The sequence below is a fragment of the Strongylocentrotus purpuratus genome, unplaced genomic scaffold (assembly GCF_000002235.5).
Source record: "Strongylocentrotus purpuratus isolate Spur 01 unplaced genomic scaffold, Spur_5.0 spur5_scaffold_18, whole genome shotgun sequence".
NCBI lineage: Eukaryota > Metazoa > Echinodermata > Echinoidea > Camarodonta > Strongylocentrotidae > Strongylocentrotus > Strongylocentrotus purpuratus.
This window is the reverse complement of record NW_022145603.1, coordinates 5,213,372-5,285,460: the sequence shown is the minus strand read 5'-3', so window position 1 is coordinate 5,285,460 and position 72,089 is coordinate 5,213,372. Positions and strand designations below refer to the sequence as shown.

The 72,089-nt window shown below is 36.7% G+C and overlaps 1 protein-coding gene and 1 long non-coding RNA gene across 3 annotated transcripts; one reads left to right on the top strand and one right to left on the bottom strand.

The window, feature by feature from the left end:
- Positions 1-17,045: 17,045 nt before the first annotated feature.
- Positions 17,046-20,050, bottom strand: LOC115925378. Of its 2 annotated transcripts, none has more exons than XR_004064675.1 (3): positions 18,198-18,361; positions 17,656-17,795; positions 17,046-17,105 (listed from the first exon to the last, which is right to left on the bottom strand). It is a non-coding gene; the product is annotated as an uncharacterized LOC115925378 (long non-coding RNA). The 2 variants fall into 2 exon arrangements; XR_004064674.1 differs by lacking the exon at positions 17,046-17,105 and adding an exon at positions 19,775-20,050 and having other exon boundaries at positions 17,522-17,795; positions 18,198-18,292.
- Positions 20,051-27,113: 7,063 nt separating this feature from the next.
- On the top strand, positions 27,114-52,517 carry LOC100889616 (mucin-like protein). The gene is made up of 23 exons (XM_030989427.1): positions 27,114-27,135; positions 27,903-28,100; positions 29,037-29,153; positions 29,892-30,097; positions 31,278-31,362; positions 32,059-32,265; positions 33,017-33,130; positions 34,092-34,340; positions 34,873-35,064; positions 35,508-35,692; positions 36,262-36,445; positions 36,914-37,039; positions 38,233-38,328; positions 38,758-38,886; positions 39,967-40,095; positions 40,800-40,912; positions 41,842-42,058; positions 42,782-42,904; positions 46,390-46,527; positions 48,013-48,157; positions 49,218-49,404; positions 50,000-50,062; positions 51,914-52,517. The coding sequence occupies exons 1-23, from the start codon at positions 27,114-27,116 to the stop codon at positions 51,953-51,955; spliced, it is 3,267 nt and encodes a 1,088-aa protein (XP_030845287.1). The 3' UTR covers positions 51,956-52,517.
- The last annotated feature ends 19,572 nt before the right edge of the window (positions 52,518-72,089 follow it).

Below are 72,089 nucleotides of genomic sequence, written 5' to 3'. Positions count from 1 at the left end.
AAGATGATGAATAAAGGAGGAAAGACTAAAAGACCATCTGACTGGAAGCAGTTCCTAACGAATGATGAGAATAAGAAACAACTTATTCAAGTTCTTCTGGATGTCTGGAGTAATCGCGACATGGCTAAGAGCCGGGCTATTAAGAGGCTGTATGGGAAAAGATTATTCATCAAAGAAGGAGAAGCCCAACTGCTCACTTCTCAGAATCGGAGAGAGACACTGTGTCCTGAGATTCCATCTCTCAACTCAACCCAAGAAGAAACAGATTCACGCGTGATCCTTTACTGCCAATACGGTAAAGGAGCAAGGTTGTGATCAACAGCGATATATTTTTTATATTGCTTCATTACGCTCATCCCACTCCAGACATTACATTACTCTTCCATACAGGGAGAGGCAACAAGCAACGGCTCAAAGATGTCACTAATTTTGCCCAGCATTCCTTGGACTACATGCTTTCTCAGGCCTTGACTCCACAAGCGCATTTAAAGGAACCGGCAAAGTCAAGTCAATCATACTGTTGCGGCAACGCAACAAATTTGTCAAACCTCTGGCAGGACTTGGTGATTCGTGGACTGTACCAGAGGAGTTGCTTTCCAACCTGAATTGTATATATACAGAATGTACTAGTTGTAATAAGCAGGGGGGGGGGGTGCGCATACGAGTCGACTGATACTGAATTTTTTCAGATAATATCAGATAACATTTCAATGAATAATATTACACCAAATTAGGGGGCTAGAAAACTTATTTCATGATAATAGCAGACAAAATACAACTTTTAGGTGATTTTGATCTGCTTGACAGGTTTTGAGACAGAAATTTGCATATTATATATGCAAATTTATGACGTCATTAATAATTGAAGACAATAAAATAAATTAAAATAATTTTGTCTACCTGTTGTTGTATGGTTTACAAAGATTGTTTACTAATTTGATGGAGGTTAGACTTATATCTGCTGAGAAATAGGGTAAAGTGTAAGCACATAATTCACAAACCCTAAGAAAATGTACAATACACGGAAAACTGATATGTTTACATACAAAATAATGGGAAAAAACAATGTCTACATGAGTTGACTGAAATATTTTTACAGGAAACATCAGATAACATATCAATGAATAATTTTACACCAAGTTAGGGGTTTTGAAAACTTATTTCATGATAATAGCAGACAAAATACAACTTTCAGGTGATTTTGACAAGTTTTGAGACAGAAATTTGCATATCAAAATATATGCAAATTTATGACGTCATTAATAATTGAAGACAATAAAATAAAATAAAATAATGTTGTCTACCTATTGTTGTATAGTTTACGAAGATCGTTTATAAATTTGATGGAGATTAGAGTTATATCTGCTGAGAAACAGGGTAAAATGTAAGCACACAATTCACAAACCCTAAGAAAGTGTGCAAAACACGAACAACTGACATTTTTACATATCTTCAAATAAGGAGCAAAAAAACAGTGTCCAAATGAGTTTTTTTCTTGGGAACATCTTTTTTCTGATATTATGGATCCCAATGAACAAAATGACACCCAAAAAGTAGGATCATAAGGGGGGGGGGGGTGCACGGTAGCCCCCTCTGGCCCACGGACTATTATTACTTTACTACTGTCAGGCTAAATGTATAATCTATTGCCTCACTCTAAACCCCGCGCATGGTTTTATTTGGATGACAAATGCAGCGATACAAAAATATAGGAATCTGTCGCTTGTAAACAAAATCAGACGCCATTGTATATTCAGCTGCACACACCGCGGTATGTTCGGCGTTTCAAGAAGGAACAAATGCCGTCCTTAATATCATTCCGGGGGGTTTTCAAACTGAAAGTCTGGTTTCTTTGATTGTTAATTAACCCCTATCCTGTGTATTTACAAGCGAAAGATTTTAGTTATCTGAATCGGGTCATATCCCCTTTTTAATGGTTTGACATGCCATTACATTTATATCCACTAAACTCATTATGATTTGACAAATAATAGCTTTGCAATTATATTAATTCTTTATGGGATGTCGTCTGCTTAATGGGCAGTATTGGTCCATATAGTGACGTCATTAAAACATCGTTATTTTTCCGGCGAATCTCTCATATATCACAGCTGCTATGGAGGTGGTTGTATTTGTATGTTTATAAATCACCCGATATGTAGTTGACCTAAAACTTGAACGATGGCCATCTGTTAGCTTACCAGTTTATAGTGATACATTAGTTGACATATTTGTGATTTTCTTTGAATTTCACCTTTAATAACATGAAAGATCGCATCTTCGTTTAGAATATCGCTCCTGATTTAATGTTAAACATTTTGGTAAGTTTCGTCAGAATATGTGGAGAATATTTTCTGTCCTCACCAGGGGCCTGTTACAAAAAGCGCAGCAATTTATCGTACGATTGATATGTTTGCGATTGATTGCACATAAAGATTAATGCAATCAATTGCAAAAATCAATAGTACGATCATTTGCGAAGCTTTGCATGTGTTACGAGGCTAAACCTTTTCTGCCTAGAATAAGTTACTCTCATCTTTATTCAACCAACAGAGATCTGATGGCATAGATAACTTTATAGTTCCTGATATGACCGATGGACAGAGCAGTACTAATGTGAGTCTTTGATTCCCTTCACCTCTTCTGTTTGATTCGAACCAAATTTCCAGTATAATCATTTAAGCTTTTAATTCATTATTTCGTCCTACTAAAGGGACTTAGTAACATTTTCTATTTGAGATAAAAATGGTGCTAAGGTAGTGACTCCAATGATAGATGTAAAATTAATTATTAATAACAATTGGGAAAAACTGATCTGATCGATTCCTTAATTTTCCCAGCCATATTATTGCAATTTAATTGCACTATAGGTGAATGCTTATTGTAAATCGTCACAAAGCAAAGAATTGGCTCTATATACCATATCAGACATTTTAGTGCTGACAGATTTTCAAAAGCCTGTCTTATGTCTTATTTTTAAGGGAAAACGGTTGGGGAAAATTCAAAAATGGTTGGGAAAATTTACTGTTAATCACTGTTCGAGGATGTTGCACAGTGATGCTTTCAAAGAAAACCATGAATATCTTTGTGGTTTGAGAATTTTCTCAGGATTGTTTGCCTGTTAGAGGGTTAGTACAGTAGAAGGAATATAATGAAGTAACATTTCATACAGCCTTCAACAATGTTACTGGGTAACTTAAGTATCTTTTAAACAATTTGTAAATGCTCCTGTTCAAAGAAAACAACACATGCCAAACATGGAACCCCTCATAGTCAGTAGGCCTACACTTTGAGCGTAATGAAAACATTTGCACGAAATTATAAGCTCGGAATCGGGGAGGTCTACTCGTCTTTCGACTGCTTTTTACAAGCACTTTTCAGGTTTTCTATATCTTTATCCTTATTTTTTTCTCAATTTTTGTTTCAATTGATAGTTTTGCATTAGAGACCATTACGGCGAGTTGAGATTTTTGATGTCATGAAGGCGATTGTATCATAGTCACACAACCAAACCGACTCTACACTGACTTCACACTGAATACACACTGACTACAAACTGAATGCACACAGACTACAGACTGACTACACACTGACTACACACTGACTCCCATTGAATGCACACTGACTACACACTGAGTACACACTGACTCCACACTGACTAAACACTGACTAAACACTGACTAAACACTGCCTACACACTGCCTACACACTGCCTACACACTCCACAATGACACCACACCATTGATTTACAAGCGGGCTGCGCCATATCTGAACAAACCTGAAACAGACCGATTCTTAGCCGTACATAGTAATGTCCAATGAGGTGTTTGCCATATATCGGTTTCGTTTAAAGGGCCACTCTAACCCAATTAACATAGCCTTTTAGAACATGAATACACCTCTACTTATTAATAATCCAGCCTCTGATTTTTCAGAAAATCTCTAAATTGATCAAAAAATGATAATAGCCATCCATTTTTCACAGTTCTCACGCTTGCTGGGCTACGCCCCTTGAACAAATTTAATACGTCGATTGATAGCGCATTGGACGTCATTGCGGGAATGTCCGATGAGATAATTTCATAATTAGGAATGACGAAATTGCCAGAAACGTACTGGGATTATCAAGTGTATATTATTTTTCGGATAAATGTCATTTTTTCAAATTAATATCATAGTTTACCTTTTTAAAGACATTTTAATGCCTAAGTCAACCTACTTTTCACCGGAGAGGCGCCTGCAGTGACGTCAAATGCGTCATCACCGAAACTGGGGTTTTTCCCATTTTTAAAAGTACTATATCCCATTTGCAGGCCGAAAAAATGAAAAAATTAAATTTCAACTGCATTTGAAAGATAATACTAATTCAGAACTTCCCTAAAAAAGGTGGGGCTTGAAAATGTCTTCAAGTGGAAAAATAACGACTATTAGTTGTCAAATCGACTTTAGGGCTATAGAGCCCCAAAATAATTGTCTTGATTTTCAGACAATTGTACAGAATGGTCATACGTTTTATGCTGCGCAAAGATTCAATCAGTTTAATCTTGGCCATCACAAGAAGTGGGCTATTGATGTAGATAAATGCTCATGTACCCTTTACAACTCTTTTCATGTATGTTATTACCAGAGAAGAAAAAAGCCAGTCAGTCACTCAATAGTGTCTGACAGTAAAGTCTAGCAAGTAAACGGGTTTCCTTGTATAATTTGAATATGAGGACACTACTAACGTTTAAATTTCACAGATAGGACATACATGACATATTCATAATTCCTGCAAAGTTCTACAGAATTTGAGGTTGGCTGCAAAAGGGACATAGTACCTTCATTTTTAAAGCTAGATTCCAGAATTATTGATGATTTCTAAGAAAAATCATTGTCTTGTTCGGAATCCCCGTCAAAAATTATCTACATATCTTTTCTTTCTTTTTTTAAAATTTTTGTTTAGCCCGTTTTGGTTAGAGTGGCCCTCCGTGGTTAGGGTATTAATATGATTAAAAGAATACGATAGCTTAAACTGTTACCTTCTTTTTTTTTTTTTTTTACAGGGCGCTGTTGAACGGAATCCGATACACGACAGATACTACTAAAGCTTCTCATATGATTGATGTTCTGCAAACTATCCAGGCACTAGCTAACATCAACAGTCAACACACACCATGTCGTCTCTTAACTGCTCTTTTCGTTTTCATGAATGCACCTTCACATATTTTAGAGTTCTTTGAATATCACATTTAGTTTAAAGTTAAACGACATGGAAGTTTAGTAGGCAAGCTTTATGCACTCTTGTGGACTTTCTCAAGCCAAGTGATTTTCACAAAGTTTCTTGCTGTCCAACTCCACGAGATCTACGAAGCAAAGATATTAAAGTCAACAATTTCTCAGAAATAAACATAAACTAGATCAATATGTTAAGAAATTTGTGGAAAACTTTCCAATCAAGCAATGAAGTTGAAAGGGTTCTCAGACAAGTGATCATATTTTGTCAAGGACCATTTCTGTTTTTCATTAATGGACATATATATGCTTAATGAGAGATATATATATATATATATGTCAAAGTCTATGCATACTTTTATGTAGAATACATTCACATACTTATATTCACAAATGCCTGAACGGTGTAACGGCTCGTTCAGATATGATCCTTTCTTCGACGATGTAAAGCAGAGCTCAGTGCATACTCCCAGGTCCTTTGCTGTTTTCATTTACCATTGATTTACACGTAAAATAAACAGCGGTGTTTTTTTTTTTTTTGTTGCGGCGATTTACCTCGACATATATGAACTAGTCTTTACGGTGGTGGGGTAATTTGTTATGGGAGCGTGTGTGTATGTGTGTGTGGGTGGGAGGGACTCTGTTCTGTCAGCAAACCCCTTCATCCATTTTGGAAAAGTTGGGGGAAATATTAAAAATAGGGGTGTATGCGGAGTTTTCCTAAAGAAGGGATGACATCTCACATTTCATCAAATTCTTTGGAATATTTTTCCGGCTAGGGGGCGGGTGTGTGTATGTGTGTGTGTGTGGGGGGGGGGGGTAGGTTAGAATGAGAATTAGAATGGGAAAGCTGGGATCACATTTCTTAAAGTGGGAGCAGCTTAAGATTAATTAAGATTTGTTTTCTTCTCCACCGTGAGCCTGTTAAAAGTGTCACTCTATTTTGCGGCCTGGATAACTTATTTAGCATATTTTTCTTGAGTTGAGAATTTTAGCAGACATCCACTGAGGCAGGGAGAAGCAGACATTGTTCCAGTAAAAGTACCTCCAGATTTGTTAAAGTTTTTTTTTATAGATATAAGTGAATAACATTTACAATTGACTTATATATTATGTTTAGGTACTTATACGTTTACTTTGTTGCTAAGTTTTATATACTGCAAATAAGTTTTTGTTTAATTATGTTTATGTAAAAGCAATCAATATTGAACACGTTTGTTTCATTCAATTGTATGTTATGGTTTGTATTACACATTTGGATAAATAAAACAAAATTGCTTTAAAAAAAGTAGGTTGCTTCGATCCCTCTCTGGATCAACATTTATGCATGTAAACTTTACATTAAACAATGCAGGGGTATCGCTAAAAGGTTTTAAACGGAACTGGACTAAACTCATGCCAAATATTGGCATGAGTTTAGTCCAGTTCCGTTTAAAACCTTTATTGGCATGAGTTTAGTCCAGTTCCGTTTAAAACCTTTTAGCGATACCCTTGCATTGTTTAATGCACTTATTCTTAACCATATAGTGGAATATATATGTAGTCAAGAGAATACAAGACTCCCTTGTTGAAAATGATTATAAAAAAGCAGAACTGAAGTTGCTAAAATGCGAATAATACTTGTTGTTCTATCAGTACCACCTGCTTGTAAATCCATATATATATTTTGTTACATTTTGTTGATTTTAAGTTTGATAGACATGTAGAATTACACCTCTGTTACTTTTAAAAGTAAAATATTTGTTTGCTACACTGTTTTTGTTTTGTTTTTAATAAGATTGCAAAAGATAATTAAAAACTGTATATTCAAACAAAGCATTCTTGGTGGCTCTTATGTGATGTTGTTATTGTTGTTAATGTGTACGTTTTCACAACATTTTAGAATTTTTTTTTAGAACAGTAAAGAACAGATAAAAAGAGGACAACAAATATGAAAGATCTGTCTTGATATCGGATAGCTGTAGTCGAACAGATATAATCTGATCAATACAGGATAGTCATCTAAAATATCATTTCCATGGTTTTCATTATCATTAATAGCATAATCATAGTCATTATCATCTCCATCATCACCATCTTGATCATCATCATCATCAATATTATCACAACACACCACACATCTTTACTTCTACATCAACCTTCAAGCACATACAAAATAAGAATAACAATAATCACTCCCAGCCCTCCCCCCCCCCCCCCCGTCCCCCGGGATCGCCGCCCCTGGTCCTGATTGATACATTTTTGTCTACTTTACTAGCAGGGATAAACGGGTACCTAGTAACTGCTCGGGTTGAAAAGGATAAATGATCTTGATTATGATACCATATTTATATCTGTACTTAAATGTTTGTTTAATTCATTGTTTATATAGAGCGTATCTACATTGACTACGGCTCTGCTCTGGATCGGTCACTGAGTTACTATCAATACAGCTATCTTGCCTGGTTCACTATAAAACTTGATACGGGGTTTCCTATCAGCTCCGGCCGGCTATACACCTACATCACTGTAAGTATTGAATTCAGCATTCAATTCAATATCGATGTGTCCTGGTATAGTGGTTTATTCGTTTGACCTTCAATACGAGGGTCGATACAAAGACAGCTATTTCATTTTTTAAGGATGAAACATTTAGCCACTGGCTGCCTTCCAGTAAGGCCTCTGTAGCAAAGAACTTTAAAAGCAGAGTGCGGTTAGTCCCACAACTCAGTACTCGTTTACACCTTACGACATCGAGACCAAGACCACACCGACTGAACCAAAACATACAATGCCTGGAATGGCCGAAATCGGTTTAGATCGGTTTAGAGTCAATACGGCATTGGTTTTGCTGTGTCAAGAAGGTAATAGTGTATGCCTACTTTTAGCATCGACCAAAAACTCTTTATCAAGACGTCTCTTATTTTTTCCATTTTCATTTCCTCTTCTTCTTTTTTTTGGTGAAGCATAATCGTGATGTCGCCCACTATAATACAAAATATGTTTTCTCTTTGCCTTATCCATATAGTGCACATCGACAGGAATGATCCATTTGTCGACCTACTCTCCACGCAGTTATACCCTTTTCAAATACATCAACCCATCTACGTTTAGCTTCTTCGATCAGTTCTACGGAGACCCAGCCATTGCGGTATTTGGTGCCCCGGTTGACCTCTATAGGGGTTACCCTAAGATCTACTACCAGGTGAGCATTCGTACACCTCAGTCATAAACTGACTGCATACCGATCAACATCCAAGACAATAATGCCTCAGTCATACCGCCAAACCGACTACATACCGACTGTAAACCAATTGTTGATGTCCTATTGGAGGCAATATAATGTCTTGTTTGGTCTCCCTTTGTGTCATTAAAGGGGCTTTCACACCGGGCATTGCGTAGTGTTGTGTACCAACTACGCCGAACGTACGCTACCCTACGTAGGCCTACATAACTGTACGCGGAGGGACGCAATGGGTACGCGAGATGAACGCAAAAAATTAAACATGTTTAATTTTTTTGCGTAACTTCGGCGTAGACACTATACGCAGAAAGTACGCAATTTGTATGCAAGTCTATGCAACACTACGCTACTGTACGTCAAGTCTACGCAACAGTACGCTAACCTACGCTAGTCCGACGAAACAGTTAATGCTTGCTCACACAGTAAGCAATCGTACGCAACCGTAAGCAAACCTGTACGCCAGGCCTATGTAAACGTACGCAACCCTACGCCGAATCAACTTTTTTAGGTACGTAATCATACGCCATCGTACGCTAGCCTACGCGTAACCTACGCAGGGACTACGCCGAAGCAAAATTTGTGTTTATGAATACGCAGCCCAATTTCAGCGTAGTCAGTACGCCACACTTCGCAACTCTACGCAGATCTGGTGTGAAATGGGCTTAGGGTATTAGCCGGTACGTAGACACAATCTGCGCATGATCATATCAGGGTCATTTGAACCAAAATGTTAACACCCAGCGAGTCGGACTTGTGCCCATGAAAGTTAAGTAATAATTTTCATTTATTCACCGACGGCACATTCTCTGATACACAGGTGGAAGTTTTCTTCTCAGTAGAGCAAACAAAGTGTATTCATGCAGCACCTTCATCACTGTGATTATTCTAAATAGCAGAAAGTGGGACGTGTCCATGTGTAAAAGATCTGTGGATATTTGGGGGACATTTTTGCCCAGGTCTATTGAGTGTCATTTATTTATTGTGTTGTTCTTGTCTGTGTGATTGAGGTATTCCATTAATTTTTCAAATGTAAAGACATTTAATTCAAAAGTAATAAATGAACAGACGATAAATCTGCAAAATATACATTCATAAAGATACAAAATAATTGGAGGACACACCTCAAAAAGCTTAGCTTGGGTCAAGGGTGCTCTTAATCATTAACTACATAATATATATTTTTAAACCCGACAACATAAAAACATTAACAACAAAATTGAAAAGCATTTATAAAACGCTGAGCTTGATTTAAGATATAATCTACATTTGCCACACTCAACACAGGTGATTTAAGTGGGTACCTGGCAGGAATTATTTCCTAGAAATGCTAGAGCGCTGTAATTCATGAGTACTATTATTACTATCATTATTATTACTATTATTTGTATTATCATTATCATAATTATTAGTATCATCATCTTTATTATTATTAACTTTTTATCAATGAAATCCTGTTCAGTAATTGGTCAATAGAGCATCACGTGACCCAACATAACATTGCTATGATGTAGCCGTGACGTCATCCACGGTATAGTGCACTATACCATGGCACTATACCATGGGTGATGTCATATATATGCGATCGATCAAGATCAATGTGCTATCGGTCGCGGTATGTCCGTCTGTGCTACTCTCACCAGCCAGAGCACCTGCAATATACGGTACTTCAGTGACAGTAAACATTAGTATTAATATTAAATATATAAAGTTGGTTTGAAAAATATAAAACAAATAAATCATGCACTATTTCAAGCCCCTAGTGAAATTATGGATTCCTCGGCGACAGAAAGAGCACTATGTTCTTCGGGGCTACGCCCCTCATAAAATAGTGCTATATCTGCCACTTCGATCCATAATTTCAACTAGAGCCCCTCAGTGCATGGTATTTTTGTTTATTATTGTTATTATAATAATCATTACTATAAGAATTATTAATATTATTATTATTATTGAGGTTGTTATTTATTGTTATTATTAGTATTGTTATTATTATTATAATTTTCATTGTTATCATTTGTTTATTCTTCTTCTTAATATTGTTATCATCATCGTCATTATTACTATCATTTTTTTTTGTTTAATTAGGTATACGACATTAACAATAGGAATGGAAACTCTCTTGACCTGCTTCCAGCAGTAAAAGAAAGACTATATGGAGCTCTGTCACTTCCGGCAGGATTAGAGTCATCCCGATTCATCAATGGTATCAACTTCATTCTTAAGGTCACGTGGGTCGATGTGCAGACTCCAGGATCAATCGAAGGACAAGAGGTGAATTTCACATCTAACTCGTCGGCGTATCCAACATAGTGGGCAGATTAGAATTACTCCCTCTCCTTTCAGTTTGATACCCCACGCCCCTCCCTCGCCACCCTCTTCCCCATGTCCTCCTCTCTATGTACTTATTTTATCACGTATCGTGATTATACAATACTTGGTGAAGACACTGCTTTTTCGTCGATCCATTGCAATCTGTTCCGCATCTATTTCCTATTTGGAGCACCGTTATATGTTGTTGAAGGAATTTGAAATTCTTAGGAGATGGCCCAGGTTCCAATCATCGTCCAAGGTCGCCTGTTGCTTACATCCTCAGACAAGGTGTTTGCACACATTTGTCCCCTTTTACCCATATGTAATTTATTTGTATCTGACAATGCTGAGGGAATAATAATTGCAGGACCCGCTGGAAGATCAGTATTAATACTGATTTAGATATCATGGGTAATAAAACCAAATTATTATTATTATACATATCATTATTTCGTATTCAATAGTCACTTGTTTTTTCTGGAGCTTCCAGTACCAGGGCGTTATAGTTCATGGGATAAAATAGTGTCCGATAATTCCAAAAAAAATTGAAAGAGTTCCATATCATTGTCAGGATTATTTTTTGAAATTACGCACCCTAATTCATCTTCGAAATTATGAACCCTGTTGTTTGGTCGGAAATATCAACCATCGAAAAAGAAACGACATGTAACCTTATGTACACTTTCCCTCGCTCAGACCAATACCTACCAAGCAATTCTCTTTACTGACGGTAGTAGAAGCGGTGTCTTGACGATGTATCAGCAAGGAAGCTTTCAGTGGGATCCAACCTCTAAGGCGATACCTGCTAGGATTGGTTACAACATCAAACATGATAGACTGAATATCTACCAGGGAAACTCTCCTGCTATACGATACGCAAGCTATCGCCCCGATCTCAGGATTGGCAACACCGGTCTCACGGTAAGGACTTTTTCCTTGAATATAGTTAGGAATATCGTTATGTCAAGACGGCTATAATGTCTGTTGTCTAACATATAATCATAACATGTTAGTTTAAGTCGAAGCAAGTACTACTTTGAAATATTTTACTATAAATACCGTCCTGTTCTAGGAATTTGCAACACCGGTTTCATTATAATGACTATTACTTTGATTTAGGTTAGGAATATTGGTTGATCAGGACGGCTATTACGTTATTTCCCTAACAACCCAAATCACGAGAGATTAGACAGTAATGATTACTTAAATTAGAATAGCCCTAAAAATTTGGATATATATAGTTAAATATCGTTATGTTTGGACTGAGATTATGTCAGTTTTTTTCGTTTACCTAACAAGTGATATTGTTCATGAGCTATAAGAGAAAATAATTGTATAATTACAACCACCCGCAATACGATACATAAGCAAACGAACTGAATAAGAATCGGCAAGATAATAATGAAAATGATAATGTTAATGATAATAATATTAATAGGAATCACACCCTCATTTACACCATGTAACCTCTTGCAACAGGCGAGAGACATCTATTTCCCCACCACTAATAATACTATACTAGTACTACTCTTACTACTACTGCTACTACTGCTACTACTAGTACTATTACTAATAATAATACTGGTAAAATTACTACGATACTAGTAAAACTACTACTACTACTACTACTACTACTACTACTACTACCGCCACTAATGTTACTACTATTATAACTAATATTACAACTATTACTACTAATATTACTACTATTACTACTACTATTACTACTATTACTACTAATATTACTAATATTACTACTACTACTACTGCTCATACTGATACTATACTATTAAAACTACTACTAATACTACCTGTAATACTATTTGTACTACTACTACCACTACTATGACTGGTATTACTACTACTACTACTACTGCTACTACTATAACTGCTACCTCTACTACCACTGCTAGTAGTAGTACTACTACATCTACTAATACTACTACTAACTCTACTACTAAAACTACTATTCCTACTTCTACCTATACTACTACTACTACTACTACTACTATTACTATTAATACTATTATGAATACTATTACTACTAATACTGCTATTACTATTAATACTATTATGAATACTATTACTACTACTACTACTACTAGTAGTAGTAGTGCTAAGCCTACAACTAATACTCCTACCTCTACTACTACTTCTACCTATACTACTGCTACCTTTACTATCATTAGTACTACTACCTCTACCACTGCTATTACTGCTTTAACTACTACTACCTCTACTAATACTACTACTACTACTATCACTGATACTCCTACCTGTTGTACTATTACTTCTATTACTACTGCTACTGCTAATACTACTAGTACTTCGACTAATTCTACTACTAATACTTCTACCTATACTACTGCTACCTCTACTGTTATTAGTACTACTACCTATACTACTACTATTACTACTATTACCTCAACTACTACGGTTACTACTATAACTACTATTACTATTACTACTACTACTGCTTCTACTAATACTACTACCTCTACCACTGTTATTGTTACTACTTTAATACTAGCTCTACTAATACTACTGCCTCTACTACCTCTACTACTACTACTACTTTTACTAATTCTACTACTACTACTTCTACCTATTCTACTGCTACCTCTACTGTTATAAGTACTACCACCTATACTACTACTACTACTACTACTACTATTACTACTATTAATACTATTAACTGTACTACTACTATTACTACTATTACTATTATTACTACTGCTGCTTCTACTAATACTACTACCTCTACCACTGCTATTACTACTGCTTTAACTACTACTATCTCTATTACTACTACTACTATTACTACTATCATGACTACTACTACTATATCTTCTACTACTACTACTACTACTACTACATCTACTACTACATCTACTACTTCCACTACAACAACTACTACTACTACTACTACCACTACAACTGCTGATTATACTACTAGTAGTAATACTACTAGTACTACTAGTACTACTAGTACTACTACCACTACTATGACTGGTATTACTACTACTACTACTATTACTACTACCTCTACTACCACTGCTAGTAGTAGTACTACTACTACATCTACTAATACTATTACTACAAAAACTACTCCTACTTCAACTACTCCTACTTCTACCTATACTACTACTACTACCACTACTATTACTACTATTTTACTACTATCACTACTACTAATGCTACTATTGCTGCTATTAAAATACTACTACTACTTATACTACTACTACTGCTACTATTACTAGTGCCAAGCATACAACTAATACTCATTCCTCCACTACTATTTGTCATTCCACTACTACTACTACTACTACTACTACTACTACTACCTTTAGTACTATTACTTATATTACTACTGCTACTACTTCTACCTATATTACTAGTACCTCTACTATCATTAGTGTTACTACCTCTACCACTAATACTTCTACTACTACTAGTACTACTACTCTACTACCTCTACCACTGCTATTACTTCTACTATCACTGCTACCCCTACCTGTAGTACTATTACTTCTATAACTACTGCTACTACTACTACTTTTACTAATTCTACTAATTCTACTACTACTTCTACCTATACTACTGCTACCTCTACTATTATTAGTACTACTACCTCTACTACTACTATTACTACTATTATTATTACTACTTCTGCTGCTTATACTAATACCTCTATCACTGCTATTACTACTATTATTAGTACTACTACCTGTAATACTACTATTATTACTACTGCTATACTACTAATACTAGTAGTAATACTACTACAATTACTGTTAATAATACTACTATTACAACTACTACTTCTACTGTTAATGATAGTAGCAATAGTAATAATATAAAACGAAATTTAGCCTTATATCAGGCCCCCAAGCTCCGCCATTTTGTCCGGATCCATTAGAAGCCAAAATAAGCTACCTTGCATAATTCATGAGCCTTATGAATTATGCATTCTGTAGGATGCTCCCCACGAAAAGTGTACTGGAATGATGTTCACTACATGGTAAAAGACAATACGCGTATCAGCGTAATTAGAGAGGTCAAATAATCTACTGTACGGAATTATGGGTAATTTATTCATCACGCTGCGCGCTAGCAACGCAAAGTGATTCAGCGAATCAGCGTGGAATATTCTGATGCGATCACCGTTAGGTGAAATACGCGCTCGAACTTGTATTATCGATCACCAGTATAACAGCTGGTGTACCCAGGATGCATCGGGAAGTGGACCTTAAAGTTCCACTCGTTGTTGTGTTTTTTTTTTTTTTTAAGGTTTTAATGGCGTGTATAATTCATTTCTGAATATTTACGCCAACTAAGTAGCCTTTGAAAACATCATTACACCTCTACTTATTATTATTCCAGCATAAATTTTTCTGAAAATCTCTTTATTGTCCAAAAAAATAATAATAACCATCCAGTTTCACAGATCTCAGGCTTGCTAAGCTCCACCCCTCATACCCAGGATGCATCGCGATATGGGGGAGTGGCCTTAACTTCATTGAATAAGAAATACTGATATTCTTAATGTCTCGATCTTATTCCCTTTTTAGTCTATCAATAACTGGGTCTGTTTTTGTTTTATTAAATAAAACATGCTATAAGCCATATAACAACACATTCTCTGGCTATGATTATACATTTTAAATATACTAATGTATAAAGTTTCCTTATTTTAGACAAACAAATTATGTGGCACAGTGGATGGTTTTTCTCCACCCACTCTCATCGTACCTTAAGGATTCCCTTTCTCTCTCTTTCTCTGGCTTTCGAAAATTATCTTCTGCAACTAACGGTTTGTTGTCTTGACTGCAGGCACGTAGCCAGACTTTGATGTTTGGGGGGGGGGGGGGGCACATACATGTAATCGATCGAGGTAAAAAAAAAGGGGTCTAAAAAAGTTCAACCGATCGTGGAATTTTCTTCTTTTTTTGGCCCCCCCCTCCCCCCCCCCCCCCCCCCCCCCCCCCGTGGCTACGTGCCTGCTTGACTGAACAACCTGTTGCAGTTCCATTCTGTCTCACTTTCAGTCGTAGTTGTTATTACCACTCATTTACGTTTACTCGTTATCAACTACGATCAACCATTCCATATTCACTCCATTACTGTCCACATTTCACTTGGATTAACTTCACTTTTCCTTTTTGCAGCCTTTGCAGGAGCTTTGAACATGTTTAATGTAGAGACCAGAGAGATCGGAAAATATGTTAATCATTTTATTCAAATTTTCTAACTTGAAAACGGAAAGTGAAACATTGTTTTTCAACATCTTGACATAATTTTTGTTTAAAGGCAATGGAATTTAACGCTGGAAATTTTGAATTGGGTTGCCCCCCTCCCCCCCCCCCCAAAAAAAATAAAAAAACAACAACAACAACAACAACAACAACAACCCAGAAGTGGTTTGTTAGTTAGGAGGCCCATGTCCTTTATAATTTTATTTTTAAGAATAGTTTTCTCTTTTTGTATTAATTTTACATTGGTATACCATTAATTTCACTGGGAAAACCACCCCATTCCCTTACACATCAATACTGCCATTACTTCTAGCAACAGTAATTCTATAATTCAAAACGTTTTCATTTTCTAAATCCTTCTAATATAAACATATAACAAATATAATATTGTTTACACTTTTGCAACCTGTTACATGGTCCATGTAGAAACAGCACCAGGAAGAGGATAACAAGCCCCCCCCCCCCGTTTTCTTAAGCTAGGAAGTATCAAAACATGATTCTATTAAAATTAGCAGTTTGGATACAAAAGGCAATGATGATTAGCAGTTTCCATATTTAGTGCATTTAGAGGGTTGTCTTTCAAACCTTCTTACATACAATACTTGAAGCAGCAATGATGTAATAATCTACAAAACTTCAAATACAGAAGTCCATAGACTGAGGTAAATGAATTTCAACATGTATAATTATAATTAAAATATCATTGATCAATTCAATCTCTGATATAGACTGATAGATCTTTATCACTCAAATTTCAAGGAAATTTCTTTCTGCCCAGCCCTCAGTTTCATCATATAAGATGGTAGTTGACATTGTTAAAATGTTAATGTTTATTCATTGATGATTAGTTATCTTTAAATATTTGAAAGTTGACAAGATAATAAATTTATTAGCTTTTTCTAAATGTGGTATTCTACAAATATATAATACAAATAATAAATAAATAGTATGTAAATATTCAAGTTTAAACCCATCTCTAATGTCCTCTTTCATTATATGAGGGTTGCATCTTTAAGACGTAGTCCCATGAAGATGTCTTCTGAATTCATTGATGAAGTTGTAGGCTAGTTTTCAGAAGAAAGGGCTGTGATGATAACCCAAGTCTGTTGAATGGAAAAATGAAATAAGATACAGTGTATAAGAAAATAAACAACAACTAATAACATACACCCTGATACCTGCTCTGACAAAAAGAGGAAGGACTAATATTCACTTGGGATTCTAGTGGGCAAACCTAAACTATTTTACCTACAAGACTAGTTACTGACCACATGTTAGATTATTTCTGATGATCCCATTAAGACGATAGGCCTGCTGGAGCTTGGATCAGACAAGGTATGAAATAAGTAATACGTGTACAATGTACTTGTATTGTGAACTTGTGCTCAAAATTGAATAATACTCGGTTAAGTATGGGACATAAAATGACCACACAACTTGGACCAGAGAATGTACTGGAAATAATGATATTAAAACATACGTAATGTAGACTTATATTTCATCGATATCAACATTTTATTTTAAATCTAAATCACAATTGTGATATTCAGTCAAGTATTCTTTTACAAGTAACGGACAATGAAAAATATGTTTTTCAGATCTATAACTTTCTGCATGATATGTGTTCTACAATAGGTTATTGGGGGTACCTACATTGTATATTAGCACACTTGCTCGTATGAAGTGTAGTAGGCCCGCATCTCTAGATATGCTTCTGTCAATATCTGTTCTTTGTTCCTCTCCTGGGTTTGTAATCAGCATGCCTTCATCATCCACTGTAGAGAAGCATCATCCTGCATAAGAGAAAACAATGTAGGTACTTCAATTAAAAGTGATAATAATAGATACATATCAACCATAATACATCCTATAAACAGACTTTCATTAATCTTATGTTGTGTTCTTCTTCATCTTCATTGCTCAAGAAAAGTAATGAGGGGTCCTGTGTATACCCTACATGTATGATCATTATTATTATTATGTAGTGCTTTGAATGTGCATTAGACATCGTTCTGTACACACAGGACCTCCTGTAAATAAGGACAAATCCCTTTGTAAACAAAGAAAGGGAAGAACTAGAATAAAATATCCCTTCCACTATATACACTTGCAACATAAACTTAGTTCCATTTCCTTTTTAGTGAATTGATAGGTGGTCGTTAATATTTGTGTACTAAATATCCTGAAAATTTTACCTGCAATGGGACTTTCAGCTTCATCTTGCAAATATAAGAAATGTTGTAATGTCTACTCATCAGTTAACTCCTTCCAGCTCTTCATTAGTTTCAATCTGTTGAAACAAAAAGAAAACAAAATCAATATAGATCTAGCATAAAAGCTATTTTTCATGTCATGGTTGGCCTTAATTTTAATATGGTGTGAAAATCAACATTCCAATTTAATGGACCACAGTACAAAGTAAAATTAAATGGAAGATTTAACTTGTGCCTCAAAAGTGCTTTATATGGCCTATAAATATAAAGTAGTCTTAAGTAGAATTGGTTTATTAAGACAAGAAGAAGTGGACTACATAAGTAAACATAATTGTGGACTAGGGGGTCTTCTCTTACACAAACAGATTTATCAACATGAACTGCACGATTTGGAGAAGAAAGAAATCTCTAATATATTAAAAGTAATAATAATAGGGGTCAGGCACTTACGCAGGGGGGGGGGGGGTGTTAGACCTCCCCCTTGAGTTTTTTTTTTAGGTAGACCTAGACCTCTATATGTTTTTCTGGAACCCCCCCCCTTTTTTAGTGTTGATTTAAAAAAAATCAAAAAAAATCCTAATGGATGACCTCAAAAAAATGTCCTCTTCCCCCCCCCCCCCCCCCCCCTCCCCGCTTAATCAGCGGCTGGCTGAGTCGTTGCGAAATTTTTGGCCCGATTTCAAAATGTTAAACCCCCCACCCCCCCCCCCCCCCTTGATAGGGATCTAGAAGATCTAGATCTAGTACTAGTAGATCTACTAGACTCTAGGGACTAGGCTCTAGTAGTAACTGTTAGATCTATACTAGAGACGAGTAATGACAACTTGACAAGCACACTGAACCCACACAAAATCTAAATAAACAAATCCTAGTGTTGATGTTTTTTGAATATTTTTTATTAATAAGTTCCAGGTTTACATCTAAATTAAATAGGATTTGGAGTTGTTTGATTATCAATGGTCACAGATAATTTTGGTATAGAAATAAAGTTGACACGCACCGCGTATGAACTATGATGCAACTGAGCGAACGGGATGGCACTGATATTTAGTAAAGCCATCCGAGTCCACATCTAAGTTAGTGTCTAGGTCTAGATCTACTAAAGATTTTAACAAGAATTAATCCACTTGGATTATCAAAAAAATCATGCTTCGTAGATTATTTTAAGGTGAAACGTTAAATCTAGATTTAAATTAAATCGATGATTGGTGAATTAGATTCATGATGACGATCAAATCTGAAATAAAACTTGATTAGAAAGTTTGATCTTGATGCAAAATGAGCACCGAAATTCCCCGGGGTGGGCCTGCCGGAACGGCCGGGCCCCTAACTGGAGTACTAGGGTGAAATGACGGCAAACCGCAGTCAAACTACTTCATGACGATAAAAATCAAAGTTCAATTTCAAGAGCAATAATTTCCTAGTCTTTTCCCCAAAAATCTGTTGAGAACGGTCTCACAATGTCACGAAATTACCGTAGATCACAAAGACTATTGCAGCTTTTTCAAAATTGATGACTAAATTCACTTAATCTACTCATATTTAAATCAATTACTCACCCATTCTCAATGAACTAAATCTTCTCAGTTTGTGCGAGTAGCCTGCGTCGTGCATAAATCTGCATAATAAAAGTGACGCAATGAGGTCAAATATATTATCCGGTTTCTTAAACGATACTATCGATAAAATACATATTCATGAGGCTCATATCCAATCAAAGAGCCGCCTCGGTGGCTTATTTTGTCTTCAAATGATCCAAAAGAGGCGGAGCCTAATCCCATTCATCTGCATGGTTTCCGCGCGTGCTGCTTTCCGTCTAGTAATTATATTTAAACGTCTTTGCCTTATATAATATCAAACCATATTTCGCTCATACTAACAGGGGAGAGACATCTATCGTCTTGACGAAAATCCCGACTGGTACGTCAACCCCCGCAGTTACTGTCAAGATTGGTACCTGGATGATCTCTCTAAGACATCATATGAATGGGCGGCAGAGCCATGTCCTTGCACCAGCTGGCAGGCCTGGATCGATCAAAGGTTTACTCGATGCAGCTATCCCTCCTACAGATATGGTTACGGCTACGGGTACAACTATGGCTACGGCGATGGGCTTCCGAACTATTACTATGGTGAGCAGCATTGTTTTGATGTCACTTCATGATGATAATAACGGCCCCTGTAATTATTATTACACCAGCATTACCAGGTATACCCTTTGACACATGTGTCGAGAGGGACAAATGTGGGTTAAACACCTTGTACACGGATGTAAACACCACACAATGAAGGATAGAAAACCGGGATCTCTTGTATAGCTCTCAATAGCTTTCACCAATATACCATAGTGATCCCACTTTTCATTTTTTTTATTTTTGCAACCAGTATTTTCTTTTTACCTTTTACAAAACCCTTTGATATAGATTTTATCCTGAGGAATGGCTTGCAGGAAAGATTCTGTTTTCTCTTGGGAGATGCATACGAATAAAATAATAATAAGAATAGATAAATACTCCGCGTTTATAGTGCTTAATACATCGACGATGTCGCTAAGCCCTTGGCAGGTATATTATTACACCAGTCATCGAATACATGCTTGCCCGCACACAATGTATGCACATTCTCCGCTCCCTGGGGAGCATTCCAGCCATGCGCCATTTTACAGACGCTCACAATGCTATACTATACTATTAGTGACCCAGTAGAGGCTTGCTCAGTGTTTCTGTCTCTTTTATTAACGGCCATTGATAAACACGCGCCACTCCGGAGAACACGAGTTAAACTTAAATATTCTCCATGGATGACGCCCGATATTTTACAATTGATTCGCACTAGAGATCGCTTAAAGAATAAAGCGAAGAAATCAAAGAAGGATGATGACTGGGCCAAATATAAAAAAGCCAGAACTAATGTAACAACACAAATTCGACAAGAGAAGCGAAGTTTTGTCTCGAGAAATATTGAATCTGCTTTGGGAGATGTCAAAAAAGTCTGGAAAACTTTACATAATCTAGTGCCCACAAAGAAGAATGATACTGAAATTCATTGCATTAAAGTTCAAGAAGAAAGTCTACGAGGTCAGGAATTGTCAAATGCCTTTAACAATTATTTCTCAACTATTGGTAAGGCTTTGCATGGTACATTTTCTACTACTCAAACTGAACCTACACGATTTCTGTACCCTCATGCAACTTTGTTCGAATTTAGGGATGTACTAACTAGTGAGGTTGAGAATATATTAAGGACACTACCAGTGAATAAGGCTACTGGTCCGGATAATATCCCAGCAAAACTCTTAAGGCCGATTGCCACAATTATTGCTCCATTGTTAACACATATTTTGAATCGATCACTGCGCATGGGCGTTGTGCCTAGTCAATGGAAACATGCACGTGTCACGCCAATTTACAAATCAGGTGATAAAACTTGCATGGAAAATTATCGACCTATATCAGTTATTCCTATATTTGCAAAAATTATGGAAAAGGTTGTCTACAATCAGATTCACGATTATCTAACCAATAATGCAATTCTATCTGATTGTCAGTCGGGATTTAGGCCTTTACATTCCACTATGAGTGCCCTTCTTAACGTTACGGATAAATGGTTGGATGTAATTGATAAGGGAAATATTGTTGGCTTGGTGATGATAGACTTTAAAAAAGCGTTTGATACTGTCGATTACTCTATTTTATTGCAAAAATTAGAAATGTACGGATTTGATCAATTGTCTTTGGAATGGTTTAAAAATTACTTCAATGAAAGATATCAGTTTACATCTGTGAATGGTTACCTATCTGAAAAGAGACAAATTATTTGTGGTGTCCCGCAGGGCTCCATTCTGGGCCCACTGTTATTCACTCTTTTTGTAAATGATATGCCAAAATGTATTAACTGTTGTGAAGTCGCACTGTACGCTGAAGATACATGCATATATACATCAACAAAAGATCCACAGGAAGCTGTACTTAATTTGAATAATGACCTTATACGTTTATCTAATTGGTTGTCTGAAAATAAGCTGACAGTTAATCTGAAAAAATGTGAAGCCATGTTCATGGGAACAGCTCAACATCTGAAGAAAATGCAACATGTATTTGATAACTCTGATATCTTTATTGATGGCATAAAAATTCAACAAGTCGAATGTTGTAAATATTTGGGAGTCGTTATTGATAGGAATTTGCAGTGGAAAAATCACGTTGAATATGTTAAGAAAAAAGTTATAAAATATATTTATCTTCTGAGAAGACTCCGACCATACATTAACCAAAATACGGCACTGTTGTTCTACAAAACCATATTGCAAAGCCATTTTGATTACTGCAGTCCTGTTTGGACAAATACCTGTAAAACATATCTTGGAAAATTACAAATTCTACAAAATAGAGCTCTCCGTACAGTGTTAAAAGTGGATTATTTGTTTCCTTCTAATGATTTATACCGATTACTTAAACTAGACCGACTGAACGAGCGATGGTCAAAACACCTAGCTTGTATCATGTACCGATCAATTCACCAACTCTGCCCAACCTATCTTAGCAATTTTTTTTCTTTCCACCAATCAAAATATAATACAAGATCTGGCCCACGTAAATTAAAACTTTCCCAACCCAAAACTAATTACGGTAAACGATCACTTGTCTATCGGGGTTCAAAACTGTGGAATTCACTTAGTACCATCGCTCAATCAATAGTCTCAATTCAAGCATTTAAACACTTCCTTCAGAGTAACCCTATCAGATGATTTGTTTTATTATGTTTTGATTGTTTTATACGCAACAATTTTATATTTGGTTTTCTCTCTCGCCTCTCTATTCCTTGTTTCTTTCTTTCCCCTATCCTGCACATTTCTGTTTTTCTTAATGTATAAACTGCTTGTTTATCATTGTAATCATATCTCAAATGTATTTTATCAACAATTTGTATTTTTATCTTGTGGATGGACCCCTTTGAAGACCAGCTTTTAGCTGAAAAGGGTGATCCTTCCCATATGTGGAAAATAAATAAATAAAAAATAAAAAAATAAAATGCTGAGCATGCTACATCGTTCGTTCGTGTCTCCTTAGATCAAGATTACTGTAATCTTGATCTTCGGAGTAGTTGCTACAACCGGCCGTGTCAAGACACGTTGCCCCGGGGTGCGAGTTAGGACTCTTGTAGCGTGCCCCCATTTAAAACAATTATACAGTTACAGTTAACAATACATTTAATTAATAGTATGAAACTATTAAAATTACTCTCACGTTACGGGAAAAAATATTGCATATACATATGTAATGAATCAATTGATTTGGTCGATCCAGTTAGATGGCACAAACACGGCACTACTGGACAGAGATCCTAATAATTACAGAGCTTGGTCTTGTTGCTCTGTTCGCCAGCAGTTTAAGGATATGGAATCCCGCGGCACATTACTCACAAGAGTTCTAACAAGCCAAGCTTATACAGAGCCTATAATAAGTAATGTCGTACATGTACCACCCACCCGATCGATCAAAAACTCATAACTCATAACTGAAAAAAAGTAAAAAGAAGAAAAAACAAAAAACAAACGACGAAATGGTAACCATCTAAAATTTCATAGTTGTGATAAATATTTATAAAGATTTATCAAGCACCATTAATAAATAATATCATGTTCAAGAAAAGGATATATACACTTTGTATTCTTCTTTCGTGTCCTCAAATGCTCTGCCAGGCCTTGGCACACTGGAGAGCCTTCTCATTTGCTGCCACCAGGTCTTCCAGGCAGCATTGGTCGATTAGGAGTGGACATCTTAATAGGTGTGACATGGATTGCACGGATGTTCCACACTCGCAGTTGGTGTCTGTGTCGTCAGTATATCCCCATTTATTCATGTTGTATTTACATCGCCCCACACCTGTGCGAAGCCTATTGAGGGACTTCCACATCTTCCAATCACATCTATGGCCAGGGGGCAGCTGTTCCTTGGTCGGGATTGGTAGCTTTTCATGGTGGTGGTTTTCAGAACGTTTCTCTTCCCACAAGATCACTCTGGTTGAATGAGGAGGTTGTGACAGTGGCTGGACTGTATGAAGGAAGCTTTTCCTTGACTTCAGGCGGGTAGGGGCCGGTTGATGCGAGTAAAGGGGATGGCGGGTGTCCTCAACTTGTCTGCTGCGTTCAGTCCTACTTGCAACTGTTCTGCGGACATTGGATGGAGCAATGCCGGCCAGGGAGTGCAAGCTGTCCACATTCGTGGGCTTGAGGCAGCCAGTGATGCATCTGCAGCTGTCGTTGAGTGCTGCATCAACTTTCTTTGTATGGGATGATCTTCCCCATACAGGGCAGGCATATTCTGCTGCAGAGTAACACAACGCAAGAGCAGTTGACCTCAGCGTGGAGGAATTGGCACCCCAAGATGAATTTGCCAGTTTCCGTAGTAGGTTGTTCCTTGTCCCAACTTTACCCTTCACCTTTTGAACATGCTGTTTGTATGAAAGGGTTCGGTCAAGAGTGATTCCAAGGTAGACAGGGTGGTCGCAGTGTTTCAATGAGACATCGTTCCATTTCAGGGAGAGCTTCCTCCCAGCATTGTAGTTGCGGAGATGGAACAAGCTAACCTGGGTCTTGGCAGGGTTAGCCTTCAGATGGTTGTTGTTGTAGTAGTCTGTCAGGTTGTCTAGGGCTGATGAAAGAGTGGTTTCTATCTTGTCTATGTGGGAATTCTGAGCTGCTATGCCAAGGTCATCAGCATAGATGAAGCTTCTTGTCCCTGGGTACACTGGCTGGTCGTTGGTGTAAACATTAAATAGGACAGGAGCAAGTACGTTGCCCTGAGGTAGACCATTCTTTTGTTTCCTCCATCTGCTGCGCTTCCCGTTGAGCTCAACATAAAAGCGTCTATTTTCCAGGAGCATTTGGATAAGCTTAGTCAGATGGGAGTCCTTTGTCATGGTATAGAGCTTGTCGAGAAGTATACGGTGGTTAACAGTGTCGTAGGCAGCTGTCAGGTCGACGAACACAACTCCAGTCGGTTCATTCTTCTCGAAACCATCCTCGATGTGCTGGGTAAGATTTAGCACTTGGCCAGTGCACGATCTTCCAGGCCGGAAACCTGCTTGCTCTGGTATCAGGTGTTGTTCTGTGACTGGCCCCAGTCTGTTCAGGATGAGGCGCTCAAAGAGCTTGAAGAGATGGCACAACAGGGAGATTGGTCTGTAGCTCTTTGCTTCGTTAGGGTCTTTCCCTGGCTTGAGGATAGCAATCACACGGGCCTTCCGCCAGATTTTAGGAAGCTGGGAGAGGGTTACGCAGTTGTCGAACAGAGAGAGCAGCCATTCCTGTGTATTGTGCCCAAAATGTTTGATCTGTTCTGTACGTATGTCATCAAGACCAGCTGCCTTGCCATTCTTAAGGGAGTCGATAGCCGTCTGGAGTTCCAAGTTGTTAAAGTACCAGGTAGATTCTGTGTCAACCTGTGGCCAAGGATTCCTTTTGTGGCGTTTCTTGTGTGCCGATTTGCCATTCAGGAGAAGTTGGTGGGCAACCTGATCTGCAGTAACATTAGAATGGGGTGTAGACTTCTTGGGATCGTTACTGATTTTCTTAATGGTAGACCAAGCTCTCTTACTGTTGTGCGTCATATCAACACCCTCAATGAGATCTTGCCAAGAATTCCTCCGTTCTTCTGATATTGCTGCCATGAGGAGCTCACCTGCACTCAAGGTTTCCTCTGAAAAGGGGTCTTCCTCGTAGAGTTTTATGTACTCCTTGTACATCAAGGCACTTTCAGCTGATAATCCAGGTATGTAGTTTTCCCTACATCCACGTGGAATGTGCTTCCTGGATATCTCCTGTACAGTCCGGACGAATTGGTCGTAGTTTGCCGGGACTGGGTCAAGATCAGATAAAGCTTCATCTAGATCGATGGCGAACTTCTCCCAGTCAGCTTTACGAAAATTGAAACGGCGTCGTAGGGGAACTCTCTGAGGTACCACAGCAGCAGTAATGTCAACGATTATTGGTCTGTGTTGTGAATGTGGTATTGGCTCCAGGACTCTCTTCTTGGTTTGGCATGATATTCGTTCACTTGTAAAGGATAGGTCTGGATTATAACCTTTCTTCCATCGACAGCTATTGAAGGAATGGGGGAGCTTAGCATCATGGATTAGGTCAAGATGATGTGCCTCTGCCCAGGCCTCAGCAAGGTCACCGTCCTCATTTGTTTCTCCGTATCCCCACGAGGTGCTATGGCTGTTAAAATCTTCAATAATAACATTAACAAGGTCATAGTCGAAAGATTGAGGTTCAGTAAAGGCAAATGTAGATCCCGGAGGTTTATAAACAGAAGTGACTGATAGTTTCCCCATGTTGACAGCAAGGACTTCTATGTTATCCTCTTCAGTCAGTGAGGTCTGATCGATGATCACATCTTTCCTAACAAAGATAGCACTTCCATATTTCTCATGTGGCCTCTCTATAGCCAACTTCTTTCCAGGAATCCTCGGTCGAATGTGTTGGTGGCCTCTGTGGGTCTCTTGTAGACATAATGCTACACAGTCGTTCTCTTTGCAGAGCTTTCCAATGAGTTGTTGTTTCACTGTTGAAAACCCCTCAGTGTTGATGGACATCACTGTTACCTACCGTCCTGAAGAGGGTGCATGCTTCCGGCGACAATCAGTGGGAGCCATTATTAGATAATATTTACTTGCTGGTAAGAGTAGATGACATGGATGGATGATTGTGGTGGTAGAATTAGCTCAGGACGATGTCCAGTTTCCAGCCCCGCGACGTGGACGCTTAGATAAGTAGACACTCAGCAGAGTCTTCTATTGTGACGTCACACTCAGCTCAGCAGTGGTGAAAGATAAGTAGACAGTCCATGCACAGAGTCTCTTATTATGACGTCACACTGATGAAAAGTGCGCGCAATGCGCTATACTGTTGCTATGCGTATGTGTAACAGGTGCTTCTCCGCGTTAATATTCAAAACAAATATCCAAGAATACGCAAAGAAAAACAAATTTGAAAAAAAAAAAAAAATCCTATAAAAGTGCAAATTTTACGAATGATTTGCTTTAAAATGAGGTCCATCGATGACGAAAAAATCCAGATTTTCTCCAAATCGCCTTCCAAGTGTTGTTATCCGTAGATCGATGTAAGTTATAATGCTTATCGAGCGCTAAAACCAGAGTTACGTCTGAAAGTTCGGGAGCCCACGAAAAACACGTCCTCCCCGCCCCAACCCAGTAGTATCAATCAGCATGCTACATTAACGTTCGCATCCTACCGGGTACCCATTTTACACCTGTGTGGAGATTATCAAATGTAGACCAACATTTTGCCAAAGGACATTAGTGCCGGGCAAATTTCCGAATAGACAAAACAATACTTCAATTCAATTGCCATTTCGATTTCAATTTATTTTCATTCAGATCATTCCAATACCTCAACGTATATTTCAACTACACAATCAAAGTTTTTCCAATTGTTTCCTTACAGTTTGTTTCCTACTGTAATGAAATGACCAGTACTCGACTTAATTTAATTACTATCGTGGTCAGAACATTTGAACGGGGGATTAACACCCTAACACCTTTGATTGGTTGGTCCAAGTTCCATTGATAATCTATTTTTTTAGCGGATGATCGGGGGGGGGGGGGGGCATAGACCATCGTGCATTTCATTAAACATGTTTTTCTTCTGCATTCTGTTAACAGATAGCAGAAGAACGACCTGCTACCAGCCAAGATGGCCGTCCTTTGGTGGTGGATACCGTTGTACTTACGATGGGTCTGCTTTGATCAGGGGTTATAGAAGTGTCTGGAGGTCCAGTCACTACCAAGCGGTCATGCCTTCAAACGCTCGATTCTTCTCTTATTACTATTATTTTCTTGATTACTATTATTCTTGGATTGGTGAGTACACCTACATTCCTGTGATTTCACTTCACTTATGATACATTTTAAACTCGTGCAGGGATTTGCAAAGTGAATATCTCAAAACTTGTAAAGAGCCAAAATGGTTTAAAATTCATAACCGTACACTTTCCTAATAGTAAGTTGGCAAAATGTTCATTATTCGCAAAGTGACAGTCGTTTTTATTTTAAAATTTGGATTTTGCAACTTGCAGGGTTTTATTCACCCCATTCGTTGTGTAAGAAATGAGGGCTTCAATCTTCACTCATAGAGAATAAACCCCAGAGTTATTTGATTTGAAATCTTGCACATACTTTCATAAACTCATATTTCTGCTACAGTTAAATTTTAATTTTTAATTTGTTGAAGGCTTGCTTATCGCTGACGTGAGCTTATAAATGGAAACATTTTTTTTACAGTGGTGACGTCTGGTTCTCTGCCTTCTATTTTTCTATGTGTGTTAGATTTATTATATAATCAATTCATTTGAAACATCCCAGAAAAAAAAACATTTACTTATTTAATGCCAAAACGTAAAAAAAAATTGTTGATAGTTCCTTTTTTTCTAAGCGTTTGATTGAGTAATAAAACGTTATTGGACAACTGTGATTATCTACAAAACAAATTATGGGACATTCAGCCGCTATTCAATTTGCTAATTGTAATCTCACATGCACCCTTTTCTCACCCTCTCTCTCTCTCTCTGCCCCCCCCCCCCCTCATCTCTCTTTTTTCTTTCTTTCTTTCTCCCTCTCTCTCTCTTTTCGCTCTCCCCTTCTCTCTTTCTTTTCTCTTTCTCTCTATTCATCCTCTCTCTTTATCTCTCTTCTTTATCTGTCTCTCTCCTTTCTCTCGCTCTCTCTCTCTCTATTCATCTCGTTCTGTACTTTCGTAATCATTAATCTCCTTTTCTAAAATCGTTTTAATTTATTCAGAGAGGGACGTCCTACCCCGATTCTACTGCTGTGGTCTGGCTGGAGGGAATTTCTGTAACCTTTACGAAAGTCGCCGTCCAAGATCTAATTGCTGGGGATATAGGCAACCATGGTTCGGTAAGATCTCGTCTAGGGATATTATTAAACAAATAATTAACAATCACAATAAAATATTTAAGTCGTATTCATCACTGATTTGATAACAAGGGTACACCAAAAATATGCACATCATTTTTTTTTTTGGGGGGGGGGGTTGTTATCCATGCATAGCATCACATATGTTTTAAACTCGTAGCATCATTAAATGAAATTGATGATTAGATAGGCCAATATGTTTTGATAAGGTGCAAAAAATCACATTGCACATGGAAATATCGTTTTTTCTTTATTTTGTATTAATTTGTTGTGGGGGATAGTACAGCCCACGAGCTCTACAGCCATAGAGACAAAACAGCGCATAAGCTTTACCCACATCCTTCCTGCGGATTCACTAGATCGAGCGCTCACGAACCCGATAACGGTCTCAAAGGCTGTTGAGCTTCTGGAATGACCCCGATAAGGAGGCTGGTAGGGGCCACATCATTCTGACAAAAATCTTGAATCAAAGACCTATGCATGTTAAATGAAATAAATCAGCACTTTATCTTACTATTTCATTCAAGTCAAGTGACGAGATCTCAACACATTGTGTTTCCTAATTGGAGCGCAGTTGCGTTTACCTCTGTTTGATAATTGAACGGATTGTTTTGAAGAAATTCACGTTGGGTTGGGTGATCCAATAGTATGCAGTTGCTTCTACTTCCGTTCACTATGCAATAAGAAGTTTGATCGCCATCTTGATTCTTAAAACTTCAGGATGGTTTTGGGGCGACCCACACATCAATACCCTTGACGGTAGGAAGTACACCTTCAATGGTCTTGGGGAATACACCACGATTGCTTACAGTCATGGCGACCCGTTCATGTTGCAAGCCAGAACCGGTAAGGCGTTTAACAACGGCGTGCCTGTGGAAGATGGGACTGTCTTCACAGGGTTCGCTGCAACACAAGACATCACTAAGGTAGGTGGTTTCTACGACATCTTCTGCCAGTGTTGCAGGTGATTTGTACTTTGCTACGTTTACACTATGTTCCCGGCGGCCACGGCAACCACGTTTCAGGCCACCGTGGACGAAACGGGATTGACGTGACACAACGTGGGGGACCGTTTACGCAAACGTGACAGCCCGTGATTGCTGTGGATACCGTGTCAGATTTTTCAACTGTCAAAAGATTTGCCACGGCAGTCACGGTGTGGATGAGAAACCTAGTAGGCCGTAGTAAAACGGGGTGAACGTAACAGAACGTGACGGTTCGTAATAGGCCGTAACAAAGCTTGGAGGTGTTATTACATGTGTGGGTAAAGTGTTATTACATTTGTGGGCGTTATTACATTTGTGGGTGTAACACCCCCATTTGTGGTTGATTGAAAATTATTACATTTGTGGGTAAAGTGGTTATTACATTTGTGATTGAAATTATTACATCTGTGGGTAAAGTGTTATTACATTTGTGGGTGTTATTACATTTGTGGGTAAAGTGTTATTACATTTGTGGGTGTAACATCACCCCCCCCCCCCCACGGCTCGTCACGGATACGGTGGTAGACCGTGAGAAAACTTGGCAAGACCTAACAAAACTTGAATCCAGAGATAAAATTGGTCTAAATCCCACGGCGCACTACGTTTCGGGCAAACGGGGCTGCTGTGCCCGCCGGGAACATAGTGTAAACGTAGCATTAATCCCGGCAGAACGAATTTCCTTGCCGGAACCGATCGCATGTGACACCGGCAATAGCCCATCGGTCGGGTTTATTTTGTTCTTGTGACAAGTGCTTCACATTTTGAAAGGGTTAAGGTTATGGTGCAATGTGCGATTCGGGGTCTAAATTAGGAATTCGGTTATTCTAGGACATTTGTCCACCGAGCTGCAACATTCGCATGTGCGGTACAACCTTCAGAAGTAACTAAATTCATCAGAATAAACTCATGCCATCCGCTATACTATCTCCCTGTCTCTTTTTCTCTCGTGTCTGTCTCCTCTCACCCTTTCTCTCCCCTCTCTTTCTACATACATATTGTTTAAGATTTTGTGATTTTACTTGGTAAACTCTGTACAATACCTTCCTTAGGCTGCCATGTAAATTTGTGATGAATACCATTTCAATTCAATTCAATGTTTGTTTTGCTTTATTTGTGATAGGTCGAATTCCAGCTGAATGATGAAAGGACAGACATGAGTATTCTAGTTAATGCTACCGCGATCAATATGATGGAATTCCTAGTGGGTAAGTCTATATATTTAAGATCACATCTACATAAGCTTAAACAAGAAGCGAGAAGGCGACTTGTTTAACTCCTCACCAATGCGCCTCTTTTAAGTCAATCGAGAAGGCAAGAAGGCGAGAAGGCGAGAAGGCGAGTTGTCAAAACTTCTTTAAGCCGAGAAGGAGACTGGTTAGAGCTCACCAAGTCGCCTTCTCGCCTTCTCGATTCACACAAGGCGCCTTGTCAGTTTTAAATACTCGCATTCTCGCATTCTCGTCATGTCGCCTCATCTCTCTTCTGGAATTTCGTAGTGAGGATGTCACAGTCATTTATTCGTTCAAGTTGTTCCATCGCTGGTATGGAAATAGACACCTTCTGACGTATATAAGGCTAGATTGGTATTTAGAACCCAATATATTAATGTTTCCATACAAGTAAATATGGACTTGCTTTCATAGTTGATACGACATTTATCCTATCCGGTTTTGAGCATCTAAGGTTAAATCGAAATCAAGTCAGATAGATTCAAATACATGCAGGTGCATTCGATCCGGATTATTCGACTTTACTCCAATTCACCATAGGGCTTTATTAATCAAATCTTTCCTTTCACATTCAGAGCACTTTCCCTCATTCAGTTCGACTCCATCGTATCCTTCTTGGGACTTTTAACATTAAATGGGTACCAAATACTAAATGTATCCATTCTCATATAGATGGACTCAACTCACCGGATCCAACCTTCATTCTATCCACGGAAAATGACACTGTCTCTGAAGGTGAGATCAAGGTCACAGCGCTGTTCAAAGCAGAAGGCTATCCCAGTTCGTCCTTCACCGTGACCTTCAAGAACGGCATCTTGGAACTGAGTGTCATGGTCCCTTCTGAGTATGCTCAGAACGGAATCGGGAGAGGTCTGCTCGGTAAGGCATTTTATCTATGTTGCTGTTCTCCACCCAGGCGCGTTGGCACAGTGGTAGATTAGTGGTCTCGGACTGACATGTCCAGGGTTCGAAACCAATCGATAGGCCAGCGACGTTTAGTAAGGCATTAACCTTCATTACTAGGTCCCTCGGAGAGGACTCATAGCCGTCGATACCCTGGATGCTTAAAAGCGTACACATACTTTCTTAGCAGACGGATAAAAACAAACCATCAGACCATCAAGTTGATGGTTACCCGGTATGATTCGAAAGTCATTGATGGTGGCTCAGCAATGCGAACGTGTGTAAAATGCGGCCTGCATGAGTAATATCTTTTAAAGCGCATAGAAGAACCAAGAATATCATTTATTTTGTACGTATATATTATGAAATAGCTATATAGGCGCCACTTACTGTTTATAGGGGAAAACGGCAAAAAAAGATTGTTTACTAGTAAGCCTAATCCTAAACGGTAAAGTAGGAAATAATACTGACCCTGACCTGCACCTAATATTGACACTAACCAGAATCCGAGAGTCTATTTATCCGTTTTTTCAATATTGGTTGAAGTCGGAAGACTTTGCTGAAGTTTTTCGGCATGCAAAACTTGAAGGTCCCCAGAACGTACAAAAGCTACAATTTTTAGTCAAAAATATATAAGTATGATTTACACACAGGTTTAAGTTTCATAATTAGAAAGAATAACTACAACAAAAAAGTGATATTATATTTGTTTTATGTGGTTAACTAGGTAATGTAAATGGGGACAAATCAGATGATTTTCTGCTCAAGAATGGAACCTTATTAGTGGATCAACCAGGAAGAAATTTAACAGACGGAGAAATATTTCAGTTTGGACAGTCATGTAAGTTTTCAAAAGAGTTCTCTTGTCATATCATTTCTTAATGTTTAACGTATTCAGACTAGTCGTACATGTATTTGATGTAGTCAAATCATTTGTTGTTTTATGTTCTCTATTGTAAAGTAATATTTTGAGGTAGCAGTATGTCAGCGTAGCTTTAATCATTTCTATTCCTTTATCTTTAAAAGATGTCAAATACCATTTATAACGAATGCAGTATATTTTGTTAATGAGTTTGTTCCCTATACGGTATGCTAATATTATGTAGGACAGATTTCTCACACTTGCTAACATGTTCTAAAGCTAAGGTTGTAATCTCTAACAGTAATGCATTCATATGAACAGGGAAATCTAAAGTACTGAAATTTAGGAGCAGTAACGGAGAAATATCATGTTTAGGCGTGCTCTCTTTCTTTCAAATAATAACATTATTTTGTTTTGAATTCGTATTATGATAAGATAAGTGAACATTTCTGAATGATATTGTCAATCTAACTGACTAGATGAGCAGCAGAGAAAAAGAAAAGGGAAGGATAAAGAAACGAACACCCAGAAAGATGTTGATATATTATATTAAGGTTTTTGAGCTGATAGTGATTGTGATGATGGTAATGATGATAATGATTATAATGATGATCAACCGGGCATGGTGGATCAGTGCTTAGAGCGCCCGCCTCATGAACGGGAGGTCGAGGGTTCGAACCCCGGCAATGGGACCTTCTGCCTTTTAGCTAGGCGCTCAGCATATTAGATTGGAGAAGGGTAGTAATAACAAATATGTTATGCAGGGCCCGCTGGAAGAGCAGTTTCATAACTGAAGTGGCTACCCTGGGTAAATAAAACGTTATTATTATTATTATCACGATGATGTAGATTCTCCAGTCATGTAAAAAACAGCAATACTTTAACTTCCCCAAACTTCCATTAACTCTTTGTATAACATTGTTGTTGTTACTACTATAAGGGATGATACAAGAGAGCGAATCGCTCTTTGAATACGGTGATCGGAGCTGGAGTTACTACAATCCTAGCGACTACAAACCAATTTTCCTAGACGAGCTGCTTGCTTCCGACACCGACCAAACCAAGACAGCCCGAGAGGCTTGTGGGGAGGATGAGGCGTGCCTGTTCGATTACCTCGCCGTGAGTCCAGAGATGGGTCAACAAACTATGACAACAGGGAAACAACTCGACAAGGACCTCCTAAACCTTGGTGAGATGTGGCAATAGACTGCGCCGTTTTAGTACTCCGGGTTTATCAGAAGATGTTATCGACCCTATTAGCATCCATGAAATGATCAAATGAGCAATGATCTCATAGGAACTGAGTATCGACACTAGGCCAGTGTATTTGTTTTCCTCGGGGTAATCCTTATTCACATAATTAACTGAAAGCCGTATATCACGTTCTAATAAAATTTCTATGCAATGTTGCTTTCACGTGAGCAAGATGATAAACCAGTCAAACATAAGGTAAAATTCGCGTTTTATCCTACCAATGATCGGGTTCAGTGACCTTTTAAAACCTATTATAATTATATGTGTGCGACTATAGTTTATAATTTCTAAATGTCATTGCTTATGTATTGAAATGGTGAAGCATGTATATGCAAGTGTGCATTCTTTTTCAAAATCTACATTATAGCTATAAAATGCTAGTTAATATTTCGATAGAAGTTAAATGAATGTCAAGACTGTCAATATTACGTTTGTGTTGTTTTACTTTTCTAACATAAAATGTATAGATAACTTTCCTCCGAACGTAACCAGCGTGGTAGAGATAGGCGTGACAGATGCTTTACAAGAAGGGGAGGTTCTCTTCATGCAAGTGGGCGTGACCGTTACCTTGAATATTTCTGCACACGACCCGAATGAAGAAGATGAGGTATTCTTTACATTCAACGATACAATACCAGATGGCGCCAATATAAGCTCCGGTATGGACACAAAAAAATGAATGCTTATGATTTTTTTTTTTTTTTCAAATGTCACACTTATTTGTTTATACTCTCTGTAAGATGATAGATGAGAGTAATATTTGTCAAATGATACATCAGAATGTTATAATGACGGATTGATCTGTTGATTAGTGCGCCTTATAATGATCTCTCCTCCTCTCTCTTTAATCCTCTCGTCTCCTTATCTCGCTAATCACTTCTCTTCTTAATTCACTTTCTTTGTGACTCTCTTTGTCTCTCTTTCCTTCATCGTCTCTCTTTCCTTCATCGCCTCTCTCCTCTCTTTCTCTCGCAATCATTACCCCTTTTCCCACTCTCTTTCTCTCCTCTACCATCTCTTTTAAGATTTGTATCACTTTCTATCCTTATCCTGCTCTTTCTCTCTCTTTCTCTCTCTCTTTCTCTCTTTCTCCCACATAAAGATGGTATCTTGACCTGGGAACCACCTGACCTGAATGTATCATCCATCGAGATCATTGTGATGGACGACCGAGGAGCAGTGACATCGCTGACATACAAGGTCATGATCTGCCAATGCGGGAACGAAGGTGTGTGTGACTTCGAAAACCAAGCCGAAGGGCAGGATCTAAATGCCAACGGATTCGCGGTGAGTGTATTGGTCTGCATGCTCTGATTATCATGGACAAAATTCTCCATTAACTATCCCCTCCATCCCCTTTCGAGTAAATCTACATATTATTATGTTGTAAAGGGTTCAACGTAATGATCGACTAAAAGAATCATGCACATCAACCACTAACGCACAAACTCAGGTTATTTTAAAAAAATAAACAACGTGAAAAAAAGGGTGCTGCATTAATAAAATCCACTGCCTAGACTATTTCCATGTCGCGCACCTAATCGGCTGAGGAAATAACACACCTTCAACCCTAAAACGGAAACAGTCTTGCTTTTTATTTTTCAACGAGTGAATTTACGTGGTCGGGCGATCTGTGTGGGATGCGTGTATTATAGGGAAGAGGACAAAGCTGATTGAAGAATAAAACATATATAAAGATGGACAAAATCTGGAGTACACTTATACCATTCTAGGCTGTTTTCATAAATTCACCTTCACAGAATCTAATTTCGCTCTACAACATAACATATTCATTAATATGCATAGATGCAATCGTAACAATGAATTTATAGTACATTCAAACAACGTCATTTCAGGTGGTAACATGCAACTGCTCTGGCGGTTGGTCGGGTGATCATTGTGACGTAGACTATGATTCATGTGAGGGTACGCCCTGCTACGAGGGGGTTATCTGCTACGATGAGGTTCCGTCTTCCGACATAGAGTACACATGCGGCCCTTGTCCACCCGAGCTGTCAGGCGATGGTACCACTTGCTTTGGTGAGCTTGTTTTAAAGGGGCCAATCAATATTTTCTATGCCTCCCTCTTTCTTTCTTGCGGTGATTGTTTTGGGTTTTGGGTATACTATATTTAAACGTTTAGCTTTCAAAATTACTTATGTCAAGAGAATTACAAATAAAAGAAATCTTACAGTGAATGTAAAAGTGACTCGCGGGTAGAATACTCGACACAAATACTAGATTATTTAAAGCCACTGAACTGAAGAAGAATGGAGTTGGAGGACAAAAAGTAAGTAAATTAAAGCAAATTTGATTTAAATTTAAGTCAAACTCAGTAAATAAAATTTTTAAAAAAACTGAAAAAACAACATACTTTTCACAAGTTTTGTAGCGAATGTTCGACATTATGACACTGTATGGTACAGATGTTTGAAATAGTCTACAAGCCACTTTCAAATAAATGTTCATTAAACTGGTTCTTCTCATCTTTAACCCTGATTCGTTTAGATTTTAATGAATGTGCTGACACCAATGACAATGACTGTGAACAGAAATGTGATAACAATCTAGGTTCTTACACGTGTTTGTGTAACGCCGGTTATATTCTTGCCCTCGATCAACGTTCCTGTGACGGTAAGTAAACAAAAAAAATCTCTGAAAAGTTAATAATTATAAGAGTAACAAGGTTGATGGTGAGTGTGTGGGGTCTCGATATGTGCGTGTGCGTGTGTGTTTGCGTGTGTGTTTGTGTGTGTGCGTGTGTCTCTGTGTGTATGTCTGTGTTGGTATGATATTTACCCGATGTACCGGGATTATTTGGAACAGTTGCTCTCATAAAAAAACAACTTTCTTAATTTTTTGTAATTCTGCATTACGATAATGACATCTTTAAAAGGGAAAGTCCATCCTGATGAAAGAATAAAAGAAACGTGTAACTGAAAGTTTTAGCAAAAACTGATTAAAAATAAGGCAGTTATGAATATTTGAAGGTGTGATCAAACAAACACATATTGGCAACTCTGTGACTCACTCAAGACATTTTCAATTATACATTCACTCTAAATATAATTATTGCAAATATGTTTTTTTTTATATACTACCCGTGTATGAAACAAATCATTTCCGTCATCAAATACAGAGCAGAGTGGAGAGGAGGTCGCAGGATAGGTCACAATTAATGCTGCCAATTTGTGTTTCACTAATGACAACTCCAAAAAGACATAACTTTCCTATTTTTGATCGGATATTGCTCAAACTTTTACGAATTTATTTCTCTCATTTTTCTGACTTTGATAGAACCCAACCTCATTTCAGGGTGGACTTCCCCTTTAAGTTTGTCAAAGGATTATAGGCCTTTGGCCTAGCAAAAAAAAAATGATTGTAACATTAACCGTAATCCTTACACAAACCCCAACCTTAACTCTGAGCCTAACCATAACTCATCAATAGTCAAACTAGATTTCTGAACCACAACCTTAATACAAATATTCCTGAAAAGATCATGGATGATAACTCACTAAACAATTCATAAAAATATGTCTCCATTGATCGACCGGTCAAACGATTGGTTAATTTTCATTCGTATAAAGTATAAGTGTGTTTCCATTATGGAATATACGAGAGAGAGAGTGAAAGAGAGAGGGAGAGAGAGAGAGGATAGCTCATTGAAGGTGATAATTGGTTTATTTACAATAACTATAATTATTGTATATGTAAGGAAAATGTCCTCAGCTCTTGACTGTTTAATTTCAACAAGGCTCTAACAAAGTTGTTCTTCATGACATTTTTATATTTTAATCTCGACATTTTGTTTCATGTTATCGCAGAGGTAAGTGAATGTGATGAGGCCCTGAAGAATTCCACTGAATCTGCCAACTGCACATGCGAGCCCGGTTTTCAACTTGAAAACGGAACGTGTTCAGGTATGTTTAAACTGGCCGTACCAGGATTTCAAGGGGAGCCAAAGGAGTATTTTATAAATGGGGGTGGAAGAGGAAAAAGTATTTTTCCGATCGACGACAGAAAAAAGTCGTGCTTTAATAGCTGTCCTATACCGTGGTGTAGAGAAGCCAATGTCAATACAATTTTGACTCGTAATAATTCTTATAAATGACCGTTTGAACAAGGGAGAGTGAAGAGGCAGAGAGTGAGAGAGAGGGAGAGATAGAGAAAGAGAGAAAGGGAGGGTGAGACAATAAATGTGATACAACAATACAATTTTTTTTCCCATACTAAATCCTTGAATTTAACGAGTAATAATTTATCATTTCAACCCAGATCCATGAAAATGGTGTGTTTATAATTCCTAATTCAATTCCGTTATTTAACAAAGATGTATTGTTACTCAATAGATTTTGATGAATGTGCGTCTCATGTGGACCAATGCCCGCCTGATATCTCAACCTGTATGAACCTCCTTGGGGACTACAGCTGCACCTGTCAATCAGGATACCATAATCCATCCCCTAAAGAATGTCAAGGTATGAACACAGACCTATTACGGATGGACATTCGACGTGATTCTTTCTTTTGATCCAACGAGATCCGCCGCCTTCTGATTATTTGCATGTTAATAAGAACAGGGAGGTGAACGAAAAGAGTGGAAACTCTTGTAATTTATTCAAACGCATTCGTAACTTCTAAAGCGTAACAATGGGATGTGTAACATTCCACTTGGTTTTGAAGTTCCATGCCCCGAGCCGCTCTTTCACTGCGGGGAATTTCGGAGGCCGGGCACCAGTTTCACATTTATTACAAAATATTAAATTACCGGCAAAATTTCAGTGTAATTAGTTGTAAACTTTATTTGGGGATCGTATCTTTGATAACTTAAAGTTTGCTAATGCGTGTTTTAGCGTGTTTTTTGTATTTATGCAGTTGGAAAAAAGGATGAAATTACACAAGTTTGTGTTCGCTTGTTCTACTTTTTACACATTCAACAGTGGATGAGAAATCACTGAATGGGACAGCGAACAGTTGCAGTGATACCATGTTCTGATGTAGGAATTCTAAATCCTGCAATTTCATGCCCTCTTTTATCTCACCACCTGGTCAACAGTTGCAGATTAGCGCATAACTTTACGACGGCTTGGAGCATGGGTTCAAAGGAAAGCGGCTTGATTCCACTCCTTTCTTTCACCTCCCTGATGAGAACATTAAAGCCTCGGTCACAAATGCCATTACGAACTGCTACGAACGCCGTGCGAACGATTTTCAGACAATGGAAATTCGAGAAGACAATGGAAAAACGGGGAGATTCGTACGAAATTTTCGTTCGTACGAACCTTTGTGACCGTAGCATTGGCTGTTTTAACAATAACGACTGCGTATTAAGCTCTTTCGGTAATTGACAAAGGAGCAGTTTTCTCTCTTGGCCGGGTTTTGTTTGGATGGTGCATGTACTCTGTAAGAGTGTGTTATAAATTAAAACATTACCACAGAGGAGCAGCAAAGTTAAATACCTACCACAATTACTAATTGAACCTTTTTCTCCTTCATTTTAAAGCTTCCTGTATGTTAAAAATAAACACATATGTTTGGCCTTTGTTTCCATTCGTCAGATATCGACGAATGTCAACTGACTACGGCTGTTTGCAGCTCGGATCCAAATCTTGTTTGCATGAACACACCCGGTAACTTCTCATGTGTGTGCAGGGAGGACACAACAGAAATCAATGGAGACTGCCAAAGTATGAATCTATCTCGTTTGTTTTCTTAATTAACAGGCTAATTCGAAATTGCAGTGAAATCTGTTTCGTATTTGGCAACATTTCCATGCCATGTATTCGGACGGAAGACGTTGATCCATTTATGGGGGGAAATGAAAATATTGAAAGCACCCGTATTAGGCAACAAAAGTTCGAGGCAAACTATCAAAATATAAATCCCTTGTGTACGTTTCCTAATCCAATAGTATCCTTTCAGTCAGCTTTTAATTTAGCACAGATTTATATCGTGTAGAAAATCAACTTTGAGGCGGAACCGCATAGGGGGTGGGTGGGGTGGGGGGGGGGGTCGGAAACATAAAATACCAACATTTACTGAATGACTACTTTAAGCCTGAATCCTATGACCGGGGTAATAATATATATATCTGTAAAGCGCTTTGAGAGGGCCTTCGGTCCTGAAAAGCGTTATATAAGAACTAGCTATTATTATTATTATTAACTCAAATCAAGTATATTGCTTTTCATATCCTTGTATTTTGATGACGAAATATATCGAAGTGCCATCGCATTTGTTCACTTGCTTCGCTTGCCTGCAAGATGTGGAAACTTGAAAGATGACTTGGAAGAGACAATAATGTACCTAAACCTTCATCAGATCATAATCTTATTTAGCGTAAGACTCTAATAACAGTTTGTTGCTTGTGTTTAATTCTGTAAATTAATAGACGCGCTGACGTTAACACTCAACGTTCGTCTGACATTCATCAGTGGATTAAGCGTTGAATATTATCCTGATACGATTGATTCACAGGAGAACCAACGTCAGTTGGCCCAAGATGTAAGTTAGTTTTAGAATTTTCGAAGAAATAAAAGCTTTATTTGTGAATCGAAGATATTTCTTTCTTGAAGGTACTATGTCCCATTTGTACTTCCCTCAAAACAGATCTTGACAACAAAACAATTGGTGGGAAAATAACGACAGTTAGTTGTCGAATCGAATTTACGGGTTGCAGTCCTTTTATTGAATAGTCTTATTTCAGATGCTTGTACCGAATGGTCGTACATTTTGTGCTGAGCACAGATTCAATCAGTTTAATTTTTGCATTTACAAGAAGTGGGTTATCGATGTAGACAAATGCTCATGTACCCTTCACAGCTCATTGTACGAATGTTATTACCAAAGATAAAAAATGAAGTCAGTTAGTCAGTCACTTAATGGTGTCTGGCAGTGAAGTCTAGAAAATGAAGGGGTTTTCTTGCATAATTTGAATACTAGGACACTGATAACGTTGAAAATTCACAGATAGGGCATACGCTACATATTCATAATTCCTGCAAAGTTATACAAAATTTGATGTTGGCTACAAAAAGGGATACACCACCTTAAATGTGAAATTTTGTGTTCACTGACTTTGTCTAAATCTGACAAATAATCATTTTTGGTCTACAAAGCTATGAAGTTATTAATTCTTCTCAAAGTGCGAAAACTTTATTTAATAAGACTTAATAACATTATTCACTAAATAAATGTGCGATAACATTTCCCCAAAAAAAAATCAGCATACGTGTATTAAAAATCTGTTTTTAAAAAAAAATGTTGAAGAATTGCATCTTTTGACAGAAAAAAGTATTTAGTAAGAATAATTGTTAAAGCATTTCTCGGGTTCAAGTAAAACTCATCGGAAATGTAAATCTTTTCAGTTCTAAATTCCAATGAAAATTTAAATAATGAAATCATGGAATTATTATACATACATCTTTTTGAAGGTTTTGAGTTACCTCAATAAGTCATCAGAATTTGGAGACGACATACTCCAGGTGTCTGTGAAGAACTACACCTTGACCGGAAGTTATGTTCTGGTGTCCTTCCGGGTCGATGTAGACACTAATGCATCCTTGGATGATACCAGCCTAGAGCGGATTTTCATGGAATTGCTTCCTGGGTCAAGACTTATTGTCCCAGATCATCGAGTCATGGAGGAGGGTAAGGGGATCCACTTTTCCTAAGGCGCTGAAAGTATTTAAGGAATAATATGTACATTTAAAGATGAACTTGAGTTATGGTAAAAAAAAAATTCTCACAGAATCAAACGAAACTTACACTGAATGTTCAAGATTACAAATAAATGTCATTTGCCAAACATTTTTGGTACAAAATGTATACTGGCTGAGTAGTGAGCATAGGAAGATAAGGAAATCAAGGTACGTAGCCCCGACACCATTTGTGTAGTCCCATATACATCTTACTGTGTACAGTGCTTGTTACTTTACCAAGACAGGGCCAAATTTATTATGATTTTGATGACTCCAGAACCTTGCAGTACGCACCAATTCTTACATGCTACATAATCAACTTTTTTCTGATCCATTCCACACCTTTTCTTTCACCATGCAATCACATAACCAGAACTCAACTTTATCTACACCTGGGTAGAGAATTTCAAAAGGGGATAACTAAAAACGTGTCCCCTTCACTGAACGAACCCTAGATAGATTCGCCCTTCATATCCCCCTTTTTATTACCTAATTGTTAAACAAATTAAAACTTTCCTTAAGAAAACAAGAAAATAATGTTTAAAAGTTTTCGATGATCACGTTTAATTTTATACATCATTGGCGGAACCCCCATGCCATGAAACGCGATTCCTTTGGTCAATAATTTTTAATGCACATGAAATATTGTAAAAGCTCCCCCTTCCTTTTGTAGATATCAACGAATGTGAGCGATTTACAGATGTTTGCCGTAACGGAAACTGTACAAACACTGATGGAAGCTTCTACTGTACTTGTAATGAGGGTTTTGATGGAACAGGAACCGATTCTTGCACAGGTAATTACTATTATACCATTAGTAGTAGTAGTAGTAGTAGTAGTAGTAGCAGTAATAAAAGCTTTCTTAGTTTTAGTATTTTAGTTTTGTAGCATTCTTTATCGCATTCATTCAGTACAATTGAAAAATCATACATCTTCATTTTAATTGATATACATAACATATCAAAATGTAAAGAAAATTGTACAACCCTCAGAAATACATATTAAAGTTAAATACATGGTACATAATGTCTTCAAACTAATTACACTAAATGAAAATTATAGATCAAAGCCTTCCCCTCCCCCCCCCCCCCCCCCCCCATCCCCGACAAACAACAAACACACTAGAAAAAACAGACAAACAGAAAGAACAGAAGAAAAGAGAACAGAAGAGTGCAGTCTATAGCGGCAGATAAGCGGTCAACTCCACACGATATCGAACCCGACGGACTCTTCCACTCCTCATCCATTGCATGTTTTCTTTTCATGCTGATGTGTGATACTTTTAAATGTTCCCATTGTTTACAGTGTAGTGCAAATGTATTTCGCTCGGTAGCAATCTTTCTTGCTTCATGTTTACTTTTAAGCAACTTTTCTCCTATTTCTTCAATACTTTGAAGCTTCCTTTTCTCCGTACTAAGATATATCAAATGTGTAATTAATAAAAACAACATGATTAAGTATTTGCCTATCTTCGGTTGTTTCCTCTAATCCAAGTGTGAACTTCCTTCCGAATCATGTCTTTAAGAGTGGAAAGATCCAAGGTAGACTTACTACACCGTTCTCATAATTGTGTAACCATTTCACATTAAAAGAATAGCTGCCTATAAGTTTCCTCATCTTTGCCGCAAAATGAGCATTTGATATGAATTGAAACCTGTATAAATGATGGTTCACAAAAATAATAATATTATAGAGCAATTTATATTGAAATTCCCTCAATTTATTATCCAATGTGCTCAATCTAGGACGAAGAAAAGCTTTTTCAATTTCTTTCACCAACATATTATATGATGATTGTAAATTATGAAAACTAACAGGATTGTCGGCCATTTTGTGTATGCACGCCTTATATATTTTTCTTCGAACAAACTGATTCAAATTGAAAAGTTTTCTTTGATAACATAAATTCTATTTTTAGACCGTCAACTGAAGTATGCTTTCTTAAATCGATTTTCCATTCTTCAGGCGTGTCTTGATATATTTCCTTAATCATAACTATTTCCTGTTCATCTAGTCCCATACATCAATTTAATGCTCCTTCTTCATCTATAATATGGTACAATTCATAGGTATATTTTTAGAAAAGGTTTTCATGAAAATGTTGTTTTCCTTTTTATATGAATAAACCTATTATTGAAGAAAATTCCTTTTCTTTTATTAGTTGCATCCTTTTTAATAAACACATTCATATCAACCAAATATATATCGTTTTCTGGTAGTATTTTGGTAACTGTATGTTGATCATGTTAGGTAAATAATTACAATAGAAAATTAAATTTACTTTTTCCATTTCACTTTCTGGTCTCCAGTTGTAAGTCTTTTGATCCACATCTCCCTTTGTACCTTAACAAAAAGTCTAAAATTAAGCATTTTCAATCCTCCTTGTTTGTAATCAAGGTACAGAGTACTTCTTTTTATCTTGTCTTTCCCTCGCCATAAAAAGTTTGAAAACCGATTCAGGCACCGGAGTCATAAAGCTAACATGAATCAATTTTGAATATGCGTATGTTTTTAGCAAATGCATTTTTCCAATCATAGTGAAATCTCTTTGTTTCCACCAATTAAAAAAAATATTGATTTTGCTCAAAATCTCTTTGTAATTCATCTCTTCAGTAACGTCAGGATCTAATGAAAAAGAAATACCCAATATTTGTACAATGTCAAGTTCTTTTCCAAATGGATAAAAAGTTGCCGAGCCAACAGATGGCCCAAGAGGCGAAATAAATGTTTTATTTGTATTAATCTTAAGTTCCGATAGTTTCTCCAGCTCTCCAGAGTTACCTTAAATATGTTTGACATATGAATGAAGCCTATGTGGCTGGCCTGGGCAGCCCGATCCACTTCATTTAAAAGCCCCACTCTACTACTTATAGCTACTTGCGCCCTCTATACATCCAACCATGCGTAAGCGGTACCCGTTGATCCCCCCCATGATGCCCTTTTTCTTATGTTAAAGCTAAAGACCAGTTATGGTCATGCGATTGCATTGTTTAAAAAACGTTGTGAAATCGATCAGAAAAGGTTGATCATCTAGCATAGATGTACTGCAAGGTTCTGGAATCATCAAAATGATAAGAAATTTGGCCAAGTCTTCATGAAGTTAGAAGCACTGTACACAGAAAGATGTATATGGGACTACACACACGTGCGCGACACGTGCATTTCATATCTCTCAACAGACAAGAGATACACTTATGTATTTATCAAATATATCAATTAGTAGGCGGTTTCCCGTCAAAATTTTTATCATCATGTAATATTCAAAACATATTCTTTCACATGATTGGTAATAAGAGCTTCCATTTCATTTTTTGAAATTGGGGCGTTTCCAATACTGGTCTTTACCTTTAATTGAGAGCTGGTTTGATGAGATAACCACCTGCCAGTGACCTCGCAGGGAGGTCTACTCCCTCTTTGACAGACTATTGCAGAGGGGCTTTCAGAAGCGATTATCAAGACAATGCAATGAATTCATTTTCGGAAATCTAAACCTTCGTAAAAAAATGACCTTCGGAGTAATGAGCCTTCAGAATTATGAACCTTCGAAAATACGAACTTTCGGAAATGTGAACCTTCGGAAAAAACGGCATGTAACCACGATGCGTGAAGTAGTCGTCTGCCGCCGATTTATTAAAAGTTGGTTCCTAAAAGCTATCGTTAGAAGTGTACCCATGGGCGTAAATCCTTACGTAATACCTATTGTTCAGGGGGGATGAACGAATAGATCATCCTCCCTGAACAATAGGTATCAATTGCAGATTTACGCCCATCAGTGTGCCATTAAGGAGCTTTTTTGAGAATTGGGTGTGTACATCAATATGGCTATATACAATCCGACAAAAAAGGCGCGGGACATCATCGTAAAAGAAACATGAAGAATGAACAACGAGAAGACAATTCTCGGACCTCAAAATGATATCAAACATTACATTGATGAATGATGATGATGATGTAGCCAGAAATGAAGGTGAATAAGCTTGCCAAAGTGAGCAATTGGCAAAGATTTTGAAGAGTCCGACCTTGCTCTCACGTGCTGCCGTAATCAAAATGTTAGTAGTATTATTAGTAGTAGTTGCTGTTGTAAGTTGTAATAGTAGTAGAATTAGTACTAGTAGTAGTACAATATTTTTTTAAAGTCAAAACGAGAAGCTGTGTCAGTCTTTACTATGATAAATGTATGATTAATACAAAATCACGAATTAGGTAATGATAACAAAAAGCAGAAATTACATTAAGTAATTAGGAAACTGTTTTCTTTCATTTTTCTTGTATTTCTTTCAGATAAAAATGAATGCCTCGGGGATCACAAATGCAATCTAACTTGCATCAACTCACCGGGAAGCTACTCATGCTTTGTACCACTCAGTACAACAACGCCACAAGAGGAAACCGATGTTTCTAGTACTACTTCTACATCTGGTAAGTTACACTTTTTTAAATTTTATTTTATTTTATTATATTATATTTCATTTCCAGGAACATAATTGAATATAACAATAACAAAAAAGTCAAGAAAACGAATTAAAATATTAAATACAATAACAGGAAAAAAGCCACCAGCTTATGCCTAAGGATTATCAAAGAAACTTAGTCTCTGTAGGAGGCTCTCCTCATTAGTTGATGGTATAATACATAACAATACACAAATATACATAAATATATATAATTACATAAGATATATATCATTCAATTCTAAAACGATGCAAAATACAAATTATGAGATCATAAATATAATTAATTATACGGGGTTCAGGTCGTAAGAGTGAGCTGATTTAAAAGATGAAAGAAAAAGAAGAAAAACATCTTTTATATTTGGCAAAGAAAATCCTGAAGAAAAACAAATCTTAAACTAATCTTGATTTGCATTGTAAATGTTTTTGTTAATGATTTGTGAAACTAAAGACATTTCTTTGTGCAACTCATTATTATTCTTTTTGCCTCAATACCTTTCTAAGCTTTGATTATTGTTTTTCTTTTAAATCTCGCTACCTTTTTACTCAAAACAGAAATTTAGATATTTGTAAGAGCAATAGGAGTACAAAAAATCACTCACGACACATAGTCTACATGAACAAAAATAAACCCTGGTCTTTTACTTCTCTACCCTTTGTTATATTTCCTAATGGATATAATCGTAAAATTGTATTTCATTCCATTGTCATGATTTTTCTTGCATAAATGGAAACTGAAAATTAGCTGCAGGGTAGTGTGATTGATTTGGGAATCAGTTTACCACCTTTATTTTGAAAATGAATTCCTGTCTCTTCCGTATAAAATATAATGTAAACTTTATTTTTTAAAATGTATATCAAATCGTAAATCCCAATTTTCAAGCCTCACTGTATATTCCATTAAATGGTTATGACAAAGATCTCATCTCTACCCTTATAATGGCCTGTTGCACGCACAAGTCGAATCATTCGTGAGGTACACAAATCGAGAATGGATAAAGGTAGAACAGCAAAACATCTCATTTGAGTGAAATAGATCTGCTCTTTACATTCCTAGATGAGTTTTTACACGATAAAAAATTAATCTTATTCACCTTTTTTTTTTACCTTCATCGATTTTAGTTCCTATTAATATTTAGTACGTCTCCATGATTTTGCCATAATCTTACTTTTATCACTATAATTTTTGTGAATCTTTTATCCCTGTTCTACCTTTCTTTTTCAAAATTTATCTTACTTCTTCAAAATTCATCTTACTTCTTTGATATATATATATCTGCTCTTCCTAAATGTTTATCATATTTCTTCAATATTCATTTTATTTCTTTAAATTTACCTCACTCATTTCTACGTTTATCATATTTTCTTTATCATCTATTTACTCTCTCATAATAATGTATCAAACTATTTTTTACTCTTATGTTACTCTTATCTCTTTCTTATATCCCCACAGACTCTGGAAGACCTGGCTTATCACCTGGTGTTATAGTAGGCATCATACTTGGTGCTATGTCGGCAGCCCTTTGTTTCATAGTATGTACATGCTGTATCATGGTTCTGATAGTGCGTAGGAACAAAGATGACAAGATTAAGAAGGGGTGAGTTATTTTCGTCTGACATTGATAATGATAAGTAGACCCTTTCTTCTCTTTCTCATTCTTCCCTATTCCTTTTCTCTTCTTTCCCATTCCCGCCTTTCCCCTTTCTTTGTATTGATGTGTGTGTTTTGGAGAGGTACGTGGCCTAGTTGATACTTCACCAGACCGTGGATCACCTAGTTCGCGGTTCGAGTCCCGCCGCGACACTAATATCTTTTGGCAAGACATCAATCTACATTACTTTGCCACTCTCCACCAAGGTGAAGTAAATGGGTTCCTGAATGCTTTAGAGCCTTATTATGACGGCTCAGCTACAGTCGGGGGACACTATCATGATAGTAGCTACGTTATATGAACGAACGAATTATTATTACTATTATATGAGGTTTCTTGTTCATATATCCCTCGTATGAGGTAGATTCTCACTGTAGTTAATGGCCGTTTTCTTGTATGTGTATTTTTCTTCTTTTTTTTTTTTCTTTTTTTTGGCAATTTGATTTGTTATTATGTTTAACTTGTAACGGGCCCATTTACATGCACAATCTGCTTCGTATTGGTCCTGACCTATCATGTATTCTGTATGTATGATTAATACTTGATTTCTGTTTATGGTAACAAATAAATTAAACTGAATTAAATTAGATAGTGATAATGAAACTTATAATGGCAATGCAGTGACAGTGATAATGATAATAGTAATATATAATGACAATGACAAAGTGACTGTCAATGCCAGTGACAGTGACATTACTTACAATTAGCAGCGATGATAAGAAGGAAAATGGGAATTATAATGATGTAACATGACAATGCCAATGATATTCACTCTGTTTTTTGGATATCTTTTGCAAATCCCTGAAATACAGAGTATGTGTAAATAAATTGAATAAATATAAAAGTTCTATATTACAATGGGGGTTAACTAAATTCTAAACTAAATTCTATATTACATATTTTACTATAATGATAACAATGTATATAATTTGGGGCTTATATACGAATGAGAAAAATGTTCATGCAAAGAAAAAAAAGTAATCACCCTGTTACTGTAATTTGGCAGGGAAAGGAGAGCTAGGGTAACAGAGCACACTCGTATCTATGATGAGCAATGGTCAGAACATTCATCGGACAATCGGTCGTTGGACTCTTCTCTTGATCGACGGCAATATGAAATCAGTCAGGCCGTGAGTCGCCTTAGACTTTACCAAGGCATTGACAGACCCATGGTAGAGACAAACTTTTATCAAGTAAGATATTTTTGTTTCTTTCATTTAGTCGGTCTTTCTTTCTTGTATTGATTCATAGATATTATTTGTTTGTCACTTTATTCACATTTATTTCAACATGAATAAAAAAAAATCGAGAAAAAATAGTCAAAACAAAAAAAACCTGAAATTTCGCAAATCTAAAGCTTATGACCGGTGCATGAGCAGATGTCTCTTTTAAGCTTACGCAAACAAAGCCAGCTTTGCGCAGACATAAACTAATGACTTTTCCTTTTTTTTTTTATTTGTTATGACAATTCATTTTAGTTTATTGATATAAAACATCTCGTTTTTTGAAAGATTTTTTAGAATTTTCTGACTTTTTTTTCTGCAAGTTTTGTCAAATTAAGTAGAAATGGATTTCAATTACAAAAATATCAGAATTAATCGTAAGATTGATTTTTTCCCGATTGATTGCATAGAAATGTAGTGATTATTGCAATCGATTTCAAAAATCAATAGTACGATCATTTGCTAAGCTATGTGTAACAAGCCCAAGGAGCCTAAAGAAGGCTACTGTCATTAATGATCTGTAATTTTTTTTCTTCCTTATATGTTCTTTTTCCCCAACAAACAGACATCTGACGGCTCCGATAACTTTACAGTTCCTTATGTGACCGATGGGCAGAGCAGTGGCGTTGTAAGTCTTTGATTCCAATCACCTCTTCTATATACCACTGGATATTATGATCAAAACTAATTACCCAAGATAATCATCCAAATTTTTTAATCGTTTTTTCATTACGTGAATTGCGTTCAAATAATCCTGTCAAAAGACAACTATTTTTGAGGCCAAAACAAAAATCACGAGAAAGAGCCCCTCATAGCCAGGGCAGCACTTGCACTATGAGCGTTATGAACCTTTAAACGAAATTATAAGCTTGGCATCTTTTAAAAAACATGTTGATTTTTTTAAAAAATATCTTAATAAGATGATGACGTGGATCCTAATCAAATGATTGGTTGAAAGCGTCCACGTGACTAGGTATTTATTTAGCCTAACGCGTAATTTGGATAATGACCGGACATTCTTAATAATGCCCTCACTGTTGTGTATTATTTGTATATTATCCTTCCTTTATCATGTAATGTGTATGCATAACAGACCGTTATGGTGAGTTGAGATTGTTGGTGTCATGACAGCGATTGTATTATAGTCACACCACCAAATTGACTCCACGCTGACTACACACTAAGTACACATGTACTGACTACACACTGACTATGCACACTGACTACACACTAACTACGCACTAACAACACAATGACTACATACTGACTGTACACTGACTTCTCACTGACTCAACACTGACTACACACTGACTTCACACTGACTACACACTGACTACACACTGACTACACACTGACTCCACACTGACTCCACACTAACTACGGACTAACAACACAATGACTACATACTGACTGTACACTGACTTCTCACTTATTCAACACTGACTACACACTGACTACACACTGACTTCACACTGACTACACACTGACTACACAATGACTGCACACTGACTACACACTGACTAAACACTGACTCCACACTGAATCCACACTGACAACACACTGAATACACACACAATACATACTGAATACACACTGAATACACACTGAATACACACTGAATACACACTGACTACACAATGAATACACAGGCTCGTTCAGACAAGTAAATACGCGCAAGTCCTACGTTGGTCGCAGTTGTCATTGATTTACAAGCGGTTTACCGTACCATATCTGAACAAACCTGAAACAGACCGATTCTTAGCCGTACATAATAATGTTCAATGAGGTGTTTGCCATATATCGGTTTCGTTTAAAGGGCACTCTAACCCAAACTAACATAGCCTTTCAGAACTGAATACACGTCTACTTATTAATGTTCCAGCCTCTGATTTTTCAGAACTCTCTAAATTGATCAAAAAATGATAATAGCCATCCATTTTTCACAGTTCTCACGTTTGCTGAGCTACGCCCTTCGAAAAAAGATATACGGTCACGTGGCTTGATGACGCATTGGACGTCATTGCGGGCATGTCCGATGTGATAAATTCATAATAAGGAATGACGAAATTGTCAGAAACGTACTGGGATTATCAAGTGCATATTATTTTTCGCCTTAAATGTTATTTTTTCCCCAATTAATATCATAGTTTGCTTTTTTGAAGACATTTTAACGCCTAAATTACCCTACTTTCCGCCGGAGAGGCGCCTGCAGTGACGTCAAATGCGTCATTACTGGGCTTTTTTGCGCACGTTCTGACTCTCTGAGTCGTCATTTTTTAAGCTAGATTCCAGAATTATTGATGATTTCTAAGAAAAATCATTGTCATGTTCGGAATCTCCGTCAAAAAGTATCTACATGTCTTTTCCCCCCATTTTTGTAGCCCGTTTTGGTGAGAGTGGCCCTTCGTGATTAGGGCATTAATGAGATTAAAAGAATACGATAGCTTAAACTGTTTCCTTCTGTTATTTCTTTGTACAGGGCGCTGTTGAACGGAATCCGATACACGACAGATACTACTAAAGCTTCTCATATGATTGATTTTCTGCAAAATATCCAGGCACTAGCCAACATCAACACACACTATGTCCTCTCTTAACTGCTCTATTCGTTTTCATGCATGCATCTTCACATATTTTAGAGTCTGGTGAATATCGCATTTAGTTTAAGGTTTAACTAACATGGAAGTTTAGGAGGCAAGCTTTTATGAGATTTTTCACAAAATTTCTTGCTGTCCACTGCCTCGAGATCACCGAAGCGAAGATAAGTCAACAATTTGTCTAAATAACTATGGATATCCCAAAACCAATTAAACGAGGGTTGATCAATTTGTTAACAAATTAGTAGAAATTTTTCTAATCAACAATCAAGTCAGATGTGTCATATTATTTTGACAACGACAATTTCTGTATCACATTCATTTATGCTGAATGAGATGTATATATATGTCAAAGCGTATGCATAATTTTATGTAGAATACAATGTCTTACTTATCATACAAATACCTAAACGATGTTTATCGACTCAAGCATTCTTGCTTATGTAGTTGGCCTCTGCATTTATCTTGATTATTTTTTACTTACCTCGATACTTTCAAGCTTTCGATTATGCATTTTCTATTTGTGTGTATTTAAGTTGTCATTCTTTATGTAAATCAATTATATTATATACTATTATTGTTATTTGAATGTTTTATATTTGATCTATCAATAAATGCAGAAAAATCTGCTATAAAAATGTTACAGCTCGTTCAGATAAAACGCGGCCAAACCGTTGGGGTAAAAATAAACCGCGGCTGCTTCTCGTTTTGCGGCGGTTTACCGGGCCATATCTGAACAAGCTGTTATATAATACATATTTATACAGAGCGCAGGGGTGTCGCTAAGGTGCGCGTGTGCGCTTGACCTGTGCGTATGTGTGTGTGTGTGTGTGTGTGGGAGGGTCTCTTTTCTGTCAGCAAACCCTTTCATACCTTTTGGGAAAGTTGGAGGCAAATATCAAAATTGGGGCGGATGCAAAATTATCCTTAGATAGGGGTCACATTTTCGAACCTCTCATCAAATTCTTTGGATCCCATTTTCTCCAGGTAAACTCATTGGCATAAGTTTAACCCCGTCACGTTTAACACCTTTAAGCGATGCCCTTGCATGTTTTGATGTACTTAGTCTTAAGCATTAGTTAGTAGTTTGAAATATAGTGGAATATGTAATCAAGAGAATACAAGACGCCATTGTTGATTTTGTTGTTGTTGTTGCAGAGCAGAAGTTGCTGAATTGTGAATATATAAATTCCCCTGTAACTGCTTGAAACGGTATATCCTGACATTTCGGGCACACAATGTACAGATGCAATTACATGAACAAGTCTTTCGTAAACTTGTTCTGAAGAGGCCCATATAAAGAAAAATGAATCGACATTCTAATATGCCAACGGTACTTTGTGTAATTGGAAGTAAATTAAACTGCAGGAACGTCTTTGTCTTTGTTTCTTCTTACAGCTAGCATTTCAAATTGCACTACAAATAGAAACGATGGAAATATTTCATTAATTTTTGTTATATCAGTACTACCTAGTTGTAAATCAATGTAATTGTAGCACATTTAGTTGATTTAAAGTTTGATCGACATGTATAATTGCACTTCCGTTACTTTTAAAAATAAATATTTGTTTACTGCAGTACCTTTAAAAAACTCAGATTGCAAAAGATAATAAAATACATTTATATTCAGACAAAGTATTCGCGGTTACTCCTATGTGACGTTCTGATTGTTTTTAATTTGTACATTTGCGCAATCAGTTTAGATTTAGATGGTGCTTATAAGTATCGGCTTGCATGGTGATGTATACAGTAGGTTTATGGTTGCACCATGTGAGAGAGAGGGAGAGGAGATTGGTGAGTCCTGATAAGGACTGTCGGTAATCTTTCTTGAGCTTATAGTTCGAAAGAGAACTTTAGCGCCCGTATGAGAGGATGGGTAGTAGGAGTGGTTGGATTAGATTTGTTTTATAAAACTCTTTTAGAAACGTAAGTAACAGGTACAACGAAGACAAGAAATCAAAAAAGATTTTTCTTGATATTTAATAAGTCTCGACGTGCAGAAATAATCTAACTAATACAAATATAGTCAGCTAAGACATCATCACTGCCGACATTCATCATAATCATGAATAGCATCACCATCAAAATAACTGTCATCACCATTATCATCACCTGCATCATCATCATCACCACTACCCCAACCACCACCACCACCACCACCACCAGCAGCAGCAGCAGCACATCATCATCGCAATCAAGTCATCATTACCATCACTTTATTATCGTCATCATCATCATCATCACCACCATCACAGTATCATTAACACCATTACCAATATCAAAACATCACACTTCTTTACTACAACATAACACATCTTTACTACGAGATAAACTTTCAAACACATAAAAAACAAGAATACCGATAATCACTTATGCATACATTTAAAGTAACAACCTGTTTCGTGAGCAAAATAAAACAAACATAATTTTTTTTTAATGAGAGAGAGAAAACAAATGCAAGATATTGTACATCAAAGTGTCAGAATACCTGCACCTATTCTTTGGGGTGAGGTTCGTTTAACGTCATCATGTTTGAACGTAGCCTTTACCGGGGGAGGTGTCGAAAAATGATTTGGATTTTATTCCAAACTAAATCGATAATTACGTTACTCTTATGAGAATGGATTTAACCAGTTTTAATAATGGATTCACACTCCACAAACAAATGATCTATATTTCGACTCCGCAAAATGTTGATTTTCACTCCTGTTCAATTAGATATTAAATCATATAATCACGTACAGTACAGTACTCCTGACAAATATGTACATTATATTTATGAGTGCGTGTTTAAACATGCATAAAATGCCAACATGTATCCCGTCACGTATCGTAAAAATGAAAGATCTTATAGATTTTCATTTATCATTATCTCTTTAACCATATATAATTCTTAGCAGTAATTATTACCCTCCTCACCTGATTCCATAAATATTCTGTAAATGATACTGTACATTGTCCACCCCCTGGGAACGTTTCAGGTAGTCGCCTTTTTACGGGCGCATTCAAATTAATCAAATCACAATGACGTTCACATTCTAACGGGTACCAAATTAACACCTGTGTGGATAGGAGCAATGTGAATAAAATGGCTTACCCAAGAACATATATACCGTGCTGGGCCTCGAACCGACGACCTTTGCATTTCCAGTCAAATGATTTGATCACTCGACGACGACACCTTTGCTACTTTTATGAGATGTTCATGACGTGCGAAGATTATTGGGAAAACCCAGTATGGTACCATTATCTCCTTCTACAACTTTATTGTTATCAATAAATGTCTGGTTATTGATTTTTTGTTCCTTTTATTTTACAGATTTTAAAGATCGAACAGAACAACGACATGTTTAGGAACCTATGTAGTGACATATGTTTTAAGTCCACGCAAATGTAACAAATATTGTCACCCATGCAATTACATTTGTTAATATGACTAGAAATATCTATAACACTTATTTATTATGTTGTCACGCACAAAAACGTGCTGGTGAATTGTCTTTTTCATCGGTTGCTGCAAAACTGTGGAACCAGCTACCTACTGCTGTGCAGACGGCCTCATCTGTTGACCAGTTCAAGAAGCTACTTATGTCACATCTATACTGCTAGAAATTACTTTATTACTAGCCTACATATACTTTACTGAACTCTGAGAAGTGTCTTACTTTTGGTTTTAAATGGGCCAAACATTGTGGAGCGTGTGTGCAGCACTTTGTAACTGCAAGGAAAAGGCGCTTTATCAAATGTCATTTGGTTTGGATGGATTGGATTGGAACATTTTAAATTGTCCTGTCACGCACAGTATTTAATATATGTATTTAACCAAATAAAACTCTTGGCAGTTATATTTAGAAGAAGGAGAATTTGTGTTATTTCCAATCATGAAATACTTATTAACATTATGAATAGTTATCATATAGGTCGTCATTTATTAATATGTATTTAACCATATATACATCTTAACAGTCATTTTTAAAAAAAATTGTTGGTTGGATTTATGTGCGACCATAAAATATGAAATACAAAAATAATAACACATAAAGAAACAAGACACTAAAATATTTTAAATGGAATTCTAGAATGAAAATGAAATATTATAATTAAAATACACCCGTTTCAGATCAACCGACACAGTTAATCTGTTTTTCCTCGGGGTCCCAAAATAAATACAATAAATTGATAAATACTTTATTAGTAGCCGTTAAATAGGTTTACTACTTATTGATTGTAATCAAAATTATATAAGTTGGACAAATAATGGGACAATAAACCAAGTATTTATAATAATCTTTATAGCATAATCAAACGTTTTCCATTTTCATTTTCTTCCTCTTTAAATTTAACTTATTATGAGATCCATCCAAACCATTATCAACATTCGAATGAATATATTGCTGAACATGAAATGTTTATAGGCGGACTATATAATATAAACATCATAACGATAATTACCTATCACATATACTTATGGCATGGAACCAGTGCCTGACGTCAGCAAATGTTCCCATTTTCAACCCGGCCTTTACTTCAAACACGATATTGCGATGAATTCTATTGGCTGTCTCTTTTAGCGAATTCAGCTATACATTTCGGTGAGGGTTGGGAAATAGTCATTACCATATTTTCGCTGTTGTAATAGGTGCCAGAGCCATTACATAAGTGCCGGAAGATACAACACAGAATATGAACGCTTTTGGACAATACCTGGTGAGTTTTTTAAATAAAAAATCATACCTTACTCTCCAAGAAGATATATGTAGAAAATTGCAATAAGAATGTTAAAAAATAGCAACGATAAGAGACATACTTATGCTTTCCGTCTTACACTCATCAGAGTAAATCACAAGAATGAAACGAAAGCAAAATTTGATGCTATAGGCGGAACAAAGTGTGATTTACTCCGATGCCTGTCTACCTCTGTTTTCGTTGCTATTCTTCGAAAGAGATGATAGAAAAATAAGTGATATAGTTTTTTTGAAATGTATGCACAGGTAATTCTTGTAATATTTTCCATAGAAATCATGTTCGTATTACATAATACGACATCGTCATGTTCACACATTTCAATAGGTGACTGATCATGCTATTTAAATTGACGTAGGTTGATTTTTCGAAAAAAAAGTTACAATCATGTTTATGACTTTTAGCATCATTGATTTCAAACAGAGTACATTGAAATCTCAATTTTTTTTCACCAGATTTTTCTTATTTTTCACAATTTTTACCTTTGGACAATTAATTGGATTTTTGTTTGATATTTATAGGATAAATAACAGCTGATACATCACAATGGCCGGCAGTGAAAAGCTGCAAAGGGTCACTTACTTCTCGAGATCAATTCTGGTCATAGTTTCCATTCTTACCATGGTAAGTCTACTTTAAAATGTTGTTTTAGTTCAGTTTACTTTCCTATTTCACATTTCACATTTCACATTATCAGTTCTGTTTACAAGAAATATGACAATACAGATGATAATAATGATAGTTATATTAGTAGTAGAAGTACTAGTAGTAGTAATAGTAGTAACATTGATGGTGATGAACATGATGATGGTTATAATAATTAATGAAATGATAATGATAATAATAATAATAATAATAATAATAATGATAATAATGGCTATGATAGTAACAATAACATTAAGAAATAATATAATGTAGTTCAATTTGCAATGTATAATAATGATAATATTGGTTTCCCTCGAGTGGTATATCAGATTTATTAAATTCATCTAGCACAAATATTACACTCGTTCTCGATCCGTGAAATATTTGTGACAGATGAATCCAATATATCTGATATACCACGAAAGAAAGTCAATATTATCATTATTTTACATTGCAAATTGAACTATAGTGATAGAAAAGATCAATTAACTAAGCTAATACCAGTGATGATGCAATACATAAAACAAAGAGTGTCATGGCAATTTTCCAGTCCGCCAACAGTGTCTCGACTCTCCTTATAACAAGATTTGGCAAGTCAAAATGAAAGATGAGCAATACCAGCAATGCATTTTGTACATTATCTGCAGGAATTTTGTTAGAAGTTATTTTTATATCTGAAGTTATCTTTATAATTGAAGGTAGCGTGCACATGCATGCAGCTCTTACTCATGCTGATGCGCGTGCTTGATTGAATATCACGCTAAGCGTGCAATATTGTAATGATATTGCATGCTAATTCTCCACCGGCGGGGTGCCATGTTATGCGGCAGAAAAGTAAAATGCTAACAATATTGAACTCGATCAAGAAAGGGAATCAAATCATATCATCTGGGAAAAGAGGCTCTTATGTGTAATAATTATATGATACCGGCTGCCGTTGAGTGGTATATCATATATATTATATTCAGCTAGTGAATATTGCAAGAGTCGAAAACGGGTGCAACATTCATGCTTGCTAAAGCCTATTTAAAGGCAAAATGTATTATTAAACACGAAAGGAAACCAATGTTATTATTATTATTATACATACAGAAGTTAATTACACTGAAATTTAAAGGATTGAAAAGTTCAATTTTTCAATCCACGGCAATTTTTTCAATCAACAGTAGGCTTGACTAGTCTTATAGCAAATTCGTGAAACATTTTATTTTATTTCATTTTATTTCATTCGTCATATAAAAACATACATGATTATAACATTGATATTTACACATAAGTAGAGAACATACAAATAACATAACGAAAGATAAACATAAAACACAAATATATATACGAATTAGGAACCAGCAAGAAAGAACAATTAAATCTTGTGTTGTGCTTGTCCCTTTCGACATAACAAAAATTTAACCTATAACACTTAACACTTTACACCTAACACCTAACAAGTAACACCTAACATCTAACACCTGATTGCATATATATAAAAACTTATAAAATACTATTCACAAAAACGTTATTGTTTGTATCTCTTTTTAAATGTATTCAGAGTTGGGCTTGCTTTAACATTAAAATTGGTCCTTTAAAGAAAATTGAATTTTTGGAGATGATTCAGGTTTTAACATAAATTAGTTTTTAAATACTAGCAACGCATCTGATTTGATATACCTGGCTCGTATTCATATTTTATCTTATCAATTTACTTAAGCAAAATACTAAGTGATAGCATTGTACGTCACAAAGTCAATAGAATAAATATGCGCAATTAACGCGTCGCATTAAATGCGAGCTATTATAATCGTGTGCAGGTTAGGAAATCACACTCAGCGCACCGTGCAACACTGTAACGATATTGCACTGTAACGAATGTAACAATAATTATAAAAACAATAATAATGATAATAATGAATATTATAATAATAATGAGGAGGCCCACTTACTTTGCGCCCATATCCGTTACACACTGACTCATGGATTATTACCCTGGTAATAACCAAGCCGCGAAAGTAAAAAGAGAACAAGTATCGGATTGAATTGAATACAGTTGGTTCATTAAAAACAACTTAACATGCAGCTAAAGGCTAATATTGTTTGTTTTACAAAAAAGTAAGATATTTAAATCATAATACAAACATAAAAATAAAAGTAATATAGTATTGGCAATATATTATATCAAAACTATTTATCCTAAAAGATTTAGAAATGCATTAAAGATGTACATATAATAAATAGCTTGCTGAAATGATTAAGGAATTGTCATTATGTATTCAAGAGCAAATTCACTTGAGGACGTCCAGGAATATTATTGTAGAACAGTACCTCATTATAATTCAATTTTAGTTGAGAAAGAGGGAATATAATTACACATATTATCGTTGATAGATGAAGTTTATATATTTCCAGAACTTTATTGATCAATCGATATAGAGTTGATACAAAGTGCTGCTTTTGTATTGTCTCCGTCTGGCGCGTGTGTGTTTGTGTGTGTATATAAAAGTACTAACATTTTACTGGGGTACATGCCTCTTGTACTCCCTAGGATCAGCCAATAACAATCTTGCAAACTGTAAAAGTGATAAACCTGCAACCAATCGTATGTAAACAGCGTGAATTGATGGTATACCAATATAATACTTTTCTTTTTTTAATACCATATTTACCATGCATGGTGTAATGTACTTTCTCCTTATTCGTTTTAAAATTATTTTTGCTTCCTAGTGTCATGGAATGTTGACAGATGATGAACTTCGGTCGTACTCTAAGAAAAATCAGATAATAGGTGAGAGATAGCTTTGAATTTGGCTTCCTCGGAGTGCTTTCAGTTTTCTGACTTGATAGAGCACGCGATCTTAATTTACTGGATGTAGGCCGAAATTTCTTTACAAATTAAAAAGTGAGGATTGGCGCATTTTAGGAACACTTGACATTTCATTGAATTATCCTTCTCTATAATTATTTTCCTCCAAACTAAAAAATTGCGGAATCGACAAGTCCAATCGCGCTTTAAAGAATGGATTGTGTTGAGACAACGTGGTATATACGGTTTGAAATATGCTTGTTATGATATTGGATCAAGAGTTATTAAGCATTTCAGCAGTTCCTGGGGGATAGAGTATTTTCTCATTCTGGTCCGTCCCTTTGGAATAAGCTGCTACTTAGCATTCGTAATTTAACTGTCCTTCATGACTTCAAAGTTGCTCTAAAAACCCATCTCTTTCTAAACAGTGCCTTTTGATCATGTCAATGTAGCGTAATAATTTGTGTTGTTTTAGTTTACTTTATTTTAGTAAAGCAAGTTATATTTTTGTGATAGTACAGCGCCATAAGCGTCAGAGCCTGGCGGGTACCGGCGCTATAGAAATATCCATATTATTATTATTATTATTAATATTGCTTTACTGTAAGAATAGTTTCCTCATCCAGAAAAAACAGAACATTTGCTTCATTTTGAACCATATTGACCTGACACGTATGAACAAACATGCCTTTCTTTAAAGTGACTCGGTAACATTGTTGAAGGTTAATGAAAAAATTTCTCGATTTTTGTATAAAATGTTACTTATTATATTCCTTCTACCGTACTACCCCTCTGACATGCAAAAAAAATCCTTAAAAAAATTCTGAAACCACGAAGATATCTATGGTTTTCTTTGAAGGCGTCACTGTGCAACACCCTCTAACAGTGATTATTAAACAATAAATTGTCCCAACCATTTTTGAATTTTCCCAACCGTTTTGTCATGAAAAAAACAACATAAAACAGGATATTAAAAATCTGTCAACAGTTAAATGTCTGGAATAGTATGTAGAGCCAATTTATTGCTTTGTGACGATTTACATTTACCTAAAATGTAATTAAATTGTAATAATATAGTTGGGAGAATTCAGGAATCGATCGGATCAGTTTTTTCTGAGGTCCGTTTTCACTCAATTCTTCAGATTACCTTTAATTGTACCTCTAGCATTGAAGTCACTACCTTAGCACCACTATCTCTCACCTGAACAGTGTTACCAAGTCCCTTTTAAAGGTATTGCAAAGTTTTGGGAAATTTAGAAAATTGGATGGATAGTTATTTATTACAGATTTGATATATTTGGATGCCCCTGTGGATGTTTTATAAGCACCATTAAATTTAGCCCCTAAAACACTTCTGCTTTCGAGAAATTGAATAATAAAAAATTTACCAGTGCTTCCGGTAAATTCCAAATATTTCAAATAGCGCCTAAGGCCATTCCATGGTAGCTGCGACCATGAAAATTTCAGAATATGCAGTTCTGATATATAGTTTTCAAACTGAAATAGCAAATATGTCGATTATAGTCAAGGAACATTGTTTTAAACTAAAGAAATATCAGTCTTGAGAGGGAGCTATACAACATAAGGGTTTTTTTCTTCTTTGTTGTTGTTGTTTTAGTTTTAAGGGCGTGTGTCATTAAATTATGAATATTTACGCCTTCTTCAATTTCATCACTTTAGACTCGATTTCAACCCCGACAACGATCATTGAATATTTCAATATCGCATATGCTTCCAATATGTTCATTTGAACCAAATTCATGACCCCATACCAAAACTGTGTATTACCTTTAAAAGTGGGATGGAGTGGGATATTAGGGGGAGCCAATAACTCTTTATCGAAATGTTGTTAATCCCAGCTATTGTGTATTTAAAAATGCATTTATGTGATAAACTTACATGACCATTTCACGCAACTATATCTAGAATATGACATCATCCTGCCAAAGATACATAAGCCTTCAAAAATGTCAAAGCGGAGCCCAGATTCGACCAATCACAATGAGCAAAACAGAGTCACCTTCACAGCATTTGAAGAGGAGCATCACGTGGTGCTGGAGAGGAATCGTTGGCTTTTGAGACCCGGATTAGAAGTGGAGTATCTGCAACCCAATGGATCGATCCGGAAAGAACCGGTTCAGACTAGAAATTGCCACTTCTTTGCGACTTCTATCTCTCATAGAGGATCAACGGGAGCACTGAGCACTTGTAGAGGATTGGTGAGATAATAATCTTGATTCTTGTGGTCTTGTATGAATGTTGACAAACGTTGAACCAAATCAAGCTTCATGTATTTAGGACGAACTATTCAAGATATGGGAACTTTGGGACAAAAAGGATGAGAAAGAAAGAGAGACAGAGAGGGGATAGAGAGACACAGAGAGAGGGGATAAAATGATAGAGGGACATAGACTGGAAGAGAGATAGAGATAGAGAGGGTGGGTAGGGGATGATCGTTTAAGGGGAATGGGTTATCGAACCACTAACAAGTAACTGATGTATACAATTATTACGAATTTCTCATTTTTATAGAGGGAGACAAATTCGGAAAATGAAACCAGAGTTAACAGACTTTAAAAAGTCAATAAAAATGCCTTTGAGGTACAGTAACATTTTATCGGTGTTGACAATGTCAGTATATTAGTTTTATAGTTCTTTAAATTACTCCTCTAGTTTCAAGATGGGTATGATTTTGGAATTATTAAATATTACCAAAGAATGAATAAAGTTATCAGTAATGATGTGTTTCACATCAATGGGTATGAATGAAAAAACACGTCCTAAAAATTATTCGACTGTCGAACACCTTTTCCTCGCAGAGAGGAGTGTTAGCATTGGATGATGACATGCTGTTCATCGAACCATTGAAAGAAGACCATGCGAGAAGGATAAGGAGGAACATTGATGATACAACCCATCCACATCTCATTTATAAACGACAAGCTGCAGAGGACGAAAATGATGAGTGTCCAGATGGAGACCGTAAGCTACCGCTCCCCATTTAGTAATCCATTTATTCATCAGATATGAAACGAAATAGTCTAATGTTACTTTGACTGATTAAGATACGAAATTTGACCCGTGTGATAGAGGCAGAATCAACAGGATTAAAGTGAACGTTTGAGATGTACATGTTTTAGAAATCAAGAACTTTTTAAAAAGATCACTCCCTTTCATAACATCATTGAAAATATTCTCTTTCGATTTGTTCCACAATCTTTCTTGAAACGAAAGCGGAAGATCATGTGAAGATGCAAATTACGGACGTGACCTTTCGTAGATTTGCTGTTAGGGTTTTCACAAAGTATCAGGTAAATTGGATTACACCATTTGTAGATGAGAGTGGTTATTTCACAACCATTGCACCCGACATTTCGTGAATAAAAGCCGGATACCGCGACCACCCGAGCGACGCGATGGCCCGATCTTCCGAAGTAATTAGTCTCTCAGATCGTAGTTATGGAACCCCTTGCTTTTTTGTGTCTAGAAGATTATTCACACTTTGTGTTTAAGCATAATATTGGCCAAACACGCAAATATTAGAATCCTAGGATCACTTTCTCTGAAAATATGCATGTTCGGAAGTGAAAATAGGGACACGTCATACACCCTTAAAATATTGGGTAAATTCAGTTAGAAAACTACTGGTTGGTTAAATATTTACTAATCTGTTCGCAATGTCTAACTAGGTAGAGAGAGCCATACCGATGTGTGTCAATTCTCTATTTAAACATTAAAACAAATCAATTATGATAATCATATATTTACCAAAAGTACTTGATAAACTAGGATTGGAAAAAGGTTGCCCCTTTATTTCCACTTCTTTGTATCAAGTTGGCTAAAGTTTGTTGGGCAAGCTTTAGTTTGTCAAAAAATAGCAATGGGTGAAGTTTATCGTAAAACATACCCAAACATTGGATAACGATATTAGAGTTTGGTCGATGGAGCATTAAATGGTTATGGTCTACCGTCTGGCCTACAACCAAATAAAACTAAATTTCTGGCCCTTTATTAACATTTAGTACCAGTTGCAGATAATGGTGGATCTACAGATACAGTGACTCTAGCCAATGAAACTACTTACAATGGTCCTTATCTTGGCGCTAAATACGTAGAAATCTTCTATGTGGTGGACAAGCTTGTTTATGACGAACATTTGGGAGAAACTGAGAGTTACGTTACTACTATTTTGAACATTGTAAGTACATGTTTATGTCCAACTTATTAACAGATAGGCTATAGGTCTGTGATTTAACTATCGTGGCGCAAACGTATGTTTACAACAGTCGTCCGAGTAATAAATGAAGCTGTTATTCTACTCTTGTTATGTTTGTTTTTCGTTGGTTTTCGTGATTATTACATATCTTTAAGATAATATTTGAAAGAAAAAAGTTAGCACTAAACGTTTCTAAGTTTAACTAAATTCACTTTGGAATTAGCTATAAGCATTATAAAGTAGCCAAAGAATAGATTTATTTGAGGTAATGTTAAGAAAGCACGACTATTTTCGACAACTCTATAATTTACGGTCACATCACTAAAAAAGATACATATTTTCCGGCAGCCAGGTATTAAAGCCTGCTATTTTGCTATCTGTTTGGGTACATTTATAATGTCTGATTTCGGGCTCCCTTTCATCCTTGTGATTTATTCTAAAGAGTAGAAGACGGAAAGCTTAAGTATAATTCACTGCTAATCTCTGATACATATTTATTTTCTGTTTATGTAATCATAGATGAGCAGACGATTCGCTGATCCTAGTCTCGATATCAGCATCCGATTCTCAGTGGTTCGTCTTCTTATCTCCATGTCAACAACCATAACAGTAAGATACTATGTTCTTTATATTCTCGTTTGTTCTATAACCTGGGGTATTTTCTTTATTTCACGGTTTACACGTATTTCAAGTATTTCACATCAAAATTGTGAGGCTAATAGGGTGTATACTCAAAATTTACAAAATTAGCGTTTCCTTTATATTGATGATGAATATGTAAACTGGTAGATTGCATGAACAATAATTTACCTACATGTATTATGTAGAAATATCTATATTTCTATCATAAATATTAACCCTGTAACCGCGATGCTTTCATACAGATGTGAAGAAGCTAAAGATAATAAAAGATATACAGTAGGCTTGCGGGTGCAACATGTGTGAGAGAGAGAGAGAGAGAGAGGGTTGGGGAGTCCTGAAAAGGACTCTGACTCGGTAATCTTTCTTGGGAGTGTGTAGTCCTGAAAAGGACTGTTTGTTACATTTCTTAGCTTATAGTTCTAAGAAGAACTATAGCGCTTGGAGAGGATGAGTGGCTCGACGTTTCGAACAGGTTGACTATTAAACAAACAGTCCTTTTCAGGACTACACCCCCCCCCCCAAGAAAGATTACCGAGTCAGGGTCCATTTCAGGACTCCTCAACCCCCCCCCCCCTCTCTCTCTCTCTCTCGCATGGTGCACCCGTAAGCCTACTGTATATCTACATCACCATGCAAGCCGACACTTACAAGCAGCAATAAAAGATAGAGTCATAATGATGATTTGTTCGAAGTATTTTTGTTGGCATAAAATACATTTCCAATTTTTCGTAATCAAGACCTTACATTGATATTGTATACCACAACAATAGGAAAATGTATAAGTTTTTTTGGGGAAAATATTCAAGATAGGCCTATGTCAAATAGAAAGAATATGAAGAATTCCTTTACAAAACTTGTACAAGTATGGATAAAACAAATCGTTTGGAATGATTCTCGTTATATTTCATTAGATTGTGACGGTCACACAAGGTTTCAAGGCACCGTGTGCCATTGTGTGTCATAAAATAAAAAATAATGTTATCTCCAACATGAGTAATTCACACATTGAGGTACTTCGTTAATCCCCCTTTCTCTCCTCCCCCCCTCCTCTCTCTCTCTCTCCCACTCTTCCTTCTCTCGCGCTCTGTCACACTCTCTCTCTCTCTCTCTCTTTCTCTCAGGCGACCAACCCCTCCGGTGGTGAAGAAAGTATAACACCTGTTGCTTCTGCCGATACGACCTTACCCAATTTCTGTACCTGGCAAGCCTCATTAAGTGTAGATAATGACACCGATCCTAACGACTGGGACTTAGCCTTGCTCTTTACAGGGTCAGTGGAAAAAAATCGGAAAAGATGTATATCCCAGAAGATGGAACAGTCACAAATTAGTTTATTTGTGTTCTTGGAAAGATTTATTTGCAGAAATGATGAAGGAATCATGAATAGTAATGAGAGGTCTTCCAAGTTCCAACTATCTGACCAAAAATCATTGCTAATGAAGTATCGATCTTTTTTTCTATTGATACATACTTCACATATAAACTAAAACTTAAGTTAAAATGTTTATAATCTTTGTTTCACGAATTAATATTTCAAACGTTTCAAATTCAGTCCATTAGAAAGGTAAAGCGTCCAATCCCAAATGTGATTAATCCGTGGATTGATTACACATTTTAAAATCATTCGCAAACTCGTGAACTAACAAATTACAGCAAGTACGTTCAGTATGCAATTTAAATTTTTGACAAATGAAGAAGAAAAAACATTCGTCACAGATGAATGAAATCATTCGTAATAAGGCATTTATCAAGGGTGTATTCATTTTTTCTTAAAATACATTACAAAAGTGGCCATTCTTGGTTCCTTATTTCCTTCCAACAGACACGATATCTACCGTGATGACATGGTTTACAGTCTGGCAGGTCGGGCAAGACTTGGTGGAACTTGTAACGTCGATAGTAAGTGTTCTGTCACCGAGAATAGCGGTCTATCAGCAGGTCTTATTATGGCGCACGAAACCGGACATTCGTAAGTCATTTCAATGTGTGCTACATGAATTAAATTGAGATTTTAACCTACTGTAAAGCAATGCAAGGAACGGGAAATATCACTGTCATAATAGGACATCATATTTAACTCTTAAGGAATAAAACAAGAAAATTTCCAGCACCTTGTAATGAACAGTGTTTCTTCTTTGGTGATTTACTAAACCATAAATTCCGGAAAATCGTCATTTAAAGTTGCATTTAACTAGACTTGTTGGTGATTTTTTGCTTCTGTGAAGACATACTCAACGCTGCTCCCTTGTCGCTGGAAAAAGATCATTACATTTTTAAAAATAATTTTGGCAGGAGTAAAGCAGTAGCAATCACCTTATTATAGGTATCCCTACGACTTTTTTCGCGGTCCATGGTATCTTTTATCCTCGTGCATTGTTTAAGTGGGAGAAAAATGGATTTCAGGTGGGGTAATCAGCCAACAAACGGAAGAACATTGTGTCTCATCCTAGGCATGTTTCCATTGTCTACATAGTTTTGTTGGACGGGTCTTAACAGTTCATTTATGGACACTTCATGGTCGACTTTTGAGATTTGAGAAGAATTTTTTTTAATGCATTGTTACCAGAACTAAAGATTGTTAATTTTTTAAAATCCTAATCTGAGTGATGTTCATGTTGTACGAGGCCTACTAATGCAAACTTACTATTTTAATTTCTTTTGTATCTCTACAAGCAAATTTCCACAGTGAAAGTCTGTGGCAGCCTATTACCTGACTAAGACATTATGTTTGCCTTCATTCATTTCCAATCTTATTCTTCTGTATTAAAGTTTTCATTTAAATCTGCACCTTTGTTAGCCTTGGGCTGGAACACGACATAACCTATGGATGTACAGAAGGTCTAAACATCATGTCTACTAGTCTGGCACGGAGTACGGGAGCATTTGAATGGTCATCATGCAGTTCAGAACATATGAAGATTTTCATCGGGTGAGTAAGATTGTGTGTAATACTTACATTCAGTAACTGTTTTGTAAGTTTGAAGGAAGATGAGAGGAAGAATGAGAATGTCCCACGTGATCACTCAACTGCGAGAATAATCTCCTTTGACTCGTTCTTCTCCCTTCACGTCTTCGCCATTGTAATCTCTATTTTATTTACCTATATCCCGAACCTATTAAGCTTATTCAATTTCTATTCATAAATGTTTTAGTTAATTTTGAAGTAATTGCTATCATAATTTCGCTTTTCCATCTTTACCCTTGAGATGAGAGAAGATGGTGCTTAGGTAGTGACTGTAATGCTAGATGTAGAATTAAAGATAATCTGAAAGTTTGAGTGAAAACAGACCATTATTAATGTTAAAAATCGGGTAAAACTTATGTGATCGATTACCTAAAGGGCCACTATAACCAAAGAGGGCTAAAAGATGGAAAAAAAAAGACATGTAGAATAATTTTTGACGGACATTCCGAACATGACAACAATTTGTCTGAGAAATCATCCATAGTTCTGGAATCTAGCCTTAAAAATGACGACTCAGAACGCTCAGAGAAAACCGCAGTTTCGGAGCTGTATTGCGCAGACTTCTCGGTGAAAAGGAGGGCGATTAAGGCATTAAAATGTCTTTAAAAAGACAAACTATGATATAAATTGAGAAAGAATTTACAGAGAAAGGCTGGAATATTAATAAGTAGAGGTGTTTTGAAAGGCTATGTTAGTTGGGTTAGAGTGGCCCTGTAATTCTCCGAACTATATTATTACAATTAAAGAGGACACTTTTTTTTTAGGTCTCGAAATTTGAAAATTTGACATTTTTCTTCGTGGGGGGGGGGGGGGGGGGGGGTAAGGTCACCTTTTTTTCGGTCAGCCATGGGCATATTTTTTTTTTGTAATATATAATTAAAAACAAAAAAACAAAGGGGGGGGTTAGGGGGGTTATATATCTGTAAAGCGCTTAGGCACATCGTTGGATCGGTGTATTGAGCGCTATATAAAAAACCGGATTATTATTATTATTATTATTATTATTACACACATAAAAATACCAAAGGGGGGGGGGTTCAACCCCCTAACCCCCTCCCCCCTGTGTACGTGCCTGACAACACCTGTATTTTTAAAGGGACAACATCCGTTGTGCCTGATAGGACGCTGTCGACAATACAAATAAGATCTAACAAATATATTTCATATTATATTAAATTGAGACACTTTCACAGTTTTGTATAGAGTGTGTACCTTGTTAATTTCAGCTCTCAAGAGTGTATGGATGATTTGCCAACTACTGCCCTGGCTTCTATTGTAGAGCTTCCGGGTCAAAGTGTCGATGACCAATGCAAGATGGTTATGGGAAACACATCCGCGTACAGTTGTTCTTCGATTGTAAGTTGGAAATTATGTCATTCCTTTAACAGTTTTTGCAAAACCATACCCTCTTCAAATTCAATTGGATGTACAGTACTTACATGATTTACATTTTGCCTCAATTAAAAGCAATGGTCTTGAAAGAATAATTGGCCGTGGCTCGGCCCAAATTAGGTCCCACTGCAGCTACCTTACAATATTTCCATGCGAACTCACGAAGTTTCCTATTACAGTCATACCTGCTTTAGTGACCACCTGTCTACAAAGAAGTCTTTTTTGTTTCCCTTGAAAGTTTGTTCTTATTTAAACATGTACTAAAGGAACCTGTCTCTTTTGTTTCCCTTGGGTGGTCGCTATAGACAGGTTTGACTGTACCTACAAATACAAATGCTCTAGCTAAAGCTCGATATACCTTGGTAAATAGTGGTCATATCAAGGAAGATGGCGCCTTTCTAGAAAATAACACACGAGCCTCTCTTTAGCAAAGTTTTGATCCAACAGGACTTTTGAAGGCCTTTTCAGCTCTGATTTTACTGCTCTTTGATTTAGTGTTTCCTAATGCCGGACAAGAGATTAAACTCCCCGTCCAAAAACGGTGGATCGATCGAGAAAAAGCAAAGAAAGTTGCCCGTTGATTGTCAGCGATCCAACGCCATGTCTCCGCCAGCCGGCCCCGGCAGCTCCCGGGTGAGTGACGCGGCCGCTGCAGCCCCTGTTTGGTTCATAGAATATGAAAGGCGTTTGGATTCAAAGTTTGATGACCTGCATAAGAGACTGGATTTTCATGAAGCTGCTTGTGAAGAAAAGTTCCAACATCTGGAAAAGGAATTGGCTGCAGCTTTTGATAAGATTGACGACCTTGAGAATAGATCTCGAAGAAACAATCTAATCTTTTTCAACTTCCCTGAAGGTGAGGAGCCTGATTCTGCCAGTGGATGCAGTGAGTTGATTTCATCTTTTTTGGCCTCTATTGACAAGAATCTTGAGCATGTTCAGATCGAGAGGGCTCACCGCACGCCGCCAGGTCCACCATCATCTCGTGGACATCCCCATAATGGCAGCCAGTACAAGCCGAAGGATCGTCCAATTCATGTTTGCTTCAGTTCGTTTCAAGATCGAGTGAGGGTCCGGAAGGCATGTGTTGCTGCGTTCAAGGAGGGGTTCAAGTACAAAGAGAGATCAAAGTTGTTTGTTGCAGAGGATTTCAGTCATCGCGTTCAGGCTCGCCGTAAAGCTCTCCTGCCTGAGTTAAAGATGTTGCAGCAACAAGGAAAGCGAGCATTCTTTGTATACCCTGCGACAATTAAGTATGTCCAAGATCACCAGCTGAAGGTTCACAAGCCAGGTGTTTGAATTGCAACTGCAGTACACCATAAAAACACTGTGATTATCATAGTGGCTGTCTCGTACAAACCGTCTGACTTTCACAGAAAACTTTTATATTTTACAAGATAACATGCCTTGAACTTAACGCGATTTAACTTGCTGGACACCAGATTAGTTTAGTGATGTCGGTCTTTTTAAACATATTTTGTTCACTTAAACTTTTTTAGGAATTCTCGGGGTGCCCTGGAGGTGCCTTGTTTTTGGTTACCCACGATTCACCATTGGGGATAATAGTTTTTATTGTTCTTATCCTTGTTGGTACTGGTTCATTATGATTAATTATGAGGCTCTAAGGTTTTCTCATTCTTGCCTCATACCGTTGGCTGCCTTTCCAGTTTGTTTTGTTTTTGGTGGGTGTTTGTGCGTATGCTTTTTTCACTGAGTGTGTGGTGTGTGCCCTTTTCCCAGGGGTCCTTTATCATGAATCAAATTGTGTACATTTTTAGGATATTACTTGTTTTGTCAACTCACTGTTGCTACTCTAGGTTTTTACTGTTATATGATGTTACAGATTAATACTTTTAACTGCAGAGGTCTGCATGACAATTTTAAAAGAAAGAAAGTTTTTAATTTTTTAAGAGAATTTGGGTATGATATAATCTTTCTTCAGGAAACCCACTCTAGGATAGATGATGAAAAGCTGTGGCGTACTCAGTGGGGAGGGGAGGCAGTTTTTGGCAGCTATTGTTCCAATAGCCGAGGTGTGGCTATTTTGTTTAAAGCTTCTTTGAAAATATCAGTCTTATCTTTTCACCTGGATCCTGAGGGAAGATATATTATCCTCCATGTTAATGTTAATGATGTACACTTTATTCTTGTCAACTTATATGGTCCTAACAAAGACTCACCAGATTTTTTTGTTAATGTTTTTGCTAAGTTAGATGAAATAGGTAACTCTCATGTTATTTTAGCAGGAGATTTGAATATTGCGGTAGGCCCTTTAGATTATGAGGGTTCTAATGCAACCCACTCTAATGCTCGTGCCAAAATTGCTTTTAATATGTATGTAGAAGAACTAAGTCTTGTAGATGTATGGAGAAGAGATCATACTCATGATAAGATTTTTACACGCCATCAGAAAATTCCATTTGTTTCCTCCAGGTTAGACTATATTTTTATTTCTAGTGATTTGTTGAATTGCGTAAAGAAATCTAAAATTGTGACTGGTATTTGTTCTGATCATTGTATGGTAACACTAGCACTGTCACTAAATGATTCACCTCGGGGCAAGGGATACTGGAAACTGAACACTGCACATTTGAAACATTCAGAATTTTGCAATTTCATTAAAGACAAAATTAAGGAATTTAAGGAATTTCATGCTGAATG

Bases quoted from the DNA above. Each gene is read 5' to 3' on its own strand.
- LOC100889616 (XM_030989427.1), top strand. From the start codon at position 27,114: ATGCGCTATACTGTTGCTATGC. The intron at 27,136-27,902 runs GTATGTGTAACA...TTCTGTTAACAG, and splicing joins GCGCTATACTGTTGCTATGC to ATAGCAGAAGAACGACCTGC. The intron at 28,101-29,036 runs GTGAGTACACCT...TAATTTATTCAG, and splicing joins TTACTATTATTCTTGGATTG to AGAGGGACGTCCTACCCCGA.